Below are 72,089 nucleotides of genomic sequence, written 5' to 3'. Positions count from 1 at the left end.
TCTTTAAGGAGATATCATATGTGAAGATCTGAATGAAATGATGAATTGAACCATTTAATAATCTGAGGTCGAAGAGCTTTTCACTGAGAGCAAGAGCTGGGCCTGTTTTAGGAAGAGCAATGATTCTAGTGTTTGGAAGGTAAGGTGACTAAGGAGGAAACGGATGGAGATTATTACAGATAGACAAGGGCTAGCTCGTATAGGACCTTGCAGAGCCTAGTAAAGAGTGGGATTTATTCTAAACGTGACCGAAGCCACTAGAGGATTTAAATCTGGAAATAGGATGATTTGATTTATGTTTTAAAAAGATCATTCTGTTGATGTTTGGAGAAGAGACTACAAGGGCAAGAAAGGAAAGCAAAATGTCAGACAGAACACTGTGGATCGTCAGTTCACAAATTATAAATTGATAAAGTCAAGACGAACAAAAGAATTGTTTTAACTAGACATTGCCTATTGCTTTGTAATTCTCTTTAAATCATCATTGGAATACAGCTTGGTATATGCTTTGTGTACCTTTTAAACCTATGTAAGAGAACTCAAAATTTTACATAAAGGGCATTTACTTCGGGCTGCCATGTCCGTCTTCACCATTCCTAAATAGATTGATTCCTCCAACCTAAAAAATAGTCTGGTAATGTCTAGCCTAGGGCACTGGAATTGTACTATTTAAATTTAAATTCCATATTTGCTGCTAACTAGCTATGCTCCTTGATAACTCTGTAATATTTGTCAAGTTACTTAAGCTCTCTCAGTTTCATTATGGATATATTTAATAGTACCCACTTATTAAGGTCGTTTTGATGATTAAGTAAAATAATCTATGAAAGGATTTTAACAAAGAATTTGATGCAGAATAAATTTGCAATGAACACTGGTTGGTGTGTTGTTATCCACTCTGACCCTGGTAAAGATTTTTTTACATGTTACTTAGAGGCGATAATAATAGAAATACTATTAGTGACACTTTCATCAAACATTTTCTCCAAGATTAAACTTGAATATATATGAGGTCATTCATTCATTCATTCATTCAAAAGAAACCCCAAAACACTTATTTCAGCAACAGTAATGTTTCAGGTTTTACGTGAGTTACACAGGCTAGAGGAAAGATTCAGAGAACAAAGGAAAAAGCAGTATTACCTTAAAATTGTTTTCTGACCTCCATAAATTAATATGCAAATAATATACAAATATCTTAACATTTAGATATAGTTCCCTCTATAAAAGAGAAATTTTGATAAATCAGATGAAGGTATATAATTCTGAATATGAATGACCTTCAGTTAGTAGAAAAGTTCAAAATGAATGAAAATAAAGGAATTTGAAACACTCTGGATATATTTTCTTTTTTTATTTTTCCCTTTAATATTATCTATTGCAAAAAATTTGGTCTACAAAATTTATACCTCAATCTAAGTCCACAGAGCCAAGGGTCAGAAACCTCAACCATCTTTAAGGGATTATTTTAAGAAATCCCTTCCCTGTGGTGTCACTACCTTGAAGCAACATTTTCTTAAACAGTCACAATTTCCTCTGAATATTTCCATAAAACTTTGTGTTTTAGGTTAAAAACAACTTTTTCAGTCTCATTATCTTTAAAAACAAAAGTCCAAAGAAAAAAGGGTAGAAAAAAGATTAAATTTATAAGTATTTACCATTTTAGGTTGGCAATTTTTTCATTTCATTGAATAAGAGCAAATAAAATATAGGTTTATACTCTAATTCATATAAAATAACATCCTCTGTGGTATTTATCACTATTGTTTCCTCCCCACCGCAAGCCCTTGCTATAGAAGGAACTGATTTGAATTTGAATAAGTTTGAATCCAAATCAAGCTGGATGATTTATGATTGAATGATTGAATAAACCTAAAATTTAAGTATAAAATTTCAAAAAAATTATTGGCCCTAAACGTGGCTCAGCATGGCATTTTAAACCATAATGCAACAGAGTATAATCCAGTAAACTGGAAGACACAGTGAGGAAACCATTTTCTTCCAAGTTTTTTTCTCTATCATTTCTAGTTCCAGCTCCATAGATATGGAATGTTAAAAGGGTGCTTGTTTACATTTGAATAAATATCCCTAGAAGGCTACCTGTTTCCTCTTTTTTTTTGGTTATTTTCCTTTCATACTTAAAGTTCATTATTTTAAAAATCTGATTTTTATTAGAATTCAAAGATAAATTGGTTGTTTTTTTCTTAATCAGTGAGACTATTAATGATTATATATTTTGGAAATTGTTGTTTTCTTCCAAAACTTTATTTATGTAATTTACCCTATTTGAATCAAACAAGAATTTGTCTCATTTTAGTAGTTAATATATCAGAACTAGAGGTTGAAATTTTGCATTCTTGGACATAACCACATTTATGTACAATTAGCTTAGTATGATCTGGAGTGCCTTGAAAGAACACTGGATGTAGGAAAGCTGTGTTCTATTCGTTGATCTGCAGTAAATGTCTGTATAACCAAATTAGCCACTTTTCCCCTCTAAACCTCCCTTTTCTAATATAAGAAAAAGAGAGTGGGTCAGATGGTATCTGAATCCATTCTTCTTATTAATTCCATGAGTTTAGAGTATAAATACACTGTGGAATTACAAGAAGAAAAATTTTAAAAACGTTTTCATTTTTTTTTCTTGAAAATTCAGCGGCCATAATTTTTATATTGAGTGTACAAGATTTCAAGTTAGCAGGCAATTGTCTGGAACATTTAGCACACTGTTTTAGTTATCAAACTTACATGATGAGATTTACCTGGAATAAAGTCTACCTAAATAAATTTCCAAAGCACTCCATGGGATTCTAACCTGTATCTATAAATTATTATACAGACCTAAGTGTTTGAGTACAAGATTTTTAAAAGTTGAGTTGACATTCAAAAGTATGCCATGCTTGCAAGTCAGTCAGCTCAATGGACAATTGCATGCACATGATTGTTATTAACCCATTTTTTTCACTGTCAGTTAAATGGGCTTCCTCATAAAATCACATTCCAGGGTTGACATGGTCTTCTGGCACCCAGAAACCTATCATATAAACTGACAAGTAAGACTAACTAGGCGTGAGGGATTGTTCCAAAAAGATTTCCAGCCCCAAACATTCTAGCTAATTGAAGAACAAGAATAGGGTAACTTCTCTGCTATTTCTAAAATTACAGCTTTATTGTTTGAAAGTTTATGGAGGACCCATAATTTGTGTCTGGTGCAATCATTTCAAAGTCGCCTGAGGGGAACAGGAAAGAGTGAATACTGTACCAGGTACTTTTCTGGCTTCTCAAATATGGGATAAAATGATAACCAGGTGAAACAAACCTAGAATAGTCTAAAACTGGCCTCTTTTCTAACGGAATTTCCAATTCATGTTGTCCTAAGTGATAAACAAAAACAGTATAGTCTGAGAAAAGAAGTTTTGTCAAGAATTTGAGTTTTGAAGAGGTTCTAGTTAATTATAAAATCATTATCACATTAATTTATGATGTTTAAAGGATAAAGGGATGTATCCAAGGTCAAACACTAAGTTGAATAATCAGAGTTGTAACTATAATTTTATCTTGCATTTGATGAGACATTCTTGGGCTGGAGTTATTGCCCAATAGCTGCATGGACCTGAGCAATTGTATGCTGTCCTGTTATTTCCTTCAGCCCCTGGTCCTGGTGCTAGCATGTCACTGGCTAATCTCTGAGTTGCTCTTTGGATGAGACTCAGATATCCAAATTTGGGATCTGGTACTATTTATCCATGTTCTTTCCCCAAACTCCTGCAGGTTCACGCTCTCATTTAAGTCCTTACAGACAAAAGAGATCTTTCAGCTTATTTTCTGCCATCAGGGAGGGGCTTAGCACTTAACACCTCATAAAAACTATTTGCTTTCACACTAAAATAAGGAGGCCCCAGGCTAGATATATAAATATATCACAATGATGTAAATATATCACCAGAGGTACACATGTTGAAGAACAAATTCTATAAATTTCAACAAAATATATGAAAGGAAGAAACAAAAAAACACAATCCCTTTTCCAAGTTTCCGTATACTTACAGAAAAAACAGATGAGAGAAATAGGATCAACAGATAAGGATTACAATAAATATAAAAGGATTAATTATCCCCTTCCAAAGATAGACACTTTTGAATTGGGTAAAGTCAAGCTAACGAGTTAATAAAAAACTAACAAAAATAATCAGTTAACCACTATTCTGAAGAGACACTTATTACTTTTAAAAACGTTGAAAATGAAGTTGAAATATAACATATGTCAGGCAAATTCTAATCTATATTTAACAAATTCTAACAAAATACAGAAACATCAAATGAGGGGAAGAAGATGTACTCTTGGGAAATTTTTTATTTTTACAAAATATATTACACATTTAGTTCACTACTTGTCAGATTTAAAAAAATACATTATTTAGGAGATTTTGAATGTAAGTATAAAAATGGGACTTTGTTTAGAGTGTGTGTGTGTGTGTGTGCGCACACATGCGTGTGCATGTGCATGTTGGTGGTTTTGGTATCTAGTATTTTATAATGATTGAGCAGTTTTCTATCTACAATGAATACTTTAGAAGAGTTTACATAACATAGGACATATTAGTTCCTCTGGGTCAGAATATATCTTTAAAAATACTTTCTTGTTCCCTCTGTAGTATTGGATTTTCAGTTTTACAGCCTTTTTTTTGCTATAAACATTACTCAGTTATATTTGTATGTTTAAGTATATGTTAGATATTTAAGTATATATAGATATATAGTTATAAATGAGCAAAGTTTATATATTTTAAGCATCTATTTTGCTAGATTTTAAAATATATTATAATAAAGCTTAAAGGAGCAGTGCCTCATTTGCCCATTTGTAATTTCATAAAGAATCAATATTGTAAAGAACAAATTGTACCCCTCTTTGGAGATATGAAAGGATGAAAATTTATGTATTTTCATTTGTGTTTTCACCTGCTAGACTTGGGATTTAGAATTTTATATAAATAAACTAATTTATGAATATATTTTATATATTCATATTTGTATAACAATTTAATATAAATAAACTAATAAAGTCTTTATTCAGGAGGCGTTTGATCTCTGCAACCAAATGTTTGCCTTGTAGAAGTAAGGTGTTACTTTTTTTTTTTTTTGCTGCTTCTCTTACTTATACGTTAATAAATGCACGTTGTAATTTGCTGCTTGAGTCTTCTCTGTTTTCTGGAATTGCTGTCATGCAAACCCCTCAAAGAAAATCACTCTTTTCACTTTTATATTCTCAGAGCCTAGCATGGTACCTGACATATATTAGGTGATCAATATATGTTTACTATTTGAACTATAAACTGACAAAAGTATAGAATGCAGGTCCGATTCCATGTTTTTTGAATAATAGTCAATATAAGTGATGATAATGGTATCTACTAAAATTATAAATTCAGAGAATGGAATTGCAGAAAAGATGAGAAGCCAATTTACTGGAATATTAATCCCTGCTCCTTAAGGCCTCATATGCCGGTACTATTATCACCTTAAACCCCTATATCCTTGACCATTGCCAACTTTGGTGTTTACTTAAATTAGCCAGTTTATTGAAGGATTATGTATTGGAGGCAATTACCCTTAGGGGAAGTCAGGAAATCAAACACTCACTTGGGAGCTCTTTATAAGTTTGGGTTAGAGAGTGTTTGAGACCTCAACAGCATCCTGAATATATCACACCATAGTTTCCAGGATGTAAAAAGGCTTACTTATCTACAGATATTTGGGTGCTGTTTAGGTGTCCTCATTTCATGCCATGTGCTGTAAGCCCTTTACATTTTTCAGAGGAGGAAACAAATATTTTGTCTCTCTTTTCAGAAGATTACCAATTACAACCTTAAAAGGAATTTATCACCACTGTAGAGAGGAGCTTTATGAGATAGTGGGAGAATCTTGGCCTAGGAAACTGCAACAGTGGCAGAGCTACTAATTCTTGTAGCTGGAAAGGGGACAACATTGGTTTTAGAATTGGAACACCTGTGTTTCCAACTTTAACTATGTGCTGGGTGATCTTATACAATTTTTTTTTCTTTTTTTTTTTTTTAACTTTTCTGAGTTTTAGTTTATATGATATGTGAGGTTACGTATATATATATATATATATATATATATATATATATATATATATATATATATATATAACTTATATTATATATATATATGAAAATTTTAGGCTACTGTGTTATTTTCTCTCCTAGATCACTACTTGATTCCAAGTAACTTGACATTACCTATTTTGAAAACTTTGCTCATGTCAAGTGAACAGTAAAGTTTATCTTGCTACTCTTCTCTAGTTGAATAATTGATGAGAAGGAATTAGAAAACTCAGGGCGTTTGAATACTACAGGAATAAAAATACCTTATGGTGCAGTAGTAGAGGACCTGTAAAACTAAAGTGCTAGTTTCAGACTTTGAAACCCCTTAAAGACATTAAAAAGAGTGCTGCTCCCCCCCATATTTCTGGAACTACGAAGAAAGTATCAGTGTAGACAACAGATTGTAGCATTCAGGGGATATTTCTCACATCTTAGAATTTTTAATAGGTAGCTCCCCCGATGTTCAACGAGGGATTATATTGTTCACAAATTGAATGTTCATAAACTGGGAGGTACCCTTCTGTAGTTATGGTAAATATATTTTGTGTTATAGATAATTAAAGCTGTAGAAATTTAGAGAAATTATAAACCTCAATAAACAGTATGACTTTACCAAACCTTTATATATGTAATATATCTTTATATAATCAAATATTTATATATAATAATGTAATAAATATCTCTGAGACATAGATTCCCATTTATAAAGTAGGGGGATTCAATGATTTCTAGTGAAAGAAGGGAGTCTTCATGGCAAGTGTTATTTCATAAATGAATTTGAGCTGGACCATTAGTGATGAGCAATGAGACTGAAGAGGAAAAAAAAGAGGAAAGTAGTCTCACTTGGGGATATAAAAGAAGCAGAATATTAAAATGGATATGAATATGGTGTTTGTACAATAGAACAGAGAAAATACCTCCATATGATTAATTATCAGGCTCCATGGGTTTCGTCAACAGTTAGCAGTTTCCCCTGAAATCTATGGTGCAAATATTTCACCCAAATCCCTTGATGATTTTATTCTTTGCTCGCTTTGGATTAAATCCTAATTCCCAATGAAGGCAAATTTCATTCAGACCTTTGTTGGTCCTTGAAACACATCATTTTGGTGCTTAGCAGAGACGAAGACAGTGAACGGTGGTTTTGTTTTGGTTTTGCAATATGACATTTGGTCACTTCACCAGTCCTCACATCTGGTTGCAGTTTGAGATGAAACCACTTAAACCTCATGCACCCACTGAAAGCTGTGGTTTTGTCACAAAATTTTGTCACAAAATTTACATAAACATATAAACACAGGAAAAAAATTGCTGGCTTTGTTTTAAAGTTTTGGTTTATTCCTCTGAATTCAAATGAAATAAATTCAGTAAGAACTGAACATCAACAAAATTATGCTAACCAGACTAGAGAGCAACGTTCCACACTATCCTTGAAAATCAATATAGATGTACTAGCATTCAATATAATTGTGTACTTATTCAATGTTGGCCTAATAGTATATTAACCAACTTCTATTTTGGACAACTGTATTTTACATTTTATTCCTGATTTGGAAAAAGAGGATGGCTACTTTCATTTTTTTTTCTTTGATATGTGGATATTCATAGTGAAATTTTAGGTATAGCTTGCCTTTTTTCTTCTTAGCATGGAGTAATCACACTTCTAGATGTGGAACAAACCTTAGAGTTATCAAATATGTCCATCTCCCATCTGCCACTTTACAGATGTGGAACTGGATTCAAAGAGAATCTAAACCCCAGATGATATTGGCCGGGCTCTGGTTTTGCTCCTATCACATAACTGTTTATCAGTTTAATTTGTTAAAGTATAATAGTGATGAGGCAAATGTTTCCAATTGGATTACTAGAAAGGAAGGCTAATTTTACACTCTTTAATTGTAACCACAATCCAAGTTTAGGTTGTGGCTCATTTCATGGGAGATCAAAGTGTGACCAAATAAGTTCAGAATTATGCAAAAAAAGGAACGTCATGCACTGTCTTAAACAGACACATGTGCACATGTTCACTGTACACACACACACACACACACACAACCTCTGAAAGTACACAATTAAAACGTTTAGTGAATCCTCATTACCTGCAGGAAAAAAGACCAAATCCAAAGTCACTCACAACTGGCTTCAACTTCCAAGTCTAGCCTTATTTCCCATGATGTCTCCTCTAGCATCCATGCTCAAACTAATCCAAAACAGCACTATATACTTGACATGTCATATTCTTTACACTCCTTAGGTATTAAGCTTCCTCTTCTCTCTACTTGGCACACCCAGTTCTACCTACCCTACCTGGAAAATTACCACCCAGCTTTCAGCTAACAATTTATGTCTTCAGTTAAGTTTTTCCTTTATCCCTCAACTTTGCTCATAGCAGAATCATCAGAATTGTTCAATATCTTTTTGGCATCTACATAACATTTTGTGCATACCCGTGGTATAGCATTTATCACATCTGGTCAAAATTATTGATTTACATGCCTATCTACCTGGTTTGAATGCCAAATTCTTGAGACAATGCATCCAGTCCATATGTTTCTTTACACTAAGAGCAGAACACAACCCGATTTCTCCTCAGTTTTTTCCTTCGTCTTTTTGCTCTTTATGGTGCCATCAGACTGCTAATTTTTTCTCTTGCTTTCAGTCTCTGCCTACATATATTCCCCTTCCATGCTCCCTTCTGATTACCTGTTTCAAAGTAATGATCATGTCACTTTTTTCTTAAGAATTTCAGAGCATCCGGTGCTTTGTGACACCTAGATGGGTGGGATAGGGAGGGTGGGAGGGAGGGAGATGCAAGAGGGAAGAGATATGGGAACATATGTATATGTATAACTGATTCACTTTGTTATAAAGCAGAAACTAACACACCATTGTAAAGCAATTATACTCCAATAAAGATGTTAAAAAAAAAAAAAAAGAATTTCAGAGCATCTTACATACTCTAAGTCTGTGGTCCTTATTCCTTATACTGGCAATTAATCATTTTATCCTGATTTCTTTATCGCTTTGTAAATAATCTATTTTTCGTCCGTCTTTGACTATTCACTTTAATGAAAACAACTAGACTTTATCAAATGCGAGTAACTGTAACATCTTCAAACCCACCAGCTCTAAATCAGTCTCCCTTTTATCTAAACTCCAATACTCCAGGGACTATGCTTTTTAGATCTACCACATTTTCACTGTACTTATACCCCTTAGGTCTTCATATAGCTTAGAATCCATCCATGCCTCATACTGCCCCTCACAGCATACTAATTTTACAAAATTAAAGTTGATCAAAATCATCACTGACCCTGCAATCGTAATGAGTAAAACCTACATGCTCTGCTTAATTATATCACTTTTAAATGCATGCCTACTAATCTCAAACAGACATTTTATCCTGACCTATAGTCCATTTAGGGGAATGTACTTTTTTTCTTCCTACTTCTTTAGAGGACTACTCTAAATCTTCTCTCTTCTCTAACCGCTCTTCTCTAACCACCTCCTTCCTGGCCTCACTCTCAGCTCATAAAATTGCCTTCTATTTCACCGAGCAGAAGAAAGCAATTATAAAAAATAATTTCTACAAACTTCTGCTACCCCATCTACTCACCTGTAAATATTAGTACCAATATACTCTGCTTTCCCTCCTATTAGTATGGATAAACCATTAGTGAGCTAGAAAGCAACTTCCTTGACCACTCAAATACGTTACTTATGTAGTTCTCCTTTTCTGTTTTCTCTCATTATTTTTTCTCTCTCTCTCAACTGGACCATTCCAGCAGCAGTCAATTTAGACTAACCTATGTCTCATCTCAGGCAAACTTTTTTTTTTTTTTTTAATAGATCTTTATTGGAGTATAATTGCTTCACAATACTTTGTTTCTGTTGCACAATAAGGCAAATCAGCCATGTCAGCATACACATGTCCCCCTATTCCCTCCCTCTTATCCTCCCTATCCCACCCCTCTAGGCCATCGCAAAGCACCGAGCCGATCTCCTGGTGCCATGCTGCTGCTTCTCACCAGCCAACTATTTTACATTTGGTAGTGTACATAGTCTATGCTACTCTCACTTTGCTGCAGCTTTCCCCTCCCACCCTGTGTCCTCAAGTCCATTCTCTACGTCTGCATCTTTATTCCCATCCTGCCCCTAGGTTCTTCAGAACTATTTTTTTTTTTTTTTTTAGATTCCATATATATGTGTTAGCATATGGTATTTGTTTTTCTCTTTCTGACTTACTTCACTCTGTATGACAGACTCTAGGTCCATCCACCTCACTACAAATAACTCAAATTCGTTTCTTTTTACAGCTGAGTAATATTCCATTGTATATATGTGCCACATCTTCTTCATCCATTCATCTGTCGATGGACATTTAGGTTGCTTCCATGTCCTGGCTATTGTAAATAGTGCTGCAATGAACATTGTGGTACATGACTCTTTTTGAATTATGGTTTTCTCAGGGTATATGCCCAGTAGTGGGATTGCTGGGTCGTATGGTAGTTCTATTTTTAGTTTTTTAAGGAACCTCCATACTGTTCTCCATAGTGGCTGTATCAGTTTACATTCCCACCAACAGTGCAGGAGGCAAAACTTTTCTTGACTGTATCTCTTCCTCTAGCTACTGTTCAATTTCTTTGACACATTTTACAACAAAACTTCTCAGAGGAGTTAACTTTCACTATTTCTTCTATATCTTTTCTCTCTTAATCCTACTTTGGTGAAGTTTTAATTATTACCAGTCTACTCTAACAGCTCTTGTCAAGGTCACTAATTACTTCCCCAATACCAAATCCAATGGTCACTTTTCAGTTCTCAAATTACTTAAACATATTTGTCACTGTTGATTACTCTCTTTTTGCTTCATTAAGTTATTGGGGCACTAATTCCTTTTGACTCCCCTATTACCTCTTTCTTCATTAGCACTCCTTTCCTTGCTGATTCTTCCTCCTCTCCCTGGCCTCTAAATCTGTAGTACCTCAGGACTCAATGCCAAGCCTTCTTCTTTTCTCAGTTAGATTTATTCCATGGTTTATATAATCCAGTCACAAGGTGTTAAAGACCATGTATCTCCTGATGACTCCCAAATTTTTATTTCTAGCCCAGTCTTTTGCCCTGAACTCTAGACCCATACATTCAACTGCCTATCAAAATCTCTGCTTAGTTACAAATAGGCATCTCAAACTATGTCTACAACTGACATGTAGATTGCCTAACAAATCCCTGTTCTTCTGGGGTTTTTCTCATCTGAGTGAATGTCAACTCTATTCTTCCAGTTACTTGGGCTAAAAAACTTGGTGTCAATCTGACTCCCTTTTTATCAATATTTGACCCATTGTCAAGTTTTATCAGTTCAAAGTATTTCCAGGATTTGACCATTCTCATCACTTCCTCCATAAAAATCCAGATCCGTGTCACAAACACCTGTCACCTGGATAATGTCCATAGCCTTCTGCTTCTGTTCTATCCTCTTTGGGTCTTCTCACCACACTAGTCATAGCATCTCTTGACAACGAAAGTCAGAACATTCTACCATTTTGTTCACTGCGCTCCAATGGCTTCCTAGCTTGCTATCACCTAGGTGCTTCATGTCTAAATCCCCTTGTTTCCCAAAGCACTTCTGCAAACTCATATCCTATCACTTTCCAACTCATCCCCAATATTGCAGTTACATCTGTCTCTATACTTTTTCTTGACCATTCCAAGCATGTTCCCACTTCAGGGCATTTCCACCTATTGCTTCTTCTGCTTTGATACTCTTCCCCAGATGTTTGTATGAGTCACTCTCCCATGTCCTTCGGGTCTCTACTATAATGTCACTTATTAGAGAAGCCTTTCTCGATCAATTTTGTAAAAGCTTAAGTACCTACAAACTGCTTTCCCTTACTCTCTGCTTTATTTTCCTCCATAGCATTTACTATCTTCTTGTACTCTATATTAACTTATTTGTTTATTGTCTGTCTCCCCCTACTGGAGTGCTCCATAAGAACAAGGACTTTATCTCATTCACTACTGTTCTCTAGCAACTAGTATGACACCTCGTACATCGTACTTGCTCAATAAATATTCACTGAATAAATGAGAGAATTAATTAATTTCCCTTCATTGCCTCACATATATGGCAAGTATCAGCAACACTTGGTTAAATGCTGTGCCCTGCATTCCATAAAAGGTCTTGTATTTTTCCTTCTGTCTTAATCCATTTTCCAGAACCTACCCATGCCCCCATTTCCACACATTCAATTCATACCTATATTTCAAGGCTCAGTATATATGCCATATTATATGAAAAGATCTTACCAACTGGAAGTTATATCATTTTTTAGACTATCCAAAATACTTTATAAATGTAATATAATATACTTGGGACTTTTAGCACTTTTTCTTCTATCACTCTATAAATTCTTAGAGAGTAAGTACTGTCTATCCTCCTGTCTAATTTCTACTCCAATTCCACACTCTAGCACATAGGAGCTCCTCAATAATTGCTTTTTGAATAAATATAAACATCAAAATTTCCTTTCACTAGTGTATGCAAAAGTATACAGAAATCCTTAACATGGTTTCAAATCAGAGCTTTAAGAAAATAAAATCCAAACTGCTTCTATATGCTTACATCATCTTACATGATCTTGCCAAACCCTACAATTTCACTTTGGAGCATCCTACACCTCAGTCACCATGCTTCTGTTATACTAGCTTTTTTTTTTTTTTTTTCTGGAATCTTCCAAGCTGTGTTCCACCATAGGACCTTTGCCCTTACTGCTTTTGTGCTTGGATTGTTACCTGGCTTGTTGTTTTGTAAATTGATAACTCAGGTATCAGTTCCAATATCACCTTCTTATATATGGCTCCCTTCCTTGCCCACCTAACCTAAGGTCTCTGCCAACTCCCTATTTATCAGATCTCCCTAAGTTATTGTCTTCATAGCACTTGCCACTATTTGAAATTACATTTTGAAATTTGCTTACTTGTTAATTGCATGTATTTTACCTCCTCTCCTCTCCAATCTCCTGCCTCCCTTCTCCCCATAACCCATATCTCATACACCTGCAAAATGTCTTGCATGGAGAGCATGGACCATTTGCCTTTTTCACTGCAAGGTCCCCCATGCCTAAAACTGTGGCACCTTATAGGAACTAAATAAATGTTTGTTATTTTTAAGGAATCCATTGCTTTTCTTGACGTTTCAAATGAACGACTATAGAGGTTTATTTATCCTTCATTAATGGCAATGTTCCAGCATGTATTAATTGAGCAGGATTTCTTGGTTGCTTCTCTCTTCATCACAAGAATGCATATACTTATTTAAAGAAGGAAAGCACATCTTCTGGAGTATATCTCTTCAGAGATACACTAAAGGCAAGAGGAGTCCTGAAATGAACTGTAATTGGCTCATAAAGTCACCTCTAGGCCTTCCCATTTGTGAAACTCAAAACATAGCTCCTGAAGTAAGCACTTACCTTCCTACTCATGGACCTAATTTGTGCTGCTGAAGTCATACAGCGTCAATAGTTTCTGAAGACAGATAGTCTGAAAATAATTCCCCAAATCTCAAAAAGAGAACTAATCCAGGATTGGGATATACACAGTAATATTCCAAATCACTAATATTTAAGAACTTTGGTATCTTGTGGCAAATACGGCTTTCAATGCTTTTGTGTTTATAGATTTATTAAAATCTTTTTCGTGAGACCAAGAAAATAGTCTATATAAACATATAGAATTGACACCATGGAAACAGATTCATGATGAAGGATTTTATACTTAGCTGTCTTAATGTTTTTCCATTGTGGTTGACATCTGCTGAAGACAAATGGAAACATCTTGTTTCAACGTGACGCTTTCTGGGATCCTCCTAAGCACGCACAATCTCTCTTCTTTTTCTTTCTCTCTCATTTTACAATGTGTTGCTTTCACCTTGTATTCTAATTATGTCTCATTACTCCAAAGAATGTATTTTTCCCAACATTTGGCATTGCCTTCTATAATTTGAAGTACACAGAAGGTATTGAATAACTGTTTGTGGAATATACAAATAACAATATTTTGTATACAGTTTTTTTAAACATCTTTATTGGAGTATAATTGCTTTACAGTGTTGTGTTAGTTTCTGCTGTATAACAAAGTGAATCAGCTATATGCATATGTATATCCCCATATCCCCTCCCTCTTTCATCTCCCTCCCACCCTCCTTATCCCACCTCTCTATGTGGTCACAAAGCACCGAGCTCATCTCCCTGTGCCATGCAGCTGCTTCCCTCTAGCTATCTATTTTATATTTGGTAGTGTATATATGTCAGTGCTACTCTCTCACTTCGTCCCAGCTTACCCTTCCCCCTCGCCGTGTCCTCAAGTCCATTCTCTACGTCTGTGTCTTTATTCCTGTCCTGCCCCTAGGTTCTTCAGAACCATTTTTTTTTTTTTTTTAGATTCCATATATATATGTTAGCATACAGTATTTGTTTTTTTCTTTCTGACTTACTTCACTCTGTATGACAGACTCTAGGTCCATCCACCTCACTACAAATAACTCAATTTCATTTCTTTTTATGGCTGAGTAATATTCCATTGTATATATGTGCCACATCTTTATCCATTCACCTGTCAATGGACACTTAGGTTGCTTCCATATCCTGGTTGTTGTAAATAGAGCTGTAATGAACATTGTGGTGCATGACTCTTTTTGAATTTTGGTTTTCTCAGGGTATATGTCCAGTAGTGGGATTGCTGGGTCTTATGGTAATTAGGAAGCTGGAAATCTAAGTCCTACATGATTCTATGTAAGTTTCTCTTTCTGGAAGTAAGTTTAATAAAAAAAATGTAATCATTTTCAATTTGTTCCTCTGGAAATTTTGACCCTTGAAGAGTAAAAAGAAACTGTAGTTCTTAAAAACTAAAAAGAGAACATTACTTTACACATTTAGATTTGGAAGAGTGGAATTTAGATACATAGAATTGCATTGCAATCAGGCAGAATGAAAAGGTCTAGAGATTGGAAATTTTAAGTTTGTTCAGGAATGGCAGGTTGCATGTTTTATTTAGAGAGGAGGACGAATAAAGAAAAATAGTGCAGGGCACTTGGAGAAGGAACTTGCAGACTGCTACAGGCACGGACTGTTTGAGTGAGGTTTTGGGCTTCACTTGGCAAGCAGTGAAGAACTCTTGACGGTTTTTGGGTGGGGCAGTGACATGACCAAAGATGTGCTTTAGGAAAATAATCAGGAAGTATATGCTTGATAAGTCAGCTAGAAACAACTGAGGGAAAACCTTTTCATAAGCTTTTTGCGATATTCTAGGTAATTTTTTTTCCTATGGAAAAGTATATAAACTGAAATTTTGTTGCTTCTTGAAGCAACCTAAAGGGAAAAGGAACAGAAATGAATGAATCATATACGTGTAATTTTTCTTTCTGTGTATTCATGCATATATATATTTATTTTTTGTTAGAAATATTGCTGACTGCTTAGATTTATAGACTAAAGCATTTGACAGAGTGTAAGATTTAGATCTCAGGTATAAATATCAGAATGCTTTTGTTTTATTAGATACCATGACTCAGAGCCCTGGTCACAAAATGAATTTTATATTTCATCTGATTTTGTTTTAGGAACTTTCATTATAAAGGTGCTAATGGAAATTGATCTAGAATAACTCTTAACTTAGCATTCTGTGACTATGTCAGATGTGGTGTCCACCCTCAGAATAAAGGATTTTCACATACTTTTTGGAGAACCTACTATCAAAAGAAAACAGGCAGCAGGCAAGAAGATTTAATTAACAATTCAAGTTAACTCTACCGTATACAGGATAATAATATCTAGATATTTTCTGGAAGGATGAACATGTTAAGACAGTTGATTTTAGTGATTTTACAGCTCAAAACTCAGACCCAGGTACATGGAAAAGTCTTTCTTATTAAATTCTTGTTGAATCACTAGTACATTCTGATCCCTTGTTGAATATAAAGTGCAATATAACTATTGCCAAGAGAAATACGTTAGAGACTGGAGGAGAAGTCATAGGTTTCCAGTTAGGGTTAGTAGCTTATTCATTTATTTATTTATTGCCTCATCAATGCATGCATCAACCATTATTAGCTTATCTCTTTGCTTTTTATTTATTTATTTTTAGTCGGGGGTGGGGTATGCCATGTAAGTTGTCCTTAGTTTTCTGATCCTGACTTTTAAAATCTTAAAAATATTTTTAATTGTGGTATAATAGATATAATATGAAATTAACAATTTTAAGTGTACAGTTCTGTGGCATTAAATATATTCACATTGTTATGCAACCATCACTACCATTCATCTCCAGAACTTTGTCATCTTCCCCAACTGAAACTCCATATCCATTAAATGCTAACTCCCTAGTCCCTCCTCCCCCAGCCCTTGACAACCACTGTTCTACGTTGTTTTTAGGAAACTGACTATTCTAGGTACCTCATATAAGTGTAATCGTATAGTATTTGTCTTTTTTGTGACTGGTTATTTTGCTTTGCATAATGTCTTCAAGGTTTATATATGTTATAGCATGTGTCAGAATTTCCCTCCTTTTTAAGGCAGAATAATATTCCTTTGTATGTATATACTACATTTTGTTTATCCATTGTGTTGCTTCCATGTTTTAGCTATTATGAATAATGCTACTATGAATGAGTGCACAAATATCTGTGGAATCCTTGTTTTCAATTCTTTGGAGTGTATACCCAGAAGTAGACTTTCTGGATGATGTAGAAATCCAATGTTTAATTTTTTGAGAAACTGTCATACCATTTTCCACAGTAGTTGTATATATTTACATTCTCATCAGCAATGTATGAGGATTCCAATTTCTCCACATCTTGGTCAACAGTTTTTATTTTCTGTTTTTGCTTGTTTATTGGCTGTGAAGTTGTGTTTCACTGGTTCATATTTCCCTAATGATTAGTGATGTTGAGCATTTTTTCATGTGCTTGTTGGCCATTTGTAATCTTCTTTGGAAAAATGTCTCTTCAAGTTCTTTGCTCATTTTAAAAAACTAGATGTTTTATTTTTGTTGTTGTTGTTTAGTTGTAGGAGTTTTAAAAAATATATTCTGGATATTGGACCCTTATCAGATATATGATTTGTAAATATTTTCTCCCATTTCTTGGGTTGCATTTTCACTCTGTTGTTAGTGCCCTTTGATACACTAAAGGTTTTTATTTTGATGCACCTGAATATATCTATTTTTTTCTTTTGCTGCTTATGTGATCCTGGCTTTTTTTCTTCCTTTTTTTTTATGACATTTCTTCATAAATGTTTTAATCAAGTAATATGATGACAAGCGTGTAAACTGTTAGATAATGTAAATGGAGAGTGGTTACTATAAATGAACTATGGCATTTTATCTAAAGGATGTTAGAGTGGGCCTGGGCTTTTAAGTGACAGGGTCCTGCAGAACAGGCAAGACAGAATGAGGGCATTTAATGAGGTGACCAGAGTCCAAATGTGGTCTTCTGCTCTGCGGTTCCAAAATTCACACACAAGGAACCAGAATCTGGAAGACTGAATCAGACTGAATCGACTTTCAGAAGAATGGCTGATAAACTAGACGCCAAGTTATTTGAACGATGAGGAGAAAACTAGTCCAGTGCCTGGAAACACGTTCATCTATTGCTCAAGAAGTGATCTTCTAAATTCCAGTGAACATGGGGAATAGAATCAATAACCAGAATTTTGCTTTGTAAGCACAAAATCAGACCACAGAGAACTGCACATGCTCATAGGCTATTTCACTTAGACTATGGAGAAACTTGATGAATTACCCTTATCCTATGATAGACATTTGTCAAATAGCTTGGCTTGTTCTCACTCAGATCATTCTTTCAAATGAGAATATTGCTTATGTACCACTTGTGGTACATTTTATAAGCTATGCTCTAATCTGAAGGAAGTTCAATATCATGTTTTTGTAGGCTATTATTTCTACTGTACACATAAATAAGTAAATAAAGTAAATGACATTATTTTTATGTATTTTTATTTTATAAAATTATCAGTTTAATAATTACCATGACTAATATGTGTAGAGTACTTACTACATGCCAGGTCCTCTTCTATTTGTTTTGTGTAACAAACTCATTTAACCTTCATACAACTCTATGAGGTAAGTACTATTATTATCTCCATTTTCATGTATAAAATTGATGCACAGGGAGATGAAATGAATTGCCCAAATTTGTGCTATTTGATGTGTGAATTCTAGCGAGTTGTGCTCTAAAGAACACATTCACGTATAGCTTTGTCACAATATCTTTCAAGATGCTGCAGAGAATTTAAGATGCACCTTTTCCAACGTATCATTTTCTTTCTGAGGAAACAAGTTTAGAATATGCAGTGACTTTCTTAAGGTTATGTAGCTAATAATTGAATTTTTGTGATTTTTTTTTCTTCTTTGTATCACATAAACCACTGGACCTGGGTTTGGGAGAGCTGGTTCATATTCTGTCTCTGTCACTTCTTGGTTTCACAGATTTTAGGTAAGTCACAGACCATTGTTTCTCCATATATTTAATTAAGCATATTAATTCTGCATCACAGGATTATTATGCAACAAAATCAACTTCATATAAGGTCATTTTGAAGCCAGTGAATTTTGTGAGGGCAAATATCTACTGAATCTAAGAGCATAATTGCATGGTTATTTTAATATTAACCTCTTGAGTCTTGTGTTCAGCTAGAATTCCTAGAAACTGCAGCACTATTTACAATAGGCAAGACATGGAAGCAAACTAAATGTCCATCAACAGAGGAATGGATGAAGAAAATGTGGTAGATACATACAGTGGAATATTACTCATCCATAAAAAAGAATGAAATAATGCCATTTGCAGCAACATGGGTGGACCTAGAGATGATCATACTAAGTGAGGTAAGTCAGACAGAGAAAGACAAATACCATATGATATTGCTTATATGTGGCATCAAAAAAGATGATACAAATGAAATTATTTACAAAACAAAAATAGACTCACAGACATAGAAAACAAACTTATGCTTACCAAAGGGGAAAGAGGAGGAAGGATAAATTACGAGTATGGGATTAACAGATACACACTACTATATAGAAAATAAACGACAAGGACCTACTGTATAGTACAGGGAACTATACTCAATATTTTTTAATAACCTATTAGGGAAAAGAATCTGAAAAAGAATATATATACATGTATACATATATATATATAACTGATTCACTTTGCTGTACACCTGAAACTAGCACAGCATTGTAAATCAACTATACTTCAATTAAAAAAATAAGGGAATTCATGGTCATGAACCTATGGTTTTTATAGAGATGAACTGGTAGCTTCATTTCCGAGCTACCTGTCTCTGAATACTTATTTCTATGGACTAGACTTTACTTAAAACTGAAATGTGAAATTTGATCTGTTTACTTATTTTAATAAACAACATAATTTCAAAAACCAACATAATCAGGCCCATACTACTCCCTCTAGTTTCTCTCATGCTCCCTAAATTTAGAAATGAAAAATGTGGTTTTCTAGTACAAATCACATATACTCCTCTGTGACAGCTGAATAATATGAGCATTGTTAAAGCCAGTTACAATAGATTTCTCATGATTTTTAGAGACTTTGTAGGGCATGGAAGAATCTTTTGTGGCAGTGGTGACAATGGTTGCAGACATAAGATCAGATTTACATAGTTAACAAAGGCATTCCTTCATTCATATCCCAGGGCGTGCTTTCAATAGGCTTCTAATGGGAAGCTACCGGGCATACCATGATTCTCAGAAAGCTTACATTACAGTTTGCTATCACAGGACTTCACCTACATTACTGGGCTCAGGGAGTGTGTTTGTGTGTTTGTTCCAATCTTCCACTCACTGCAATAGCACTTGTGACAAACTGCCAAGTCTCTTGCTTATTATTCATAGTGCTTTATTGATTAGTTATTTACACAGAACACTTGTTTAGCGTTCCTGCCACAAATCATTTGCGCAAAATGGTAAATACAGCAAGGGTGGATTTAAGGTTTGGCTCCTCACCAGATTGCTAGGGGACAGGCAAAACGATCCTAAAGGCTTGCTGCTCTCATTTTCAGTTTTTTGGAGCCCTTATGGGATAGTGGAAAGAAAACAAGACTAGGTGTCAGATGTTCATTCAGGTCCTCATTCAGTATCTCTTATTCTTTGTGTGACATTGGGCACTTACTCTTTCAGCAGCTGTTTCTTTTTTGCTAAAATGAGAGTAATAATACTTACCACACCTAATTTACTAAAAATATTAAACAAGGCAAATGTAAGTGTTTTCTAGATGATACATTTTTATCTCAAAATAAAATATGATTGTTATCATTACTGTTTTTTCTTGGTTGAAAAAAGTATTAACTTGCTTATTGAGAGGAGCATTTTCTGCTGAGATACACTTCATTTCTAATGCTCTATTTATTATGACCATTTGTGAGTTTTCAACATTATTAAATTGATTTTAAAATGACAACGATAAGTTGGTTCTGGGTAAGTTCTTAAAATGTCAGCCCTCCAGAAAAGCAAAATATTATATTATGATATACATACGTGATTCTTAAGTAAAGAAGATGCACTTTTTTGTTTGTTTTAATCCAAGTAACAGTTTCTAATTAATGGGAGGAGATAATCTTGTCTAAGGGAAAAGGAAACTCTAAAAAGGTTATGTGTTCTGAGTGTTGCATAGACTTAAAATGTCATGCTTTGTTTGGTAGATACTGATATTGTATAACTTGTGGAAATCAGAAGTGGAATTAATGCAAAAGAAAGTGGAATTTATTGAATTCTAATGGGCGGTCGAGACCTAGTAAAATATATTTCTGCCAAGGAGTTTTGCTGCTTATCAAGGAGTTTATGGTAAGTTTTTTTTTTTTTTTCCACATCTTTATTGGAGTATAAATGCTTTACAATGTTGTGTTAGTTTCTACTGTCCAACAAAGTGAATCAGCTATATGTATACATATACCTCTATATCTCCTCCCTCTTGTGTCTCCCTCTCACCCTCTCTATCCCATCCCTCTAAGTCATCACAAAACACCGAGCTGATCTCCCTGTGCTACGCGGCTGCTTCCCACTAGCTATCTATTTTACATTTGGTAGCGTATATATGTCCATGCCACTCCCTCACTTCATCCCAGGTTCCCCTTCACCCCCGTGCCCTCCAGTCCATTCTCTACGTCAGCGTCTTTATTCTTGCCCTGCCACTAGGTTCATCAGTACCGCTTTTTAAAATTCCATATATATGCATTAGCATACGGTATTTGTTTTTCTCTTTCTGACTTACTTCATTCTGTATGAGAGATTCTAGGTCCATCCATCTCATTACAAATAACTCAATTTCGTTCCGTCTTATGGCTGAGTAATATTCCATTGTATATATATATTCTTCATCCATTCATCTGTTGATGGACATTTAGGTTGTTTCCATGTCCTGGCTATTGTAAATAGTGCGGCTATGAACATTGCAGTACGTGTATCTTTTTGAATTATGGTTTTCTCATTGTATATGCCCAGTAGTGGGATTGCTGAGTCATATGAGAGTTCTAATTTAATTTTTTAAGGAACCTCCATACTGTTCTCCATAGTGGCTGTATCAATTTACATCCCACCAGCAGTGCAAGAGGGTTCCCTTTTCTCCACACCCACTCCAGCATTTATTGTTTGTAGATTATTTGACGATGGCCATTCTGACCGGTGTGAGGTGATACCTCATTGTAGTTTTGATTTTCATTCTCTAATGATTAGTGATGTTCAGCAGCTTTTCATATATTTGTTGGCCATGTGTATGTCTTCTTTGGAGAAATGTCTATTTAGGTCTGCTGCCCATTTTTGGATTGGGTTGTTTGTTTTTGTGATATTGAGCTGCATGAGCTGCTTGTAAATTTTGGAGATTAATCCTTTGTCAGTTGCTTCATTTGTAAATATTTTCTCCCATTCTGAGGGTTGTCTATTTGTCTTGTTTATGGTTTCCTTTGCTGTGCAAAAGCTTTTAAGTTTCATTAGGTCCCATTTGTTTATTTTTGTTTTTATTTCCATTTCTCTAGGAGGTGGGTCAAAAAGGATCTTGCTGTGATTTATGTCATAGAGTTTTCTGCCTATATTTTCCTCTAAGGGTTTTATAGTGTCTGGCCTTACATTTAGGTCTTTAATCCATTTTGAGTTTATTTCTGTGTATGGTGTTAGGAAGTGTTCTAATTTCATTCTTTTACATGTAGCTGTCCAGTTTTCCCAGCACCACTTATTGAAGAGGCTGTCTTTTCTCCATTGTATAGTCTTGCCTCCTTTATCAAAGATAAGGTGATCACATGTCCGTGGGTTTATCTCTGGGCTTTCTATTCTGTTCCATTGATCTATATTTCTGTTTTTGTGCCAGTACTATACTGTCTTGATTACTGTAGCTTTGTTGTATAGTCTGAAGTCAGGGAGCCTAATTCTTCCAGCTCTGTTTTTCTTTCTTAAGATTGCTTTGGCTATTTGGGGTCTTTTATGTTTCCATACAAATTGTAAAATTTCTTGTTCTAGTTCTGTGAAAAATGCCGTTGGTAATTTGTTAGGGATTGCACTGAATCTGTAGATTGCTTTGGGTAGTATAGTCATTTTCACAATATTGATTCTTCCAATCCAAGAACATGGTATATCTCTCCATCTGTTTATGTTATCTTTGATCGCTTTCATCAGTGTTTTATAGTTTTTTGAATACATGTCTTTTGCCTCCTTAGGTAGGTTTATTCCTAGGTATTTTATTCTTTTTGTTGCTATGGTAAATGGGATTGTTTCCTTAATTTCTCTTTCTGATCTTTCATTGTTAGTGTATAGGAATGCAAGGGATTTCTGTGTGTTAGTTTTGTATCCTGCAAACTTACCAAATTCATTGATTAGCTCTAGTAGTTTTCTGGTGGCATCTTTAGGATTTTCTATGTATAGTATCATGTCATCTGCAAACTGTGACAGTTTTACTTCTTCTTTTCCAATTTGTATTCTTTTTATTTCTTTTTCTTCTCTGATTGCTCTGGCTAGGACTTCCAATACTACGTTGAATAATAGTGATGAGAGTGGACATCCTTGTCTTGTTCCTCATCTTAGAGGAAATGCTTTCAGTTTTTCACCATTGAGAATGATGTTTGCTGTGGGGTTTTCGTATATGGCCTTTATTATGTTGAGGCAGTTTCCCTCCATGCCCACCTTCTGGAGAGCTTTTTATCATGAACCGGTGTTGAATTTTGTCAAAAGCTTTTTCTGCATCTATAGAGATGATCATATGGTTTTTATTCTTCAATTTGTTAATATGGTGTATCACATTGATTGATTTGTGTATATTGAAGAATCCTTGCATCCCTGGGATAAATCCCACTTGATCATGTTGTATGATCCTTTTAATGTGTTGTTGGATTCTGTTGCTAGTTTTTTGTTGAGGATTTTTGCATCTATGTTCATCAGTGATATTGGTCTGTAATTTTCTTTTTTTGTGATACCTTTGCCTGGTTTTAGTATCAGGGTGATGGTGGCCTCGTAAAATGAGTTTAGGAGTTTTCCTCCCTCTGCAATTTTTGGGAAGATTTTGAGAAGGATAGGTGTTAACTCTTCTCTAAATGTTTGATAGAATTTGCCTGTGAAGATATCTGGTCCTGGAATTTTGTTTGTTGGAAAATTTTTAATTACAGTTTCAATTTCATTACCTGTGATTGTTGTGTTTATATTTTCTAATTCTTCCTGGTTCAATCTTGAAAGATTGTACGTTTCCAAGAATTTGTCCTTTTCTTTCAGGTTGTCCATTTTATTGGCATATAGTTGCTTGTAGTAGATCATGATCTTTTGTATTTCTGTGGTGTTAGTTGTAATCTTTCCTTTTCCATTTCTAATTTTATTGATTTGAGTCCTCTCCCTTTTTTTCTTGATGGGTCTGGCTAAAGGTTTAACAATTTTGTTTATCTTCCAAAAGAACCAGTTTTTAGTTTTATTGATCTTTGCTATTGTTTTGTTTGTTTCTATTTCATTTATTTCTGTTCTGATCTTTATGATTTATTTCCTTCTACTAAGTTTGGGTTTTCTTTGTTCTTCTTTTTCTAGTTGTTTTAGGTGTAAGGTTAGATTGTTTATTTGAGATTTTTCTTGTTTCTTGAGGTGAGCTTGAATTTCTGTGAACTGCCCTCTTAGAACTGTTTTTGCTGTGTCCCATAGGTTTTGGATTGTTGTGTTTTCATTGTCATTTGTTTCTAGGTATTTTTTGATTTCCTCTTTGATTTCTTCAGTGATCTCTTGGTTATTTAGCAGCGCACTGTTTAGCCTTCATGTATCTGTGTTTTTTTTACTGATTTTTTCCTGTAATTGATTTCTTATCTCATAGCGTTTTGGTTGGAAAAGATGCTAAAATGATTTCAATTTTCTTAAATTTTCCAAGGCTTGATTTGTGACCCAAGATGTGATCTATTCAGGAGAACATTCAGTGTGCACATGAGAAGGAAGTCTTTTCTTCCCACTTCGGGTGGAATGTATTAAAAATATCAATTAAGTCTATCTGATCTATTTTGTCATTTAAAGCTTGTGTTTCCTTATTTATTTTCTATCTGGATGATCTGTCTATTAGTGTAAGTGGTGTGTTAAAGTCCCCCACTATTATTTTGTTACTGTCGATTTCTCCCTTTATGGCTGTTAGCATTTGCCTTATGTATTGAGGTGCTCCTATGTTGGGTGCATAAATATTTCTAATTGTTATGTTTTCTTCTTGGATTGATCCCTTGATCATTTTGTAGTGTCCTTCCTTATCTCTTGTACCTGACTTTTTGTTAAAGTCTATTTTATCTGATACGAGTATTGCTACTCCAGCTTTCTTGTGATTTCTATTTGCTTGGAAAAACTTTTTCCATCCCCTCACTTTCAGTCTGTATGTGTCCCTAGGTCTGATGTGGGTTTCTTGTAGACAGCATATATAAGGGTCTTGTTTTTGTATCCATTTAGCCAGTCTGTGTCTTTTGGATGGAGCATTTAATCCATTTACATTCAAGGTGATTATTGATATGTATGTTCCTATTACCATTTTTGAAATTGATTTGGGTTTGTTTCTGTGGGTCTTTTTCTTTTCTGTGTTTCCCACTCAGAGAAGTTCCTTTAGCATTTGTTGTAAAGCTGGTTTGGTGGTGCTGAATTCTCTTAGCTTTTGCTTGTCTGTAAAGCTTCTGATTTCTCTATCGAATCTGAATGAGATCCTTGTTGGGTAGAGTAATCTTGGTTGTAAGTTTTTCCCTTTCATCATTTTAAATATGTCCTGCCACTCCCTTCTGGCTTGTAGAGTTTCTGCTGAAAGATCAGCTGTTATCCTTATGGGTATTCCCTTGTATGTTATTTGTTGTTTTTCCCTTGCTGCTTTTAATATTTTTTTTTTGTATTTAATTTTTGATAATTTGATTAATATGTGTCTCAGCATGTTTCTCTTTGGGTCTATCCTGTATGGGAGTCTTTGTGCTTCCTGGACTTGATTGACTATTTCCTTTTCCATGTTAGGGAAGTTTTCAACTAAAATCACTTCAAATATTTTCTCAGACCCTTTCTTTTTCTCTTTTTCTGTGACCCCTATAATTTGAATGTTGGTGTGTTTAATTTTGTCCCAGAGGTCTCTGAGACTGTCCTTAATTCTTTTCATTCTTTTTTCTTTATTCTGTTTTGTGGCAGTTATTTTCATTATTTTATCTCCACGTCACTTATCTGTTCTTCTGACTCAGTTATTCTGCTATTGATCCCTTCTAGAGTATTTTTAATTTCAGTTATTGTGTTGTTCATCACTGTTTGTTTGCCCTTTAGTTCTTCTATATCATTGTTAAATGTTTCTTGTATTTTCTCCATTCTGTTTCTGAGAGTTTGGATCATCTTTACTATCATTACTCTGAATTCTTTTTCAGGTAGGTTGCCTATTTCATCTTCATTTATTTGGTCTTGTAGGTTTTTACCTTGCTCCTTCATCTGTAACATATTTTTTTGTCGTTTCATTTTTCTTTTTTTTTGATGGGTGGGGCTGTATTCCTGTCTTATTGGTTGTTTGGCCTGAGGTGTCCAGCACTGGAGTTTGCAGGCAGTTGGATAAAGCTGGGTCTTTGTGTCAAGATGAGGACCTCTGGGAGGCCCCACCCTGATTAATATTCCCTGAGGTCTGAGGTTCTCTGTTAGTCCAGCAGTTTGGACGTGAGATCCCACCACAGGAGCTCAGGCCTGACCTCTGGCCTGGGAACCAAGATCCTGAAAGCCATATGGTGAGGCAAAAAAAAAAAAAAAAAAAAAAAAAAAGGAAAAGAAAAAAGGAGCAGTACAATAACAAAGAATAAAAATCAAAATAAAATTAGAAAGATGAAAATATATTAGGAAAAATAAAAATGTAAGTGAAACAACTGTAATAAGGTAAAACAAAACCACAACAGAAAAAAGGGGGAGGGGAACAAGCCAAAAGGAGCAGAACAAAAAGTATAAAGAATAAAATAAAATTAGAAAAATAAAAGATTTTTTAGCAAAGAATAAAAATATAAATGAATCAACAGCAATGAATCAACAAGGTAAAACAGAACCCAATTCTAAAAGAGGAAAAAGAAAAAAACAAAAACCTTGGCTTTGGTGGGTGGAGTTTAGGCTGAGGTGGAACTTAGGCAGGGGTGGGGTTTAGGGTGGGGTGGGACCTAAGTGGGACAGTCTTTTAACAAGCATTATTTTTAATGTCTGCTCTGAACCTCTTTTAGGTACAGGGGTTGAGGAGATGAATAAGAATTATGAAAGCCTTCCTTCTGAAGAATTTATTTTGGTGAAGGAGATTAAAAAATTCTCTCATGTATTTTAGCTAAATACATACCAGTACATGACTTCTAGGGTCACACAAAAAGCTCTATGATTTTGATGGGTGCAAAAATGGAAGAGAGTTTTGATAAGGCAATTGTGTGCTCAAGGGTCAATTACCAAGATTTAAGTGGGTTATCTTCTATAACCAAATAGGAACTTACCAGAATGTTTCAGGACTAAAAAGCAAACCTAAAGAAATCATTGAGTCCAACTTGAAATACTTTATTTTTAAAAAATCAGTTCCTTCTCCTTAGAATGCTAAGACCCTCTCCTTCATCCCACTAACTCCTTCCTTACCCACCTTCTCCCAGACCCTTTGACTCCCCTCACTGAGAGACACACACCCCAAGATTTGCCTAACTCCTGGTGAGCAGACCTGTCAGATTGTTCCTAGGGTCCCAATCTGTAAGGAACTAGACATCATCATGAAAACTGTAACAAGTGAGAAAAAAATGGACTTACCACAGAGAGTAATGTTTATAGTCTGAAGGAACACTGAACACTGGAGGTGAGAATAAGGATGAGGTTCCCAAAGGCCAAAGACCCAAAGCAATAGAGTTCTAAATTACTTTCTAAGGACAGTGAGTCCAGACAAATGCAAGGAATATAATTTTCTGTGTGGAATATAAAAAGTTGGGGACAGAGCTGGATTGTTCAGGGCAACAGAGGAGTGGCTGGGTACTTCTGTGAGCATCACACAGAGAGTCCCTAGCCAGCTTCTGAAAATAAATGGTAATAGCCATCCTTGACTAGCACTTACTAAGTGGCAGGAACTGTTCTAAGTTTTTACACGTATTAACTCTTGTAATGCTCACAAAAATATCTATGAGGTAGGGACTAGTATTATGATCTCCATTTTACAGATGAGGAAACTGAAGTCCATAGAGTTTAAGTAACTTACCCAAAGTCACACAGATATTGAGTCAGAATTTGAACTTGGGCAACCTGAGTCCAGTCTATGCTCTCAGCCCCTCAACACGTTGACTGTTAATGTTGTCAGATATTTAACGACTATTTGCTTGAAGGAGCTTTCAACTTATTAGCCTATTCTGAAGACCAGCTTCTATTTATGCTTTGAGTATGAGTTGAGGTTTCCCCTTTCTTGAAGATGTCCTCCTTGGACCAAATCAGGCTATGTTGGGTATCCCCCGTTCATCCTAGCCACAAAGTCTAGAACTTCTTGCTGTCAGAACTGTGACTTACTTTTTGAATTCCCAATGCCTGACATAGCAATGGGAGCTAAAGAGGAGCTTGTAAAATGGCATGCTGCAGTAGGCAGGATATTTAAACATAAGCGATACTTAGAGATCCAAAGAAAATTGAGTATGACCTTAATAATTTACAGTTTATGACCATTCTGAAAAGCAGTTGGTATATGCGTTAAATTTACATTCAACATTATGATCATTCATTATACTCTTCAAAGTCTTCTTCAGAATTTACAAAGGAGACAAATAGTAACTTCTACTTACCTGTTAATGCTGTTAATGTTTCAGTATTAGATACTAAAACCACTAAAATGTTGCCCCCAGAATAATAGAATCTCCTTTATTAGTTAACATAAAACAAAACTCTTCTGCTTTCCTTTTGTAGAAAAGGAAATCCATCAATCCATTTATCTAGCTATTGTTTGACAATTCTCTGTAACCAGTGATACAGATTGAAACTTTTCGTTTCTTCCCATCAGAATTAATCCTGAGTCCTCTTGTCTCACAGGTAGCTGTGACCTTGAGAAATAACATGATAAATAATAGAATGTTGATCATTAATAATGGCTCAATATATTTCAACATTGGAGTTTCAAGCATTTGAAAAGGAAAAATTTTAAAGAAAACTCAGAATCATATCCAAGGTTATTAGTCTTTGAAGCTATAATGTTCTGTGTTTTGAACAGGTAGGTCCTACCTATGTCTTTGACAGCGCACAATGTGAAATAACTATGTGCATCATATTTTCACTTCCCTAAAAATTCTCTGTGCTCTGCCTGTTTATCCACCTCCTCAACCCATGCCCCAGCCCCTGGAAACCACTGATCTTTTTACCGTCTCCATAGTTGTGCCTTTTCTAGAATGTCATATAATTGGAATCAAATATTATGTTATTATTTAAGATTGGCTTCTGGCAGGAACGGGAGGCAGGGACCCACCTGGAAGCGCCCCAGCGCCGCTGTCCAGCTTCGGGCAGCGGCGGCCAGCCGAGCCAGTGCCGTGGCAGGGGCGGAGAGCGGCCACGGCGGCGGCGCCTCCCAGAGTGGCCTGCGGTGCTCGGCCCCGCCCGGAAGATATCAAATTGTGCTAGTACAACCATATAAATAATTAATACCTGAAGTCTCAGTGTAACATCGACATTAACAGTGATGACAGATAAATGCAGATGCTTGGGAATCAAATTCTAGGCAAAACACTTTTAAAAAACAAAGGAATTTAGGAAGTTCTAGTATTCTCCATGGCTGAAGCTGAGAGTCTGAAACCGTGATGCTTAAGCTCTATTCTAGATCATAGCTCCAACTCCTTCAGGATATAAGGAAAAGAGATAATATTTCCACAATGATAGCTCTTTGGTTGTACAGGTTTCCCAGTGAGTGGATCATGATGACCGTATTGTAGGGACTTGCCATAGTATGGCTGCTTCCCGATCTACTCGTGTTACAAGATCAACAGTGGGGTTAAACGGCTTGGATGAATCTTTTTGTGGTAGAACTTTAAGGAATCGTAACATTGCTCATCCTGAAGAAATCTCTTCTCATTCTCAAGTACGATCAAGATCACCAAAGAAGAGACCAGAGCCTGTGCAAATTCAGAAAAGAAATAATAATGGAAGAACTACTGATATAAAACAGCAAAGTACTCGAGAGTCATGGTTATCAGAGACTGTTACAGACGATTGCTGTACTCGAGGCTCAACGTTCTCAAGCAGTCCAGGACCTTGAAAGTTTAGGCAGACATCAGAGAGAAGCACTAAAAAATCCCACTGGATTTGTGGAAAAGCTCCAGAAGAAGGCTGATATAGGGCTTCCATATCCACAGAGAGTTGTTCAATTGCCCGAGATTGTATGGGACCAATATACCAATAGCCTTGGGAACTTTGAAAGAGAATTTACAAATCGCAAAAGACATACTAGGAGAGTTAAGCTAGTTTTTGATAAAGTAGGTTTACCTGCTAGATCAAAAAGTCCTTTAGATCCTAGGAAGGATGGAGAGTCCCTTTCATACTCTATGTTGCCTTTGAGTGATGGTCCAGAAGGCTCAAACAGTCATCCTCAGATGATAAGAGGACGCCTGTGTGATGACACCAAACCTGAAACATTTAACCAATTGTGGACTGTTGAAGAACAGAAAAAGCTTGAACAACTACTCTTGAAATACCCTCCTGAAGAAGTAGAATCTCGACGCTGGCAGAAGATAGCAGATGAACTGGGCAATAGGACAGCAAAATAGGTTGCCAGCCGAGTGCAGAAGTATTTCATAAAACTAACTAAAGCTGGCATTCCAGTCCCAGGCAGAACACCAAACATATATACTCCAAAAAGTCTTCAACAAGCAGTGCCCCCTTAATAAGCATCTCTTTAAACCTTCCACTTTCATGACTTCCCATGAACCACCAGTGTATATGGATGAAGATGATGACCAATCCTGTTTTCGGAACCACATAACACTGCTATGGAGGAGGCATCAGATGAAGAAAGTATTCCTATTATGTATAGGAATTTACCTGAATATAAGGAACTATTACAGTTTAAAAAGTTAAAAAAACAGAAACTTCAGCAAATGCAAACTGAAAGTGGATTTGTGCAACATGTGGGCTTCAAGTGTGATAACTGTGGCATAGAACCTATCCAGGGTGTTCGGTGGCACTGCCAGGATTGTCCTCCAGAAATGTCTTTGGATTTCTGTGATTCTTGTTCAGACTGCCTTCATGAAACAGATATTCACAAGGAAGATGACCAACTAGAACCTGTTTATAGATTCTTCAGCTGACCACTCCTAAGCATTTGGACGACAAACAAGGAGCCCCAAAGAAAGAAGATGACACCCACACAGCCAACTCAACTCTGGGATTATACAGGTGTTTCTGAAGCCCACTGACTCTTGCATCAGGACCACAGAATTTAACTTAGACTTCCTTATTTTCTGTAACATCCCACTTTGACAGCTCCAGGACTAGCATGGGACTCTTCTCTCTAGTCGTTTGGCAAATTATGTGGCATACGGACCTTGGAGAGTATTCTGATTGAGTACTATCAGGACAACTGCCACTTAATGGACAAAGATCTTTACAAAATGGTAATATTCAGTGTTGGAGCGGCTGTGTGTATGATATGCTTTAGACCCTAGAAGAAATCCTGTCTAGCCTCCCGTAGATATCAGCAATGAGAGATTCTGTTCTATGAAGGTGTGACTTCCCTCAAAGATGAGATGAGTATAGCCTCTGAAAAGTGATTAGCCTCTGTGCTGTCTCCAGCCAAGTCTGCTTCTCGCTATGATTTATCTCTGCCATCGTGGGCATGGTGAACTTCCTCCTAAAGGGGCTGGGAACTGGTAAGCTTACCTAAGGTATAAAGGGTGCATAGTATTTGCAAAGCAACAGACTTCTCCAAAATTTTATAGACAGCATTCCACATGGTACACATGGGACATGCCAGTGGAGACCAAAGCCAATGAGAATCTGTTAAGAGTCTCAGGACAAAAAGCTGAGCCTGAGAAAACCAAAACTAATGTCAATTTCAAATGCAACCTTCAGGCTCATAGAATAAGGCAGCTTTGATTACACAAAAGCAAAGGCAAATATATCAGCTTTTACAAAATGAAAAAAAAAAAAATTGGCTTCTTTCACTTAGTAGTATGTATTTAAGGTTCCTCCATGTCTTTTTATGGCTTGATAGCTCATATTTTTTAGCACTGAATAACATTTCAGTGTTTGGAGGTATCACAGTTTATTTATCCATTTACCTACTGAAGGACATCATGATTGTGTCTAAGTTCTGGCAATTATGTTCTCAGCAAAGCTTTAAGTAATTGTTGTTATTAATTACAACAATTAATTAATTGTATTAGCATCCAAATACATTTGAAAAGTAATACCCAAAAGTATGAAACATTAATTTTTTTTTGTCTACAGAAAATTCTTGGCAAGCACTTTGAACTTTTTGCACTGGTAAATTTGGAATCACTGTACAGTAGAAAGAATCCAGGACTTAGAGTCAGAAAATTTGTGTATATATCTGGATTAACCAGTGAGTTCATTCTCTTTTAAGTAGGGATGTGTGTTTGGGAAATTGACTTGATGTCAGAATTTTGTTTGATTACAAAGCCAGCACAGAGTACGTGATATTAAAGGAAGCTATCAATAAGACAGACATCTAACGGAGAAAGTTCTTTCATGGATTAATTTCCTGTGATTCTGGTCCATTCTTACTCTTGGTTCCTCTTTTTTCTAATTATCATGGAACATAGACTTCTGCTATGTCAGATGCCCCCTCCTACCAAGAATTTGGAGATAAGAAAAATAAAGTAGTTCTCTAGTGCATCATTTATTGGATGAGGGCAGAATGTCTCCTAGGCTTAATCAGTGTTATTAAAAACTCTGTAGAAGTACTACATTAACCTAAGACCCAGGGATAACACAACAAAGTAGTATTTAGAGAAGAGATTTTATGTGGCTGTGAAAGCACCATCATCCTGGAAAGAGAAAGAGAGAGCAAAAGAGAGATTAAATCAAGCCTGGCTGGGGTGTGCGTGTGTGTGTGTGTGTGTGTGTGTGTGTGAGCTCATACCACACACCCATTGAGAGGACATGCAGAGTTTAGGCATAGGTATTCATCCCACTTTCTACAGGGAAAGCAGATGCCCTCAGTATGTTAAAATTAATTCAGCATGATCTATAACCTAGTCCTGAGTTTAAACAGAACCTAGGCACTTAAAATGCTCTACCACAAATTATATAATTTAACAAATTATTCTATTGGCCAACCTTGTGAATTTAGTTAACAAGAGTCTGTCACCGGGAGGGGGGAAGTGTAAGCTGGGACAAAGTGAGAGAGTGTCATGGACATATATACACTACCAGATGTAAAATAGATAGCTAGTGGGAAGCAGCTGCATAACACAGGGAGATCAGCTCAGTGCTTTGTGACCATCTAGAGGGGTGGGATAGGGAGGGTGGGAGGGAGACGCAAGAGGGAGGGGATATGGGGATATATGTACATGTATAGCTGATTCACTTTGTTATAAAGGAGAAACTAACACACCATTGTAAACCAATTATACTCCAATAAAGATGTTAAAAAAAAAAGAATCTGTCACCAAGAGTTTGATGATCTATTTATTATAAAATCCCAAGTGATAAAAAAATGCATTTTTAGTCCTTTCAGAAGATGCCTTTTAAATATGTGAATATATATACCCAAATTCTTGGCCAATGTTTTGACTCTTGCAGCTTCTAGAAGACAAACTCTAAAAACAATATAAATTTTTAAAAGTCAAAAATAGATATTACATACTTTTTCAGTGAGTTTGAAGACAATGTTTATAAAACATTGTGTAGAATTTATGATTGCTGTGCAAATAAGTGAGGGCTGAAATCTCCCTGAATTCAGTTGTGGGAATAAAGAACCAGATGGTCTGGTGAATCTTCCCCATTTTTAATTCTAATTAATTGAGCATTTCTTTTTTCCTTTAACAGGTGTTTTATTTCCCCCAATACATACCACTGTAAATTTATATAGAAAAGAATCATAACTGAGAATAATTCCCAACTGCCCTGACTTCCTGCTAAAGAGGAAAAAGAAACATTTATACTCCTTTTGTTTAATGAAATAAATTTAGATAAGAGGATCTATCTAGGTAACCTGTGCTTTCATTCAGTGGTTCTGACATGAATTTGCTTTAACCAGATTTGAAATTTACCTCTCTGTATTACATCTTCAGGTGTCGATTACAACACACATTTGGATGAAAAATAAAATTAGAAGGATTTCAGCCAAGCCAGTGACTTCATAGCAGAGGTATAAAGTTAAGTTCTATTGGTACTGGATGAAGCATAGTTTATAAATGGGAAGGTTTACAGTGACTGATAATCTATTTGGTAGAGAAGTTGTATCAGGCTCTTGAGGGAAAAAAAAACAAAAACAAAACCCTACATATCTCTAAAAGATTGGAACTAATGCTAGAAAAGCTTGTAGCCCTAAGTCTTTCCTTTCGCCAATGAGAAGACAGCTTTCCAGGAAGGCGGTTGGAAGGTTAATGTATCTACATACTCTAGACTACAAACCAGCAAATGCATAGAAGATGACCACTGTGCTATTAAGCACTCTGGAAATGCTATCATGTGAGAAAGAAATAAAAGTGAGGAGGCCTCAAAAGTAACCTCTGACATTTGTCTTTTTTCTTTGACTCATTTTTCATGTTTTAATGTAGGCCTATAGCATATCTTACCTGGACTTTTATAATAGCCTTGCAATTTGTCTTCCTCTCTTGAACTTCAACATATCTCCAATCTATCACCCATTTTGCCACCAGAATTATCTTTTCTAAACTAGGAGTCTGTTAAAATTACTTCCCACATTGGTGTGGCAATCTATTGACTCTTGGTGAAAATCCTAACTTATTTGCCTGATCACACAAGACCTTCCATAATTTGCTCCCCAACTATATTACTATTTTATTCTTCCTTCTTTACCCTAACCCTACAATAATGTTTAACTACATGCCGTTCATCAACTGTTCTCAGCAAATGCGTGTCTCTGGTATACCTGTGAAAAAAATTAAATGCTATAAATTATATTTTTTTCTTCCCTTCTTCCTTCCTTCCTCCCTTCCTTCCTTCCTGCTTAAAAGTTTCTAGCTCTACAAAGAAGTTACAAGAATAGTATAACCTCTCATGGTCTCCTCACTTGGATTCAATTGCTATTAATACTTTGTCACATTTTCTTTCTCTTCATATATATGTTTTTCTTTTCCTCCTCTTCTTCTTTCTTCATATTATCGATGAAACATTTGAGAGTAAGTTACAGATGTCATGACCTTGTGTACCTAAATAGTTCAGTGTGTATCACTAAAGGAAAGGGTATTTAATTTGCATTACTCTAGTACAATTCCCAAATTCAGAAAATCCATAGTATAATAATATTTAATATAGAGTTTGTAATTAAATTCTGCCGATTTTTTTCAACAACATCTTTTATGACAATATTTTCCTGATCTTGGATTCAATCTAGAATCACACATTGCATTTAGTTGTCATGTTTCTTTAGTTTTCTTTAACATGGAACATTTCTTCAGCTATTTTGTTTGTACTTGTTATCATTGCCACATAACCCATTACTTCCAAACTTAGTGGTTTAAAACAACATTATTTCACAGTTTCTGTGGGTCCGGAATGTGGATACACTTCCCTCAGTTGGGTCCTCTGCTTCAGAGTCTCTCCTAATCAAGATATCAGCTGGGGCTGCAGTCATCTCAAGGGTAACTTGGGAAGGAACCACATCTCAAGTTCACTCCTGTGCTTATTTTTTTTTTTTTTTAACATCTTTATTGGCGTATAATTGCTTTACAATGCTGTGTTAGTTTCTGCTGTATCACAAAGTGAATCAGCTATATGTATACATTTATCCCCATATCCCCTCCCTCTTGCGTCTCCCTCCCAGCCTCCCTATCCCACCCCTCTAGGTGGTCACAAAGCACCAAGCTGATCTCCCTGTGCTATGCGGCTGCTTCCCACTAGCTATCTATTTTACATTTGGTAGTGTATATATGTCAATGCTACTCTCTCACTTTGTCCCAGCACTCCTGTGCTTACTGGCAGGATTTATGGACTGGTGAACTGGCAGCCTCAGTCCCCTCTTATTAGAGGAAGAATGGCAAATATGAGCCTTCTTGTGACTCAGACTCTCCTACATTTTATCATGCCATCCTTAGATTCATTCAGAGGTGACAGCAACTGTTTTCCGAGTTTTGCAGTGGATTCTGGCTGCTATCAGTAAACTTTGACACTCCTGGGGAGAATTTATTGAGACTAATTTCCATGGGAAATTATAAATAGGGCATTGACTAGTATTTGAGCTCTTTCTGTCCTGGATTGGGTAAAATGTTGATGAAAGTGACTCACTGGAGAATGAAAAATTACCCAAAGAAATATGAGACACTTTTGCAGGCAGATCCACCACCCTGAAAACCCCCTTAGCCCTTATGTTTGAAACAGATAATGAAAAGATGCTATTGTGAAAATGGATTAGCAAATGCCCCATAGTAAGGTAGATTTTTTAAAAAGCTGTCATCATGTGATTCAAGTCCAAGTAAGGCAAAGGGCCCAAATCCTAGTCTCAGATGGAAGTAATGTGGCCATGACTGCTGAATAAAGAAGTCTCTCAAAGCTGGAATAGATGATGTCACTAATGATGACTTTGCCACTCAATATATCGAGAGCTTTTGGTGGACAAAACATTGGAAATTCATTTGATTGGGTTGCAAGCAGTCACCACGTGGCACAAAATGGAAAGTGAATGCACTCACTTCCTGGTATATGGTAGCTCTCTCTTACCCCTTTATCCTGATTTTGGTCACTTTAAAAATAATAATACTCAGGGGTAGGACCAAGTTCTCCCTATCTCCAAGGTAGACTAAAGGTCAAATGCACCGATTTCAAAAACATCAGGAAAAGGAGAAACTCATATTTTTGTGGCTCTATTTGACACAGGTACCACAAATCAGCATCTTACTCAGTCCCATGGTAGGAGGGGGTGCCTAGATTCACCTAATGTAAGTTTGGGCAGAGTTCACAATATGGAAGGGAAACTAAGGTGACCTTGTAGAAGGGTATCTTTGGGCAAACTCAGTGAATTTTTGTTATTTCTTATACACCTGAATATATAATAGGGATTGATATTTATATGCTTTTATTTCTCCATTCCATCTGTGGCCAAGTGGATTCTCTCAACTGGACAGAGTCACATGTAGAGAAGTGATAGTATCTTTGTGGCCCCACAGTCTCAATGACAACTTTGAGCTACAAGTTTCTGTGACAGATGATTTTGCCAGTTGGAGACTCAAGCAAATGAAGCAGCCTCCATTTGGAGGTTCCCCTTGAGATTCTGGACTGATTGCCTCTCTTCCATGTCTAACAGTTATATCCACTTTGAAAGGCAGCTATTAACTTCCCATAGAAACACCTGACTCACGGGTTCCTGTTACTCTTCAGCCTGATAGTCTGATAAGATATGTCAACTTGAATACAATAAATATAGTAGGAAGGCCTCAAAATATCTTGCTCATCAAATGGAAATGGTATATCCAAGAATGCAGCTAATTTCATCCCAGAGGCATCTCAGCTTTACCTTGTGCACTTGGGAGAAAGTTTATTTTACACTCCACTGCCTCAAGCAAAGTCACTAGCTCAATGGAGCCCTTGATTCACAGAGGTCTCCTAAACACCTAGTCCTGGTACGCTGCCGGCTGAGCTAAACTGCTATTCACCAGTGTGTTCTGGGCTGCTGCAACTGTTCAACCGTAGTACTAGTAATGTAGAAGCAAAATTGATTGTGGTTGTTCCTCTCTGTGGGCAGAATTCAAGTCCATTCTCATAGCTCTGGCCATACTCCCCTGAAGGAACTTTGTTATATTTGATTCTGTTGCCCTTGGTCTAGCTTTTTGATCTTCCCCTTGGAAAACCACAGATTAGCAGATTTAAGATACTCTTATTCGGATCCATGAACTGTTGAAACAAATTGCAGCTGCTGATTGAACTATCTGGGTCACTTATATAGATGCCCATGGTATGGGCCCAGTTTTAGAGACTGCATGGATCTAGCTGCTGAACAAGGTTTCACTGCCTAGACTGCCATTGCTTTGGACACAGCAACACGTCCATCACGTGGACTGAGCACACATTATAGGACCCAATATTTCTAATGCAGCAGTTACCACTGAACGTCTGATGTGTTAGTTCTGCTAAAAGTTGACCCATTTGATCTGTGGTAAGAGAGGCCACACTGCAGGAGGAGGGGCCTCGATGGACGTATACTCAAGGGAACTGAAATATCTTCCATGATCCCTATGATCTATTCACAGGCATTTGGAATTGCTGAGCACTGGAACAACCTCCTCAAATAGGGACTTAAAAATATTTCTGACTCATCTTTCTCAGCTCCTCATGATCTACACAGTTTAGTAAGGCAATGTGGTCACTAAATATGGCTGTTTCTCAGAAAAGGAGCTCCTATATTGAAAACTGGTCACTCCTATTTTGAAAATTCTGGATTGCACCCTCTTTACTCTTGAACATGCTTCTTTCTTTCCCCTAACAGCAACCCAGGCTGGACTGTTTGGTTCGCCCTTCAAGTGGCCACCCAGACAAAAGTGTTCAAACTTAATTATGGTTCAGCCACCTGTATCCTTTAGTTGGACGGATGTGGGAATAATTTACTACTTGGTTGCATATGCTGCTCACTTAACATCCCTAATTAACACACAAGAGCCAAAGTGGGTGACATACTGAACCTCTGTAAGTTTTATGAAAATGCCTTTGTCCCTCTTGCACTTGAACTTTCTAGACCACAGGTATGGCATGAGCAGGGGATTGCTGAAAAAAATGTTACAGATATAGCAATGGGATACACCAACTTTGTGGCAATGGAGGTGAAATAATAACCCAGGTACTTGTGGAAGGAACAATAGAAACACGCAGAAAGAGATACATTAATGATCTTTTTCTTTAAGATCCACCATTGGCATCTTCCTCACGAAGGAAAATACCCTGACATGGCTCTTCCAAACTGTTGCAAGCACCTAACTTCAACTGGAAAAAATGATAAGAAATGTGTCCTTGACTTTAGCTGAAGTGATTGATGATACCTTTAGAGGTTCATTATTTTCCCTATCACAGTGAGTGAAGGGAGCCAGACACGCACAGGACACACTGTATGATTTCATTTATATGAAGTTCAAGGACAAGCAAAACGAATCTATAATGCTAGACGCCAAAATAATAGTTACCCCAGGGATAGGGGCTGTATTGATGGGAAGGGGCATGAGGTTATTTTCTGCGGTGATGGAAATGTTCTGTATTCTCATCTCTGCTATGGTTAAATGTAACATTCAAACATCTGTATACTTTAGACTTGTGAACTTTAATATATGCATGTTACCCTCATTAAAAATGTTTTAAAAAAGACTTCTAAGGGGATATCACGTTTTTCTCCCTTTCCATCTAGTGTCAGAGGTAAGAATTTCAAATTCTCATTGTCTGTGCCATGTGTTTGATTCACCCTTACTTCCTGTAGAGCCCTTTGGGGGTCCCAGTTTTATCTGAGAGATGTAAACTTGAGAGTTTCCTGAACTTCACTTTATGCTCCCATGTCACGTGTAGTCACCAAAGTGTTTTCTCCACGGTTTGGCAGACATTCTCAGAGTAAATGGCTATACAACCCTACACATCCCAGGGTTTGTTTTATTTGTTTATTCTGCTCAACATATCTCTATTTTCATGTCACTTTAAAATGAGTTTTAAAAGATGTGTGTGTATGTGCATATGTGTGAGTACATGGGCATTTCAAACACCCTTTATTCAGCATTATACAGTTTTAGTCAAAAAGGTCACTCTGGCTAGCGCACTCTGGCTAGTGCAGAGTTTGTACCAAGTACTAAGGAGGGGTCCACATATGGCTGGCTTTATTTTCCATTGCTTTTCTTTATGGAAGATGTTCAGCTGACATAAACAGAAGTTGGCCAAAATATTGCCTGTACTGTTAACTTCCAGTATAATTCACTTAAATGAAACAGGCTAACCTCAGTGATAACAGTTAACAGTTAAAATGTTCCATCTTAGGTTTCTTTTAAGTATTACCATTATGGTGCTACTGAGTGTTTTCTTTCGATAAAAAGAAAAATGCCATGGGCTGCAGTGTTCTTTCATCACTTTTCTCACCAGGCCCATTAATATGCTTGTAATACTAGTGCCAATTATTTTATTTGATAATGCTTATTATGGTATTTGTATATTTGTCTGCATTCCAATTTTGTTCATTAGTGTCTAAACTGCATCCATGAAATAAATGTAAATACTAATGTAAAAAAAAAAAAGGACTTTTAAGAGTTACTCTCTCATTTTTATTTTTCCTTCTGTGCTTTAGACCGTTTGTTTTCAGGCTTAGTTTGAGTGGGAGGTTTTTGTTTGTTGTTTGTTATAATGCTCTTGATATCTGTAGTCCTTGGATCCAATATAGCTATTTTGCAGATGCACTCCTGTATCCTCATCCCCCAGTCCAGAACCAGGTCCTATATTTACAACTGAGGGCTACTCTCCTGTGACAAAACTATGAAAATACTTATTCATTCACTGAACCCCAGATGGCTTGACCCAGGTCCTATGTGTATGGCTTTGTATTCTTTCTCTCAGCAACGCAGATAGACAATTCTACTTAAGTAATCACTACCAGTGGTCACAGTGTTTTAGACTTTCTCTTGTTGGTTGGAGCAGCCAATCCTGGCTTTTCATTTAATAGGATAAACATGGATTGCGTCACTTGACATACATATATACCCTGTAGTCAGAGAAATTAATTACCTCAGTCTGATTCTGGTACCAGGGTGTAGAAAACATTGGCTGAAGTCCACAATTGTCCCTGCAAATTTTTGTTTTGGTCAAACGCAAACTTGTTTCTGTTTAAAAATTTTTTTTTAGAAGTAGATTTTATCAGTTGTTGTGATATTTAAAGAGAAGGGAGCAACAAAAAGTATTACCTGACAGTGTGCCATCTGAATTAAAATACCTGCCTCTGGATTTTTGTAGCTGCTGATCGCTCCATGAGAAATGCACAGTAAACCATTACTTGGTCTTAACACTCTGACCAATTGAAACCTATTTTGCGAAGCCTTTCTCTTCTCATTTTCCTAGGAAGATTGAATAAGCCTTAACCTTAAATCCTTATTGCATTTTAAACACGCCCCTTTTATAGCTCTTATCATTCTGTATTGCCTTGTTTTCATGCATTTTTTTCCCTGTGAAATTCTGAGCTCCTTGAGAGCAGGTATCATATCATGTTCAAATCTGAATCATCAGTACATAACAATGTGCCTTCTGAATTAAGTACTCAAAATATTATCAAAATTAATTAACTAATTAATTAAACACCTCAATTTAATTTCCAGGATTTTATCATTTGACTCTGTACAAGTTCTGCTTTTTTTTTCTACTTTCTTTAGCAACCACCCACTGTACCCGCTAAGCTTATTGACTCATGTTTCCCAAACATGCTGTGACATGCTTATCCTTTACTTTGGGCTTTTCTCTTACTCGGAATGTTGTCTCCCTGCTTTGAAAATTGGTGGTGTATGTGTGGTATATTTAACAACTCTCTATTTACAGCAGTGTTTTTAAATCATGAAGTGCAATGAGCAATGTATATATTTTTAAAAGACATAAAATGAAAAGCCTCAGGGAAATTGTAGGGAAACTAAGGGAAGTGATGCAAACCTAGGTGACATTAAACACAAGTTCAAGTTTCATTCTGCTTGCATTGGTCTGAATTTCACCAAACTGTCTGATATATGCCAGCGTTTTAATGGGCAACAGAGAAATATAACTTATAATGTCTGATGTGCATCATGCTGTAGTTTGCTTTCCAGAGGTTAGAGGACTAAGGAGCTTATTTGGACTTTGCTGTTGCAAAACCACACAAATATTATGCAGACGTTAGAACATGCAATTTGACTAAAATGTGTGTTTATAAAACCATGTGTATGTTCCCTCCAAATATGATATTAGATAAAACAAGTACCACTAGAGCAACTTTGCATGTGTTTAAAGAGGATACCAATGTAGTGTTTGGATTCATCCCACACAGTTTTCAATTCACATTTTAAGAGTGTGGCAGGATACAACCAAAAATGGAATTTTGAAAGCTGAATCTGTTACTGACATGTATTTTTCTGAGTGACAGTCTTCAGATAAAGGAGGAAAATTCTCCTTTAAAAAAAAAATACATCACAAACACAAAAAAAAGAAAGCATGCCATAAGTAAACTCAAAAAAAAAATACATCACATAGGAAACTCAAAGTGATTGATCAAATTTATTTCTCCTATTAATTTTAGCAGCTGCATTTATGAAAGCCACATGAAAAATGAGATTTCTTTTAATTTAAGTTTAGTTAGTAAGACATGTCTCAAAACACAGGAAAATAGGTAAATTAGCTGTTTGGTTAAATGTCTGTTAACTATAGATGCTTAATAATATTTATCAATTCACTAGTAATTAATCTGACTAAAAAAAGTGTCTATGGATGAATACAGCATAGAAGTTTAAGCCTAGAGATTTTGAATATGTCTGCCTGGATTTAAACCCCAGCTTTACCACTCTTGGCCAAATTACTTATGTACTCTCTGCCTAAGGTACTTCTTGCATAAAATCAATATCTATGGCATAGTATATTTTTAAGTGAATATGGTATAGAATATATAGCTAATTTCATTTATACATATATTTTTCTAACAATACTGTGCATGTACATAAAAATACATGTATCTGCGTACATATGTACATAGTGTTGTTACAAAATAAAATTAGTATATTTATATAAATATATGTATATGAGTTCATGTATATTTACACATAAAAAAATATACCTACATATATATGAGTTCATATGTATATATGTGTGTGTGTGAAGTACTTTGAACAGTAAGTACCTGGTTCATGGTAAGTAATATAAGCGTTATTGATTATCATCACTAATATTGCCATTATTAATGACTGTCTATGCTTTTAGCTAAGGTCACCATCTCCATTTGTACTTTAATGAACATCCACAGTAGGCTACTCCAGTTTATTCTGTTTTCCCTTTCCCACATCATCAGTTTTCCCCTCTCTACTGGATTTACCTATCAATAGTCAAACTTACCAAAATTTGTCCCACTTTACACAAAGTACCATAGCAATGGAGGACAAGGTGTTTTTATTATTCCAATAAGTGATGTTGGGACAGTTGGAAATCTATATTAAAGTAATTTTGCCCTGTACCTCATACTTACCAATTCCAGATGGATTGTAGACATATATGTGAAAGATAAAACAATATATGTTATATAGGAAAACAGGAGAATACCTTCATTACTCTGGGATGGGCAAAGATTTTTTAAGTAGAATACAATAAGACTCTAATCATAAAAATAAAAACTTGAAAACTGGATCTTTATTAAAATTTAGGCCTTCTGCTCATGAAGAGACATTGATAGAATGAAAAGGAAAGCCAGAGTTCAATAAGATGTAACTCATATAACAACAAAGTTTATATTCAAATATATGATGAATTCCTACAATTCAGTAGGAAGAAAACAATAAAAATAGTGGTTAAGCACTTCAGAGGAGGATATTCAAACAGACAATAAAGTTCTCAAATGGTGATCAGATAAAAGGAAATTAAAATCAAAATAAAATACTACTTCAAAAAGAGTCATGTACCACAATGTTCATTGCAGCTCTATTTACAATAGCCAGGACATGGAAGCAACCTAATTGTCCATCGACAGATGAATGGATAAAGGAGATGTGGCACATATATACAATGGAATATTACTCAGCCATAAAAAGAAGTAAAATTGAGTTATTTGTAGTGAGGTGGATGGACCTAGAGTCTGTCATACATAGTGAAGTAAGTCAGAAAGAGAAAAACAAATACCGTATGCTAACACATATATATGGAATCTAAAAAAAAGGTTCTGGGGCTTCCCTGGTGGCACAGTGATTGAGAGTCTGCCTGCCAATGCAGGGAACACGGGTTCGAGCCCTGGTCTGGGAAGATCCCACATGCCGTGGAGCAAGTAGGCCCATGAGCCACAACTACTGAGCCTGCGTGTCTGGAGCCTGTGCTCCGCAACAAGAGAGGCCGCGATAGTGAGAGGCCTGCGCATCGCGATGAAGAGTGGCCCCCGCTCGCCGCAACCAGAGAAAGCCCTCGCAGAGAAACGAAGACCCAACACAGCCAAAAATAAATAAAATAAATAAAAAAATTAAAAAAAAAAAAAGGTTCTGAAGAACCTAGGGGCAGGACAGGAATAAAGACACAGACGTAGAGAATGGACTTGAGGACATGGGGAGTGGGAAGGGTAAGCTGTGACGAAGTGAGAGAGTGGCATGGACATATATACACTACCACATATAAAATAGATAGCTAGTGGCAAGCAGCCATATAGCACAGGCACATCAGCTAGGTGCTTTGTGACCACTTAGAGGGGTGGGATAGGGAGGGTGGAAGGGAGACGCAAAAGGGAAGAGATATGGGGATATATGTATAGCTGATTCACTTTGCTATAAAGCAGAAACTAACACACCATTGTAAAGCAATTATACTCTAATGAAGATGTTAAAAAAATTTTTTTTTAATTAAAAAAAAATACTACTTCACACTGACCAACATAGGTAAAAATAAAAAGATAGACAATGCCAACTGTTGGTAAAAATGTGGAGCAACTGGAATTCTCATACACTACCAATGGGAATATATAGATACAACTACTTAAATAACTCTTTGTTAGTATTGATTAAAGCTGAACTTACATATAACTTATATCCAGTGATTCTAACATACTATCTTATTTACATTTTTATTTTGTTAATGTCTGTTTTCTCCAATAGAACCATGAGGACAGGGGATTTTATCTGTTACGTTTGCTGCTGAAACATACATGCCTAGAACATAGCCTGGCCCATTGTATATGCTTAATAAATGACTTTCAATTCCTTTAGTAGCATCTGAATGGGAAGCTTTTTATTTGCTACACATTAGCTTTTGCCCTTATGATTATTCTGTGATTTGTCAGTACAAAGAAGTTGGTTCTACCTAAAAATGTGATAAAATGAATAACCATATAGTATATAATAACAGTATAAAATGAATAACTATAGCAATCTATAATAATTCTGATTTAAATAACCTCTTAGTCTCTCAAAACAAAAATGATAAAACATAGCATTTTTAATCTCTCAAGTCTTTTAAAGTAACTCTGGGTCATAATTTTATTTTTATAGCACCTCAATAATGTGAAGTGGACAGTGAAATTTTTTTATTATCATTTAATCCAACTGTGACCTAGGTAATTGATTCTGGAGAAATTTAAAACTGAGTGGGTTAAAAGTATCATGAGAATGGCATTGGGTAGATTGAATGATTGATTTAATTTTGCAGCCTCAGAGAGAAGATGCTAAAACTATAGAAGGAGAGATTTATATCAGAAATTAGAAAGCCTAAAGCAATTAAGCCCTAAGATAGACTTTTGTTATGGATATGAAAATTTCCCTGAGAGTTTTTAAGAAAACAACAAACAACAAATATTTGTAGAACAGCTGCAATGTAGATAAATTAAAATTTAAGCTCTTTCCCCCCCCAAGTTTGGGGCTAGAAAATATGAATTTTGGAGTTTCTTTGGTTTAGAATTCTATGATTTCGTATCTGACATAGCACACAATCCTTTACACAGCTGAATGGAAAATTTATCTTAGCAATTTTCATAAGCTAACACAAATATTATTTTTTAAGTATTTGAAATTCCCTGAATACAAGTGTGTTTAGTATTATCTTAAATATGAATTTAATTCTGGTATATAATTGCCAGAATTATATAACTATAATTGCCAATTATATTTTAAAATATAATTACATTCAATAATTTGCTAGCCCTAATTTTAGTGAAATATTTACCAGCTTTGTGATGTAGATGATAATTAGTATATAAATATACTTATTACTGGGAGACATTATGAGGTTATTTGTAGCTCTCTTAAGCATTCATTTCTGGATCCAGATAATGAGGAAAATGGCAATGACTATCTTATAGGGTAGTTTTGATGGTTAAATCAGATCCTGTTGGTATAGTAGCTAGTGCTAGGTGTGGTACATGCAGCATACAATAAATGTTAGTTATTATTATTGTTGCAAATATTCATAGTTGGTATTTTAAATACTTTTCTTAATGACCAGGGCAACACCTTACTGTGCATATAACGGACTATGTTTTGCAAGAAAAAATTCATGAAATCTGAAAAAGAATAAAATGAAAATGTCATATTTTAATAATTCTTACTGGCCCTAAGCATACCGAGAATATAAATATGTTTTTAAAAAAAGTGTTCTCCCTCCCCTAGGGAGCGTTTTTGGTTCTGAGATATAAAGATTTTAACACATTTGCCTAAAAATTGTTGCCAGGGCTTCCCTGGTGGCGCAGTGGTTGGGAGTCTGCCTGCTAATGCAGGGGACACGGGTTCGAGCCCTGGTCTGGGAAGATCCGACATGCCGCGGACCAACTGGGCCCGTGAGCCACAATTACTGAGCCTGCGCGTCTGGAGCCTGTGCTCCGCAACAAGAGAGGCCGCGAAAGTGGGAGGCCCGCGCACCGCGATGAAGAGTGGCCCCCGCTCGCCGCAACTAGAGAAAGCCCTCGCACAGAGATGAAGACCCAACACAGCTAAAAATAAATAAATACATTAATTAATTAAAAAAAAAATTAAAAAAAAATTGTTGCCAGTGTAATAGACTAAAGTAACTAAAAATTAAATTGAAGCCACACACTAGGAAAATACTCATTTTCTAAGAGGATAGTTAATATATCTTCTTAAGGACAATTTTTGAAAACAATAAAAATCTCAAGAACATTATAGATATAAATTTTAAAACTGGTTTTATACCTAACAAATGTACCTATATTTATGGAAAAAATTGACAACATAATATTTAATAAACAAAACAACCTAAGAATTACTGTATTATTGGTTTAATTTGCTCACAAATTGCTTTCACATTAGCTACAGGATATTGAACTATTTGATGTGAAAAACAAGCAAGCATAATAGAGTCGCTTGAAAATTACATTTGATTCTCTCAATTTAAAAGCAAAGTTGTTAAAAAAAAAAAAAAAAAAAAAGCAAAGTTGTTTTCACTCTTACTTTTACTAATTTTCATTAGTTTAACCTGGAGAGAAGGTAGTTACAATGATTCAATATCATCTGATCTATAGCAGGCTTTCCATTTCCTAGGGAATAAATATGAGCCTATCATAAATAAAACTGATGGACACAGTCGCAGTTCCTTAGCAATTAGTGGGGATGGGCACAGGGAGGAGAATAATTTGCCCCGAAATCAAATATAGTTTTCAAACCTGTATTTATGATTTTGAAAAGAGCCAAGAACAGAAAAAATTTAAATAGTTATTAGGGGTTTTATGGAAACGGAATAAATGAATGGTTTCAATGGTAAGCCAAATATAAGTATAAAAAAAGATAACTTAGCACTAGCAGGAAACCCTTAGATCTTAAAATAATACATTTCAAAACGAAGACATCCATTCTTAAAAAACAATAACAAAGCCAATCAAAAATGATTTTCCCTTTCTAAGGCCTCTCCAGAGTTTTAAGGCATTGCTTCTCTATTGGCTTTTTTTTTTTTTTTTTTTGAATCCTTAGTTTGACATTCAACTTTATAGGAGGTATAGAAGAATGTTCTACTTTTATTATTAAAGTATGGTTTAAAATCTTAAATATCCAGGAAGCTCCTTCTCTCTGTGAATTATTCTAATAGTATATAACAATTTTATTTTGCTTGATTTATTTAAATAACATAAATTATTTATTCAGTATCTATGCGACAGTCACTATATTAGGTGCTGTGGAAAAATAGAATAATTAGATATAGTCATTGGCCTGAAGGAAACTCACAACCAAAGGGGAAGAAATGAATATAAAAATAAATTATATACATATAAATATCTGAATATATACGTACGTAAATACATGACGAGATAGAGATGAAAGAAAAGAGGAAAACAGTGAAGTTGAAAAGAAGTTTATTAAGAAATAATACTTCAAACAGTGTCCTATAAAATATAGAAGGAAACTGAAGGAAGCAGTCAGAATTCTGGGGGATTTGGCCAATTCTAGGGATGAGAGATTTTATCACTAAGTTGGGACATTGAAAGGTGTGAGAAGAGAGGGGAAGGTCAGGACTGGTTGAAAACTATTTAAAGGATGCATACAATTCACTAGGGAACAACAGAGGAAAAAAAGAATTCTGGTAAATAAAATAGCATAAGGAAAACATGATTTCCTTAAAGAAAATGAAGGCATATAAAAAACCTAGTACCATACATTTTTTTTTTCGCATTCTAAAAACTTCAAAAAAAACAAGCAAATGCTATTAGAAGAGTGGGGATTGAACATTTTTAAAAGTTGCATGTTTTTTAAAATCTCTTTAATTTTTTTCAAAGTGATGCCCATAGGCTGGAAGGCGTCTTTCCCTAACGTTTGCAGGGCTGGGGCAAGAGTACAGTGGAGCTCTACATATCATACAGGGAAATGTTCTACACTGAACTAGAAGACCAGGTAGAAACTTAGAATTATCTACTTGCTGGAAAAGTGCATGAAGAGCTGGCCCTGGTCCCTGAAGAGTTGACCACTCCCTTCTTCCCCACCCCAAATTCCATTGACCTGTCCTGTGAGCAGCTGTGCACAAAAGTGGAAGCTACAACCCACACAACCAGCTTCTCTTTATGTAGCTACAAAAAGGCACTTAGTAGTGTGATTCATCTTTGGGAAAAAGGACAGGGGGAGGAGGCCCAAATAACCTTAGACAGTTTGGACAAAGAATTCCAAGGTCTTGTGTGCCCAGATCATGGTTTAGAAGTTGGAGTGTGTTTCCGGTTAGTTGTGTCTCTTAGGTCCCTCGGATTCCTCACCCTGTGGGAGGGCATGGCTGGAAGAGGGCCAGAGTGGATGATCTCTAAAGCAGTACTACTCATAGAACAGTACTCCAACTGACACCATGAACTACTTGTTACTGTTCCATGATGAGATAATTTGCTTCACCAGAATGTAAATGAACTACATCACTAAGCATGTTATTTATTTTTGCTAACATTTCTCTTTAGAACGGCTAGGTAAAGAAACCAATATTAATTTACATTCTGATACAAGCTTCTTATCCTGTCATGGATCCACTCATGAAGTGGTACTGCTCTAAAGTATGAGGCTAAAACTGGGGCCACTCTTAACCAAGTCTAGAGAGTTACAAGAGACCAGTACAAGCAAACAAGCTGATTTTTTGATGCACAACCTATTCTAATGTAGGATTAACTATCTCCACTGTCCAAGACAGTTCTGTCAGAGGCGAAGTCACTAATGAACTCACATTATATTCTTCCCAGTAACAGCATCAATTTAATTGGATTTAAAATATAAAACGTGAATATTTTGGACACTAAATTTTTATTCCATAAAGTTAGTCCTAACTTTGTATTCTGTCTTCTTCCAAGATTAGTGCTACTAGTTATAATTAAATGCAATGATGCAATGATTATATGAAAAGGATTTTGGTAATCTAATGTAAAACCATAGATGTGAAGAAATGAAAGTTTTCAACTCAATCTAATTACTTATAGCCAAATAACAAAAGCGATGAATTATAAGACTACTGTAGACTACCTGAACTCTGTAACTAGAAGTTTTTATTTCAGTACTATAGAAAAGATCAGATTGGAGGTATAATAGTTTGTCCAATATCTTCTAATTTAAAGAGATCAGAACTATTACCATTCAAATTTATAGAGTTGATTAATTAGGAGTTATCTCCCAATAACTAGAGTTCTTCCCTTAGGAATCACTCTAAGGGAAGACATTTAATATACTTGTTTCTTTGTTTTAAAGATGTAAGTAAATATTTCACAGAGAGGCTGGCTATCAAAGAAATTTAACCTCAAAAATAGTTCCCTTGATAATTAATCAAAAATTTTATTTAATCTCAGAAATTGCAAGTTCCATCAGAAAATGGATTTAATTTACACACATTTATTTTACACACTTTTAGAATACAGTGTTTTACAATAACAATACTATTGAAATGTTAGATTTAATAGATTATTATTTTAAAAAAGAGAATTCCATCAGCAGAGTGAATGTAAGGAGATAATTTTGAAAGAAGTAATTTGAGCTCAACAGCTGTAGAGTACAATTCATTCTAACATGGGCTCAAGTGTACAGATCCAGGAAAGGACAATTAGGACCTCTTTAAATCTAATTTCTAGCTCCTGGCCCTAAAACTCATTTGGCTCCAGGGATGATCCAGATGTTCATGTTCATTTTAGCTCAAGACTGAATGAAATCTAAGAATAGAATTCAAGAATGCCCCAACTACAAGAGGTCATGAAGACTGGCTTGTTGATCACTTTCTTTTCGTAGATATGGAAACAGAGTTCTGGCGAGAGTAGGTGACTTTTTCAAGACTCACAGAAAAATGAGGTCATGATTTTCTTTCCTAAATCAGGATTCACCCTCTACCACTGCTACCCCTAAAACTAATTTTATTAATTACCTTCCTTTAGCCACCCAAGCTTACTAAGAATAATAACTTGTGATTGAGTAAGAAGCTCATTCTGTCTAGGATGGACCATCTAGTCTTGGATACATAGCTACATCATTTATTCATTCATTCAGCCAAATACATGCTGAATAACTGCTACATTCAAAGCAGAGCTGGGCATGATGAATCACAGAGAGAGGATTAAAGAATGTTCAGTACCCCTACTATCATCAAAAGTAGTAGTGACTGCTACTAGATAATAAGCTTTTGATAACAGTAAGGGTACTGAACATGCTTTAATCCTCTCTCGGCTATTGGCAACAGCACGAATGGGCCTAGAGGGTGTTATGCTTAATGAAATCAGTCAGACAAAGTAAGACAAATACTCTATGTTATCACTTATACTTGAAATCTAAAAAATAAAACAAACAAATATATATAACAAAACAGAAACAGACTCATAGAGAACAGCTGTGGTCACCAGTAGGGAGAAGGAAGGGGAGAGGGGCAAGATATGGGTACGGGATTAAGAGATATAAACTACTATGTATAAAATAAATAAGCCACAAGGATATATTACACAGTACAGGGAAATATAGCCATTATTTTATAATAACTTTAAAGGTAGTATAATCTATAAAAATCTTGAATCCCTATGTGGTATAACTGAAACTAATATTCAATATAATATTATAAATTAATTATACTTCAATTTAAAGAAAGAGAAATAGATACAAATATCCAATGTGATTTTTATTCTAATACAAAAAATCCTATCTTCTTTGAAGGATCAGTTCATAGGTTATTAGAGGAAGTAAAGAGCATATCCAATGGCAGGGTGGTGAGGATAAAGCTTCAAAGTGGAATTGGTGACTGGGACTCAAAGGGTTTCCCTGGGAAAGAGTAGAGATGGAGGCGAGTTGCCAAGCAAAGCTGGCAGCTGAAGGATGCAGCAGAACTGAGTCTAGGATGAAGATATCAAGCCCGGCTGAGAAGCAAAGTTGATAGAAACCTAACCAAGAGAAGGAAAAGGAAAGGGATCGGCTCACTACAGCTACAACCCAGGAGTGTCAGAGCTGAAATAATGTCAGAGTGAAAGAGCTTCTTGGCCCAAACCATATTTATTTGGGAATGACTGGCAGACTCAATATTCTATTCTGGGTATATATGTTTAGAGTGGGCAGGCAGCGTTCAGTGACTGCTGTAAAGACCTCTACTTCTATTTTCTATCTGACAGGGTCACACTGTACAGTGCTTATAAAATCCAACTGATAATGAATGTAGACAGGTCCCACTGGAGTTCTATTCTATTGAGATTTTTTAATGAGGTTTTCAAAGAATTTCATTGTAATATCTCGAAGATGGAACTCTAGGGATGGCAATAATGTATTATATGATTTTATCTATTCATCTTAATCATAGAGAATTTTTGAAAATATATAGAAAAAAGTAACAATCACCCATAATTCAATAAAAAGGACCCAAAGTGACTATTGCTAAAATTTTGGTTTCATGTGTGAATGTGTGTGCATGTAGATATATATTATATATATATATATATATAAAATATACATATATATATAGGAGGTGATTAAATGATCCCTTTAGAAAATGATACTATTATATTGTATGCCTTGGAAACTCAAGAAGCTAAACTTCACTAGCAGTCAAAGAAATACACTTAAAAGAATAAGAAACTATATTTCATTTAATAAATTAAAAGTCTAACAATTAATGACAATATCCAGTGTTGGCAAAGGTTTAAGGATATGGGCAAACATTGGTAGAAGTGTAATCATTTTAACATCTGGTAGTGCAATCAGTCTATATCCATCAAAAGCTTTTGAGATAGCTTTTACTCTGACCTAGGGATGTATAAAAAGGAAGTGACATGAATATATATAAAGTTTTATGAATAAGCATATTCACTAAAGTAATATTTCAAATACTAAATGATTTTAAACAACATACTTTTCAATACTAATTAAGTAAATGATGATGTGGCTCCATGATGTAAGATACAGCTATGGACCATCATGAAGTGCAGTATGATGTAATTATGGTGTAAAATGTTAATGAAGTGTGTTGAACTTTAAAGGTTCTAAAACTGCTGTGTTTGTGTTACATCAAATCTTTTAGGACATACATATGTATTATTTGGTTGTGTAACAATTTTATTAAAATGATAAGAATTAAGATGTTATCTCAGAGATAAAGATGAAACTTTTAGTAATGTGGATAAACTACAGTTTAATGTGAAACTACTCTTTAAGGATAAGAAGAGAAACCATGTGTGCAATACTCTAGTCCTGCATTTTTGTCTACTATTTCTTTGTGTGTGTGTATTTATACTAGTTTCTATATTGGTGGATGAGTTTTTTAAGAGTACTTTTATTTTGGAGGCAGAATCATAGCTGAACTCAGCTGCCCTTTTGCCAGACAAAATATTTTTAAAAATTACCATAAGCACTTTTAAAAGGTGAAAATTAAGCTGGGCACATGCAGGAAAGAATGGTTAGGATGGCAAAATACTTGAAATTATTAGGTGAAAGAATTGGAATATTTAATCCGGAAAAGAGATTGGGGCAGGGTAGATTATTCTTTGTAGCTCTTAGAGGAAGAACAAGAATGGATGGGTGGAATTAAAGGGAGACAAACTTGACTCTTTTATGTGGAAGAACTTCTTAACAATTCCCTCATAAAGAAGTCGATCAAGCAGAGATTATACAATCATTTGAGAGTCTTCCAGGTAACTTCAAGAACTGGTTTCTGGTTATTCTAAGACTCTAGGAGACTAGTGTGTATGCATAAAGATACTTCTGATTTTAAAAAGAAGTTTAGGTAGAAATTTCTCCTCCTGGGCTTGGAGCAGTGAAAGGACAAAGGCTCAGGCTGCACTGTGGCGATGGTTTATAAGGCAAATCTCTTCAGAGACGGTAGCTCCCACTCCCAGGAAAAGAGTCCCATTACAGGTCTGAAGCATTCACAAGGTTAGCCAACCTTCAAAGACAAGAACACATTTCTCTAAATGCTCCTGCACCAAAGTGACATCAATGTGTTCTTTAACTCTTGTATTTTAAAACCCATGATTTTCTTGCGGTGGGTGCCTCCAAGCCATTGGAGACCTTGAGGATGAGGACTTGCCAAAGCCAACTGTGGCCCAGGCACGTGTGCCAGCTGGATGGCCGTGCTTAACTTTGGGTTTCTTATTTTCCTTCTTCTTGCAGCTTTGAGTAATGAACACTTTCTTGGTTTTCTTGAGTCACAAATACAGGACTCTGAAATGAAGTCATCTTTAGAACTCGGCTGTCATAGGGTACCTCTGAGGGAAACTAAATTTGTTTTCCTTTCTAAGCTATTTGACCAAAATTATTTTCCATCTCAGAGCCTCTGTTAAGGAATTCAGAGCTCCCCTTCTGATCCTTCAAAGTTCTAAAAAAGAATAAAAGCTTTTCTTTGCCTACTTCATAGCTTGGATGTATGTCCTTATTAATGTGATAAATGCCTGCCATGTCCATGTACTTTCAGATTCCTGGATAAACTGCTGATGCACTGAAACACAAGCTATAATTATACATAAGAAATGACCAGTATCAAAGTATTATTAACATTCTGGCTTTTCAGACTGGAATTTTAGTCCTTTTAATTTTCCTATATTCCCTGTCAAACAATAGGAGAGACAAGAGCTGAAGAATTTAGCTTTGTAAAATTTTCCCCACTTGACTAGAATCATAGAACCTAAGGTAAGAAGGACAAACCTTTGAAATCATTTATTACAAATCCCCCAGTTAATAGTTGAGAAGATATTTGCCTTGAGGTGTTGAATGATTGAGCATAGAAGGCAAGTATCATTATTCCTTTCCCGGGGCTCTTCCAACCACACCCTACTTATTCATAAGACATGTACTCAGCTTCCACAGAACTCCTAAGGCTGTGACTAAGTGCTTGGCTACTATAATGAGAAAGTCTCCTCTTACAGCAGAAAGAGCCCAGAAATCAGACTTCCTGGTTGAACTAGATACTAAATATAGTGTTATATATAAAATATCCAAATTTAAGCTTCTTTCTCTCCCAAAATTTCAAATGGGAAAAATATCAAAAAATAAAATTATGGTGTATCCATAGCATGTAAGACAGGAAGACTGTTGTTTATAACACCTTTAAATAAAGGAAAACATACAAGAAAATCTTGTTATATATATCATGAGTAAGGGTAGCATGACAACTGTGAATGTAAGACAGACATGAGGTTCCTTTCTATGTGTGGATTTAAGAAATCAGTTTTACATTTAAAGACATTTACATAATTAGCAGCTTCATTTTTTTGTTTTCTGAATATTCTACATAATATAAATTGCTTTCTAATATTCAAGTTTTTATTTAATAATATTTTGGTAGTTTTCTTTCTACTGATTGACATACAAATCATTGTTTTGATACACTTTTATGGCAAAGTTGAAACACATAGGGATTTTCAATTATTTACCTTAGGCCACCAATATGTGCATTTAAGGAAATATGTATTTCTTGTCTTTGGAGGACCAGTTCAATTCACCACACATTTATTTAGTGCTACTTTATAATGGGCTATCTATGTTTAAGGGCTTAGACCTTCATAATTAAGATTATGAAAAGAAAAAGGATGTAGGGACTTCCCTGGTGGTGCAGTGGTTAAGAATCCTCCTGCCAGTTCAGGGGACATGGGTTCGAGCCCTGGTCCGGGAGGATCTCACATGCCATGGAGCAACTAAGCCCGTGCGCCACAACTACTGAGCCTGAACTCTGGAGCCCATGCGCCACAACTACTGAGCCCATGAGCCACAACTACTGAAGCCCGTGCGCCTAGAGCCCATACTCCACAACAAGAGAAGCCCCCGCAATGAGAAGCCCGCACACCACAACAAAGAGTAGCCCCCGCTCGCTGCAACTAGAGAAAGCCCACGCGCAGCAATGAAGACCCAACGCAGACAAATAAATAAATAAATTTAAAAAATAAAATAAACTTATTAAAAAAGAAAAAGAGAAAGGATGTAGTAATGTATATGCAGAACAATGTGATCATGTGCACACAGACTGAAAACTGCAGGAGTCAGGGATTTGCGAGTGGTATCTTGTGCCGAAAGTCTGGAGAGTGTCACAGGGAGGCCATATGGTGATGAAAAATCTAGAAAAGTGAGTGAAGGGCTTGGATTTTATCCTGCCCTATGAAGTCTACTTCCCATCTTCCCTCATTTTTCAAAAATTGAGATTACAATATTAATACATTAAAAGAGTGTTAGGAAAAATAAACTTCTGAGGTAGATAGCCTGGGTTCAAAGCTCAGCTCCTGTACCTCATATGTAAGTTTGGACAAATGCTTTATCTTTCCATGTCTCAGGTTAGATATTTGTCAAATGGGGATCATAATATTATAGACTTCATTCGGTTTTTATGGGGCATAAATGAATGAATGAGTATAAAGTATTCATATTGAGTAAGTGCTCAATACATCTTGGGTATTATTATTATTATTATTATTTTAATTTATTTATTTATTTTTGGCTGTGTTGGGTCTGTTGTTGTGTGCGGGCTTTCTCTAGTTGCGGCGAACAGGGGCTACTCTTCGTTGCAGTGAGAGGGCTTCTCATTGCGGTGGCTTCTCTTGTTGCAGAGCACAGGCTCTAGGCACACAGGATTCAGTAGTTGCAGCACACAGGCTCAGTAGTTGTGGCTCGTGGGCTCTAGAGTGCAGGCTCAGTAGTTGTGGCACACGGGTTTAGTTGCTCCGTGGCATGTGGGATCTTCCCAGACCAGGGCTCAAACCTGTGTCCCCTGCATTGGCAGGCAGATTCTTAACCACTGCACCACCAGGGAAGCCCCCATCTTGGGTATTATTATTAACATTGCACCTACTAGTATTTGGTATAACAAAAACCCATAATTTATATTTTATTTCAGTGAATCTTTGTCTTATCTCTGGAAACATATTCCTTAAGGCGAAATATTTGTTTGATTTCAATACTATCCTCTTTTGAGACATATATTATTTTAAATGAATTTGGAGCTATAGAGATAAGGTTGCATTCTGAAAAAGAGGATAGGAACCAACCTGATTAGGTCAGAATCTTGGCTCTACTAAATTCTAAGCATTTGACAATAGAAAATAATTTAAATTTAAATAGTTTAAATTCTCAGGGAATTGTTTCCTGAGCTGTAAAATGGGGATAATATTTCTTTTCCACAGTTATAGTTTTATAGAGGACTATCATTGAATGGGACTAGAAAAGTAAGTAGAAAGCAGACCAGGCAAGGTCTTGCAGATGGTGTTAAGGAATTTGGTCTTTGCCCTACAGGCAATGGGAAGCTATATGAAGATTTTTAGTAGGAAAGAGAAATGATCCAATGTTAGTTTTTAAAAGTTCAAGCTGACAGAAATGTGGGGAATATATTGGAGGAAATTAAGAGTAGGTGGAAGAAGCCCTATCAGAGTCTATTACAGGTGAAAAATAACAATAGCCTAGTTTAAGGTGTGGGTACTAGAAATGGAGAGAGATGTATGGAATGAGACCTATCTTGGAGATAGCGTTAACTGGTGAAGCTAGTTTGGGAGGAGAGGGAATGGGAGGAGTCAAAGACGACAAGCAGGTTTTGCCTTGAACATATGGGTAGAAGGGGGTGCCATTGACTAGGCAGCACTGAGCAGCACTGAATGAAGAGCAAACACTACTGGAGAAAGAGGAAGATCACGAGTGCGTTTTAAATATCTGTTGAGTTTAAGGTATCCGTGAAGCACCTAAATATAGATGTGAAGTAGACAGTTGAATAAATGACCTGGATCTTAAAGGAGAGGTGTGGGTTAATGGTATAGATTTGGTATCCATTAGAATATAGGTGCTCACTGAAATCCAAGGAGTGGAATAGATGCCATAGTCCTAGAAAGAGAATGAAGAGTAGAGGACAAGAAGACCTAGGACAGACCCCTGAGAAAATTCTTACAGCTCAGTATGGGAAGATGAGCCTTCAAGCAAGACTAAGATTAAATAGCCAGAAAAAAGGAAAATTAAAATTCTCCAAGGTTTAGAAGCTAAAGGAACAGAATTTTTTTTTTTTTAATTTTTATAAAAAAATTTATTTATTTATCTATTCATGGCTGTGTTGGGTCTTCGTTTCTGTGCGAGGGCTTTCTCTAGTTGCGGCAAGCGGGAACCACTCCTTATCGCGGTGCGCGGGCCTCTCACTATCGCGGCCTCTCTTGTTGCGGAGCACAGGCTCCAGACGCGCAGGCTCAGTAGTTGTGGCTCACGGGCCTAGTTGCTCCGCGGCATGTGGGATCCTCCCAGACCAGGGCTCGAACCCGTGTCCCCTGCGTTGGCAGGCGTATTCTCAACCACTGCGCCACCAGGGAAGCCCCTGGAACAGAGTATTTTAAAGAGGAGGAAGCGAATGACTGTTTTGGAGATAACTAAGTGATCTAATAAGCTAAGGAACAAAAAAGCTTCTCCTGGATTTGGTGAAGTAGATGACGTTGATAATAATGATGAAAGCAGTTTTGGTGGAATGTAAGGGGAAAATCAGAGGGATGAGTAATTGTCTTGCAGGGTTAAGATCAATGATTGTGAATTTATAAGGAAAAATTTTTTTTTAGTACCTTGGGTACAGGCACAGAAAAATCAAAAAGTCATTAATTTGGAGAATGTGGTTTGTTGAAATTGTGAAATGAAAAGAGAAAGGGGGAAGTGATTTTAGGGAAGAGAGTAGTTGCAATGATGACCATGGACTTTGACCTGGATAGGAGAAGAGTAAAGAGCTGACAGATGGGGGAAAGCAGAGGATTTAGTAAATCAATGATTCCACTGAGGTTGAAGTTCAGCTGTACTGAGGGTAAATGATCCAATAAGATGGAATTTATAGAAGATTGTGGTCAGAATCTGAGATATTTTAATGATTGTTCTGAAAGGTAGAATAGCTTACGTGCTGACAAAAGAAGGTTTGCACTTTGGGAACTAGCTGTTTCTTTGTTATCGAAAGTGGGCCTGAGGCCTTGATATCAAGTACTCAATTATGCCTCCAAAGGTAGGGTAGTATTATGATTGGTTGAGAGCTAATGTCCCAGAGGAGACTCTAAGTAGAGAGCAATGGGGCCCTAAACTATACAAAGAAAATTTGGATGACTGTGTCTGGAGCTTAAAAGAGAGGTCTGAGTTAACAGTACAGTTCTGATGTTTGTATAGGTAGTCAAAAGATCAAAAGGAATCATTTCAGGGTAATAAAACCTATTTTTTTTAGATTTCAATATATGTTGCATTTTAAGACACAGAATGTAATATTTTTTTCTACTATAAACAAAATACATATTCAATATATTAGAAATCACTGATAAGCCAAAAGAGGAAAATGAAAATAACCTAAATCCCACCATAAAATACTTACTTGAAAACAGGTCTCTCTCTTGCAGGTATAGGCATATCTATTTAATTTTAAGAGACAGGCTTGTATTGCACATATTATTGTGCAATATTTTTTCACTAAGGTATATATCATTAATACTTTTCAGGTCACTACATATCTATCTACCTCATAATTTTTAATACTTCACAAAGCAATACCTATTTGTCCAGCACCAGATACAATAAAATATTCAAAGGACGTATTCTAGTTTTTATTTCCAAGTTGAAAAAGAGAAGCTTTCAAAGCACTAACTAGATGTGTGATTTGTCTCTTCTCTCAAAGCCATAGTGTTGAAAGGATTGGATTAGTGGATCTGTAAAATTTCCTATAGCTCTATAATTTCTGTTCTGTTCTATTTTATTCTCTTCTATTTTAAAACACTAACTGTAAATTTAAAACCCTAACTAATTTTAAAACACTAACTGTAAACACTAACTGAATTTATCCTAGTAAATTCAGTATGTGGTCAATGCATTCATCTGATTATACTTAGAAGAAAACTGGGACAGAGAACGTTAAGTGGCTAACACCGATTTCTTGGGAGAATAAGAGCCAGGGTTAGGAATAGAGCCCCAGATGCCTCGCTCCAGTATGCTGTGTTCTCAGCTACTCAGCAGAATCAGGAAGGTAACCCCACCCTGCCACTCTGAAACACTGACTTACCCAATTTGAACCTCCGAGGTTTTTGAGGTTTCGGCATCACTAACCTTTATGGGCAAAAGCCTGCTTTCCAATCCCAGTGTGGCTTCGTTCTGGACATCCCGCCTTTTCTACGCCAGGATTCCAGCTCAGCATTGGCAATAAACCTCTGTACTCTGGATCCTGGAGTCGTATCTTGCCTTGTTGTCAGATCCCATTTTAATCTTTAGTGACTATTCTGTTGGGTCACTCCACTGAAGCTGATTCCAATATTTTATTCATTTTGACTTTTCTTTTGCAGACAGCTTTTGTCACGGTGTAATTTGTTTGGGGGCAGATTGGAGTCTGTGATTATAGACTAGCATTACATTAGTCAGTGCAAGCCTTGGCATTTACAGCTGCTTCTCTTTTGTGGTACCTTTTAAAAGTTAAGTTTCATTAAACTTTTATGAATAGATAATATTTATGTGTGGTCAACAATAAAGGGAAAATGCTCTATGGAATTCATGAGCAAAATCTGAACTCAAGTTAGGGAAGACTGTCAATTTTCCTGATTAACATTTAAACCAATATTAAGATTGAAAGGATATCAGGAGTCTTCAATGAATGAATCTAATTGGGAAGATTTTTTTATACACGGTTCCACTTGATGCTAAACAATCCTTATTCCATGAAGTACATCAAGGTAGCTATTCCATAATCTTCCTGGGTTATGGAGGAAATATAAGTTCATTTGAAAAATCATCATATCTTTACGACATGTTCTGTTATTTGTACACAGGTAATATATGCTCATAAGTAAGCTGGCAATTTTGTACAGAGTTGCCAAAAAATTGTTAAAGCCTTGCTTAAAATTTGGGTGAACAAAAATACCCTCAATAAGCAATTGCTCTTAGAATGTTTGATGATGGATATTCAAGAAACCTCTAAAGTATGGTAAACATTTCCCCTTTTAAAAATATGAAGACAGACGGGGCGCGGAAGGGAGCAGCCGGGCGGTGGAAGCGCGAGCGGGAGGCCGGCCGCGGTCCCGACTTTGCCGCCGCCGCCCGGGCTCGCCCGGGGATGTCTCAAGGCCCCCAAGCACCACGAGGCGGCCGCCGTCCTGGCCTCTGAGGGCCGCCACGTCCCGGCAGCGCGCGCGGGCTGGGGGCTGCTCGGTGCGGGATGGGGGCGCCCGGGGAGGGGCTGCCCAGGCCCCGCGTTTCCCCCTTCACCGCGGCCGGCGCCGGGCCAGGAGGCGGCGCTGCGCCGGGCTCTGAAGCGTGGAGGGAGTTCTGTACACGTGGACCAACCATCTCACAGGTTGGCAGCCTCGCTGGTTTGTTTCAGGTAATGGAATCCTGTCCTACTATGATTCACAAGATGATGTTTGCAAAGGGAGCAAAGGAAGTATAAAGATGGCAGTTTGTGAAATTAAAGTCCATTCGGCAGACAACACAAGAATGGAATTAATCATCCCAGGAGAGCAGCATTTCTACATGAAGGCAGTGAATGCAGCTGAAAGACAAAGGTGGCTGGGTGCTCTGGGGAGATCCAAAGCCTGTTTGTCTGATACTAGGACTAAAAAAGAAAAAAGAAATAAGTGGAACCAGTGAATCTCTGAAAACCAAAATGTCTGAGCTTCGCCTCTACTGTGACCTCCTAATGAAGCAAGTTCATACGATCCAAGAATTTGTTCACCATGATGAGAATCATTCATCTCCCAGCATAGAGAACATGAATGAAGCCTCTTCTCTGCTTAGGGGGACGTGTAATACATTCATCACAACGCTTGAGGAATGTGTGAAGATAGCGAATGCCAAGTTTAAACCCGAGATGTTTCAGCTGTGCCATCCGGATCCCTTAGTTTCTCCCGTGTCACCTTCTCTTGTTCAGATGATGAAGCGTTCTTTCAGCCACCCTGGTTCTTGCAGTTCAGAGAGGAGTAGCCACTCTATAAAAGAAACAGTGTCTACACTTCACCGACTCTCCCAGCGGCGCCGAAGAACCTACTCAGATACAGACTCTTGTAATGATGTTCCTCTCGAAGACCCAGATAGACCTGTTCACTGTTCAAGAAATACACTTAATGGAGATTTGGCATCAGCAATCATTCCTGAAGAAAGCAGACTTATGGCCAAAAAAAAATCTGCATCGGAAGATCCTCTTCCATCCTTCTCTTCCTGAGGAAACGGAAGTGTCCAACTTCCTCTAAGTATTGCTCTGCAAAAGCTGCTGTAATTAAACTATGTTATAGGGAGTAATTGTTCCCTTAGGATTTCTCTGCACTTTATAGAATATTGTAAAACAAACAAAAAACAACCCACATACCTTTGAAGTGTATTTTATCTTTATATAGTTTATTTGCAAGAGTATTTTCCTAATAACTTCACAGTATGAATGTGCATATTTTTGGTTTTTGAACAAATGATGGTGTAACATTTTGACATCTGTAAGCACAAATGTAGATATTTTTCTAAAAAACTGTGAGGGACTGACATCTTAGTCAGTGTGTATTGTAGCTTATAAACATGAAATCTTATAAACCTAAGGTTTCAGTGTGACAGAAGTGTGATATATGTAACTTGTGCCATGGACCAAATGGTCACTTTACCCCAGCTGAAAGTGAGTTACGGTCGCAGCTTGATGGTGTTTGTCTTATATTCCTTTAAGCAAAAAGGAAACATTTAATATTCGAAATATTTTTACCCCAAATACCATGACATTGAGGATTTTTTAAAAACCAGATTGTGCTGTCCTTTGTATATGAAGTTGACACTACTGATTTGTCAATACCAAATATTGGGTTAAAGTATTTAATTTTTACTTATTTATTTTTCTGTTGCATCAAAAAAAAAATGATTGCCTCCTAACTTTTATGACCTACCAAATTTAAGATGTGTATACCTTGTTATTTACATTGTTCTAGAAAAGAGGTTAATATTGTAGTGACCTTGCTCACTTCCACCAGAGAAATAAACGACTTGCAATGGAAGAGGATTTTAGTGCTTTTTTTCCGAAAATAGACATAAGCTGCTGTTGTAAGGTATTAATGTTTGCAGCTCTTTAGAATATCTAGACATTTTTTATTTATGAACATTCATAAAAAAGGAATCTGTGAAGGTGACTGCTCTGCATAACTTGAGAACGGCATTATTTAATTAATTTATTTATTTATGGCTGTGTTGGGTCTTCGTTTCTGTGCTAGGGCTTTCTCTAGTTGCGGCAAGCGGGGGCCACTCTTCATCGCGGTGCACAGGCCTCTCACTATCGCGGCCTCTCTTGTTGCAGAGCACAGGCTCCAGACGCGAAGGCTCAGCAATTTTGGCTCACCGGCCTCGTCGCTCCGCGGCATGTGGGATCTTCCCAGACCAGGGCTCGAACCCATGTCCCCTACATTGGCAGGCAGATTCTCAACCACTGCGCCACCAGGGAAGCCCTAGAACGGCATTATTCAACTAAAGAACAAATAACATTTTTTGGTAGTGCCTGTCCATACCTATTGTCAGTGTTTGCCTTGTAAACTGTTTTTTCAGTTCACTTTGGAGTGATGGTTTTGTCCAAGGTTTTGGATGAGGAGCACTTTAACACAAACTGGTTTGGTGTTTTTAAGTTAATCATATGTTTAATAAATACGTGGTTTTTGCATTCAAAAAAAAATATGAAGACAGAAATGTAATAAACTACTATTTTTTTTCCAGGGAAATTTCTTACTAAAATTTTTTCTTAAAAGATAAAAAGGTTATTCAAATGATCCAATTTCTAAGCTGACCTCTAATCTAATGTTCGAATCTAGACTTTTTGGTCATTTCTATTTGGAATTCACTAGTCACTTCACACTAAGTATATATGAATCAAAATTTGATTTCCTCTCATCATAAACCTGTTACTTCTCGGTTTCCAGTCATGGTCAATGACGTGTCCCTTATTTCATGTAAGTGTAAAATTTTATATTATTTTGACTTTTTCTTTTAACAATCATATCTAATAAAAATTTGGTGATGCCTCCATTCTCCCCCTGATGCACCCCATAATTTAGCATAAGTTGAAATACATGCATAGGACTCAATATTTGACATATCATTACTTTCAACGAGTTATAGAGTCACACAAATTTCTTCTTAGAGAGGCAGAGAGAGACAGGGCCATACAGAGGGTTTGGGCTTCATTTCCTCAAAATTTATACTATGTACTTAAAACTTGGATAGCCCTAGACCAGCATCTGGTAATTTTCAAATATTGATACTTTTTATAACGTTTATAACATAATGAGGTGTTTTGCTCATTTTTCATCTTTTCACTAGTTTTGGCCTATTTATTATTATACTGAAAGATTTATGTCATAATTTTTTTCCAAAACCCTTTTGTAAAACCCTTTTAAAGCTAACATTCTATTAAAAAGGATAGAGAGAGGTTAACTTAGATCAAATAAACCAAACTAATTTTTAAAAGAAAAAAACATGTTCAACTATAAAGGGAATTTTTCATACTGTGTGTGTGTGTGTTTTAATACACAGAACAAGGAATGTGTAAAATACTCAGAAGTAGTACTTCTCTAAAGCCAATCAGAACTGATTAAACAGATAGGCATTACTTTGAGAAGAGCTAAAAATTATGTTATAGATGGATATTTAATGACATGAAAAAATGTTCATGGCATAAAATCTAATAAAAATATTATAAAACAATATGTACAATACACACCTGTTTTAATTAAAATAAAGATGTGTGTGACTCTAAACCAAAGACCTGAGAGATGAAAAGACCTGAGAGATGTATATCAAACAGCTTTACTAGCAATAAAGCTAAAATGTGTATCCCTTTCACTTTGTATCTATGCTCATATGTAATATTCTTTTCAAGTAAAGTTGTTGACTGATTTTGATACCAGGGTTATGCTGGCTTATAAAAATAGATGTGGAATGCACACTATTTCTCTAGTTTCTAAAGGAGCTTGTATATTCTTGGATTTTTTTTTTTTTCTGTTAAATATTCGATAGAATTCACCAATGAATCCGTCTGGGCCTGGAGTTCTCTATGTGAGGAATTTTATTATTATAAATTTAATTTATTTAACACACAGGGCTGTTCAGATTTTCTGATTCTTCTTATATTAGTTTTGGTAACTTGTGAAGTGAAATAAAGCACATCTTGAGTGGGAGAGGAAGAGGGAACGAGAAGGAAATGAAAAAGACAGGTACTCCTGTGATCATTGGGAGGAAGGAGTGAGGTGTAAGGAGAGGCTAGAAGTGTGAATTTGCTACCAAGTTAGTTATCTGCAGGTGGCACATATTCCTTGTGTACTGAGAAAAGACATGAAAAATGCCTAATCTGAAATGAGTTAAAGTACTCCCAATGACTTAAGAGTTTAATAGCTTCTGCATCTCTGATTTCCAAGATTGAATTCAACAATTACAGGTCTTAAAAATAAAAATGGAATTTAATCTATAAAGAGAAGATCGTATTACTTGCAACAAAGCATAATGACTCTACAAGCCATATATCTCAGTAAAACTGTCAAAAAAGTTAATTTGCGTGTCCACTTTCACTAAATTAAGTTGTATTTTAACATTTTATATGCTCTTCATAAGTGTGAAGTTTTACTTTTAAATACTGGCCAGGTAAACCAAACCAAACCAAGTACATCTATTTTTTTTTTTTATATATCTTTATTGGAGTATAATTGCTTCACAATACTGTGTTAGTTTCTGTTGCACAACAAAGCAAATCAGCCATATGCATACACATGTCCCCATATCCCCTCCCTCTTGAGCCTCCCTCCCACCCTCCCTCTCCAACCCCTCTAGGTCATCGCAAAGCACAGAGCAGATCTCCCTGTGCTATGCTGCTGCTTCCCATCAGCCAACTACTTTACATTAGGTAGTGTATATATGTCGATGCTACTCTCATTTCGCCCCAGCTTCGCCCTCCCACCCCATGTCATCAAGTCTATTCTCTATGTCTACCTCTTTATTCCTGCCCTGCAACTAGGTTCATTAGTACCATTTTTCTTTCTTTTTTTTTTTAGATTCCATATATATGCGTTAGCATACGGTGTTTGTTTTTCTCTTTCTGACTTACTTCACCCTGTATGACAGACTCTAAGTCCATCCACCTCACTACAAATAACTCAGTTTCATTCTTTTTATGGCTGAGTAATATTGCATTGTATGTATGTGCCACATCTTCTTTATCCATTCGTCTGTTGATGGACATTTAGGTTGGTTCCATGTCCTGCCTACTGTAAATAGTGCTGAAATGAACATTGTGCTATATGTATCTTTTTGAATTATGGTTTTCTCAGGGTATATGCCCAGTAGTGGGATTGCTGGGTCATATGGTAGTTCTACTTTTAGTTTTATAAGGAAGCTCCATTCTGTTTTCCATAGTGGTTGTATCAATTTTTATTCCCACCAACAGTTCAGGAGTGTTCCCTTTTCTCCACACCCTCTCCAGCATTTATTGTTTGTAGATTTTTTGATGATGGCCATTCTGACCAGTGTGAGGTGATACCTCATTGTAGTTCTCATTTGCATTTCTCTCATAATAGACCAATGGTACAGGACAGAATGCCCAGAAATAAGCTCATGCACATATAGGCACCTAATTTACAACAGAGGAGGCAAGAACATACAGTGTAGAAAAGACAACCTCTTCAATAAGTAGTTCTGGGAAAACTGGACAGCTACATGTAAAAGAATGAAATTAGAACACTACCTAACACCACCTAACACCATACACAAAAATAAACTCCAAATGGATTAAAGGCTTAAATGTAAGACCAGACACTATGAAACTCTTAGAGGAAAACAGGAAAAACACTCTTTGACATAAACCACAGCAAGATCTTTTCTGACCCACCTCCTAGAGTAATGGAAATAAAAACAAAAATGAACAAATGGGACTTAATTAAACTTAAAAGCTTTTGCACAGCAAAGGAAATAAACAAGACGAAAAGGCAGCCCTCAGAATGGGAGAAAATATTGGCAAATGAAACAACAGACAAAGGATTAATCTCCAAAATATACAAACAGCTCATGGAGCTCAATATCAAAAAAACAAACAATCCAGCTGAAAAATGGGTGGAAGACCTAAATAGACGTTTCACCAAGGAAGACATACAGATGACCAAGAGGCACATGTAAAGATGCTCAACAGTACATCTATTTTTAAGAGGATTTGTCATATCTTAGAGTTCACCTGAATCCTACTAAGAACTATGGCAGAGGTGGGATGGGGGAGAGTGGCAATTTAGAAATTTGAGTGACGAGGTCAAATAGAACATATTAGATTATATGTTAGTCCTGAAATTTGGATATAAACTTATGCAAAGGAAAAGTCACACATAAACATTTGTCATTTTAAAAAAATTTCAAGTGCTCTGCAATGCTATAAGTGTTATAGACATTTTTACAACCACAACAGAATATATTATAATAATCAAACGAATGGAAAATGCAAGTCTGGATCAATACGCAAAACTAATGGGAGCCATAAAGTTTTAGAGGAAGCATTTACGACTGTCACAGTTTATTCGAACAGTATGTGTCTTGGCACCCAGAAAATAATCCTCCTAGTCTCCTCCGGCATCAAGGTTCCTAGCTCAAAAATCAGAATTCTTACTTGAATGACAGTTTGACAATTTTGTATTTATCAAAAGGAACGAAATCTAAAGCGACTATGAAAGAATAGTTTGCATGTTCTCATTGAACAAACATTTGTAAATTGACCTCTGCTTATGTAAATTACCAAGTTGAGGGATGGTAATAGGTTGGACAACTTTTATGCCAATTTAAAAATTCCCACCACCTTTTGGCTCTGGCTATGGCTGTGACAACCAGCAGTCTTCAGATATATCTTAACAGTTCCTCATTTCTTGCTTTTTGCCCTAGGGCTTCTCTTATGTCTCAATACAGCATGCTGTGGGAGCTGACGCAGCCTTTCTGGAACAGCTAGAGAGATAACATCTTGCTTGACGTGTGGTAGACAGGAGTCAGGGGATAAAAATCCCTCTCTCGAATGCCCTTAGACTGACAGTTCTGAGACATATTCTTAGTCTTCAGAAACTCTGCAGGGAAATTTAGTTCTGGTTGTTCATAGCAGAACCAAGTCAATAATGCACCTTTGGATTAGTCTTCCTTTCTTTCCCAGTTTACTTTTGCAATTCCACGACTCTGGTTCCCTGGGATCACTTCACACATGTAAGACTGTCTCAAGCTCTGCTTTTTGGGAGAACCAAAACTAAACATTATTTTAAAATGTGGAAGTTTCCCTTCCTACCACAAGAAACTCATGTGCTATATATATTTTTAGTTTAGCTCAAGCACAAGAAATACTGTTAGTATTACATCATGCAAAACAATTTTGTGCAAAATAATCACTAATTGTGTCACAAAACTTGTCCTTAAAGCAAGTGGCAGAGTTGGAATTCAAAGTCAGATTTGCTTACATCATCATTTATGTCTCAATAAGAGTAAGAGGGTGTGCTCAAATAAGGCAATCAAGGAGAGTTGGATAAAGACATGTTTACCAAGGTATAGGTAGGGTTAAGGAAATCTGAAGAGGGATAGTAAACTGACCCTGGGGTCAGGAACAGCAGAGAGCCATTATTACTCCTGAACTGAAGAGGAGAGGGAAGGGAGTAATCAACAGAAGGTGGAGATAGTAGCTCTATGGAGAGGGATACCTTTCAAGATCTGCCACTTTGAGGACAAGAAAGCAGCCAAACCATTGCAACCTAGCAAGGAGGGATCTAGGGGAACAAGTACCACACCACCCACCATACAGTGGAGGGAGAAGTCCACTGGGAAAGTAAGTAAAATCCTGTCCCAGTCATAATCCAGAGCTCCAATGGGATAAGAGATTGTGGTCAAAACAGACTGGTTAATGGGGAACAAATTCTGATAATGCTTGACCCACTAACCTGGAGCAGGGATGGGCTACAAAGGACAGGGGAGTATTATGGAGGTCAGCAGCCGCTGACAAAGTCCAAGAGGGCTTTGCTACCTCATCCTTGGTGACGCTGATGAAATAGAAAAGAAAGTGGGACTAACAACAGACAAAGGAATAATTTAACAGTGATTAGAGTCTGGGGCCCCAGAGGACCACAGATAGAAGAAGACTCACCTCCAGAGTAGAATCAAAACCTGCTTGATTCTAAGAATGCAAAGAACTTCTCACACCTCCAAAATACGGACAGGAGGGTACTGTCCATGTTAAGATTGCTCAGGAGGATTTTGGAATTAACACAGAATAATGGTGGTTTTATGTCTCCTGTTCTTCCCCTTTCTGATTCAGAGCTTGTGGAGTGGTTTTTCTGTCCCTGGTTTTAACACTGTGCAATGTGTGTGGAAGGGAACAGATAACTAGTTTTCTTACTTATTGGCTGCTGGAACAGGAATCATGTTCAAATCTGAAGAAGAGGACAGAAAATCACCTGAAGATCCTGGACTTTGAGCAGTATACAGTGACGGGGTGTGTCTTTGGGATATTTCTCGGGGGTAGGTCAGCGTGGAGAGAAGGAGAAAGTGGATATTTGGTGAGTACAATTATGGACTCTGGCACGACTGGCCCAATGCTGGCCAATATCTGTGTTTTCTTTTTGCTTAGTCCACAGCTAGACTACATTTCCCAGCTTTACTACAGAGACCTGTGGCCAAACAATAGGTCTCATCAATAAATGTGAATGGATGTAATGACTGCCATCCCTGAGGAATAAAGAGCTTTTTCCACACATGCTCTCTTTTCTTTGCCTGAAGCCTGGATACAAAGATCGTGTGAAGGACTCTGAAGCCCTACGTAATCAGAGGGGTTTGAGTTTGAAAATCATTTTGCAGAATGTAAGTTAGTTGGATATAAAGTGAGAAAGAAGGAGGTTTCGGTTTTGGAAATTTACTGACTGGGGTTCTTTTTATTGGTGGCAGTCAGTTTTATATGATTAATATAAAGAGAAAGCATTCAATTTAATGTTACATAAAATAAAATAATTAAAACACAATAAGTTAGAAGAAAATAAAGAAAACAAATCATTGCAGAAATTTTAAGATGTTTGAGATAAAAAAAAAAGTAAAATGAAATGTTTATGACAAGGAAAGAAACCCACTAAAAATAATAACAGGAATAAAAGGAGTATAGCTCTAGATGAAGCAGAGATGAACTATTAAGAAAACAAAATGAACAACTGTATGTGCCAATTTTGAAATTTTAAATAAATGAACAACTTCTTAGAGAAATAAAACTTACAAAAACTGGATCAAATCAAAAGAAGAAAATTGACATATTACTGTTAAATAATCACACGTACACATACACACTCTCACACACCCAGCTATTTTTCGAGTTGAAACATACCAAAGATTCAAGGGATAGAATTACAAAGTTTTCCAGAAAACAAAATATCAGAGATTGTTCCACAACTTTATGAGACCAGTATAACTTTAATGCCCAAACAAGATTTGGATATAACAAGAGAGGAAAAATAACAAGTTAATCTCATTTCTGAACATATATTCCAAAAAAAGAGAAAAACATATAAAGCAATATATTTTAAAAAACTTTATGGCAAGATTGTGCTTATCCAGTAATGTACACTGAATTCAATTTGGAAAAAAAAAATCATTACAAAAATATATTAAAGGGGAAAAACCATATAATAATCTCAGTATGTTTAGAAATATTTTGTTAAAATTTCATATTCATCAATGATGAAAACCATGGTACACTAAGAAGGAGCTTAGGCTGAAAACAGGAAACTACAAAATACTTTCCATAAATGTCTAAGATACAGTCTTTTCAAAACTAGGATTAAGACAAAGATTAACACTTCTATTCAACATTGTAGTGGGGCAGAATAAAAAGAATAAAGATATGTGGACTGAAAAAGAAGAAAACAAGCATTTTAAGCACAAATGAAACATCATTTACATGGAAATCAAGAAAAAAGCTATGTTTTTTGTAAATTGTTCAAATGATTAATAGAACAATGATTAATAGTGAAGCAAGGTATTTAGATATATGATAAAAATTCTGCTCCTGGGTATGTACCCCAAAGAAATTCTCAGAATACAAGAGTATGATATTAGGAATTACTGAAGCAGTATTTGTGTTGGGTGATAGAGTATTGGAGACATCATGAGTCACTCATCCTTGAGAGTTGTAGATAGTAATGTAAGTGGAAAGACATGTGGGATATTGTGAAACAACTGGAAGCAATTTATAGATGCAATATAGCAAAATCTGTGGAATGCAACTAATGCAGCACTGAAAGAGAAGTTTGTAATCTTTAAATACTTATATTAACAATGAATACAATTTTTAAATTAATACAAGCTTTTACCTTCAGAAGCTAGAAACCCAAATATAAGAGGAAGAAAATAATAAAAAGTGGAAGCCAGTGAAATAGAAAGTAAACTAACAAAGAAGAAAACACATTCACATGTTAATAATTTGAAAAGATCATCAGTTTGGATAAAACCATAGCTCTGTAGATCAAGACGAAAGAGACAAAGCACAAACTGTCAATATTAGGAATGAAAGACAGAACATCCTTCCTGATCTTACAAACATTAAAATATGATAAAGCAATTTTGTTGATAACTCTGTGCCAATAAATTTGACAACTTAGATGGAAATTTTTTTTTAATAAATTTATTTATTTATTTACTTTTGGCCACATTGGGTTTTTGTTGCTGCATGCAGGCTTTCTCTAGTTGCAGAGGGAGGGGGTTACTCTTCATTGCGGTGTGGAGCACGGGCTCTAGGCAGACAGGCTTCGATAGCTGTGGCACGCAGGCTCAGTAGTTGTGGTTCATGGGCTCCAGAGCACAGGCTCAGTAGTTGTGGTGCATTGGCTTAGTTGTTACGCGGCATGTGGGATCTTCCTGGACCAGGGCTCGAACCCGTGTCCCCTGCATTAGCAGGTGGATTCTTAACCACTGAGCCACCAAGGAAGTCCCCTTAGATGGAAAATTTATTGAAAGACACAAACTATCAAAACATACCCACAAAGAAATAGAAAATCTTGATAACCATGTATCTATTAAACAATGTGAATTCATTGTTGCAAACCTACCCACCATCAAAACTCGAGGTGCAGATAGCTACGGTGATGAATTCTATTAAATATTTGGGAAAACGGTAAAACAATTATTACATAAACTCTTTCAGGAAACAGAAGGGAAGTATCTTTCAACTTATTTTTGAAGCCAGAATAATCCTGATACCAAAACAAGACAAGCACATTAAAAGACAGTTTAATTATAGACCAATATAATTCATGGGCATAGATCCTAATATCCTTAACAAATTTTAGCAGAGAGAATCCAGAAATACATCAAAGAAATCAGAAGAGTTGTTTTTGGGGATGTTACTATGGAGAGGATGCTAGGAAGCCACAAAAGCAAATGTTCCAGAGGGATGGAAATGTTCCATATCTTAGGTGTGTGGGTTATCTAGATGTATGCATTTGTCAGAACTCATTGAACTCTATACTTAAGATCAGTGTATTTATTATAGAGGAAAAAATAGTAATTTACAATGGAGAAATCTGCTAGACACCTCCTTAACCAAGTTATCAATATTAACATCACCAGTAAGAAGATATAGTGATACCATGCACTGAGAACATAACATTATTTCTGTGTATTATTTTTTTAAATGTATAATTTCAGTCTAATGATGAGTAAACATCACACAAACCTAAACTGAGAAACATTTTGCAAAATGACAGGCTAGAACTCATCCAAAATGCCA

The 72,089-nt window shown here is 36.1% G+C and overlaps 2 pseudogenes across 2 annotated transcripts; both read left to right on the top strand.

Moving 5' to 3' along the window:
- Positions 1-20,122: 20,122 nt before the first annotated feature.
- LOC309660382 (ZZ-type zinc finger-containing protein 3 pseudogene) lies at positions 20,123-31,987 on the top strand (annotated as a pseudogene). The gene is made up of 3 exons: positions 20,123-20,151; positions 29,071-29,220; positions 29,800-31,987. The product of its transcript is annotated as a ZZ-type zinc finger-containing protein 3 pseudogene (transcript).
- Positions 31,988-60,619: 28,632 nt separating this feature from the next.
- LOC309660659 (pleckstrin homology domain-containing family A member 3 pseudogene) lies at positions 60,620-69,586 on the top strand (annotated as a pseudogene). The gene has a single exon. The product of its transcript is annotated as a pleckstrin homology domain-containing family A member 3 pseudogene (transcript).
- The last annotated feature ends 2,503 nt before the right edge of the window (positions 69,587-72,089 follow it).

Source organism: Balaenoptera physalus (genome assembly GCF_965194825.1).
Source record: "Balaenoptera physalus genome assembly, chromosome: 4".
NCBI lineage: Eukaryota > Metazoa > Chordata > Mammalia > Artiodactyla > Balaenopteridae > Balaenoptera > Balaenoptera physalus.
This window is presented reverse-complemented; position numbering and strand designations above follow the sequence as displayed.